This window comes from Astyanax mexicanus, chromosome 21, assembly GCF_023375975.1.
Source record: "Astyanax mexicanus isolate ESR-SI-001 chromosome 21, AstMex3_surface, whole genome shotgun sequence".
Classification (NCBI taxonomy): domain Eukaryota; kingdom Metazoa; phylum Chordata; class Actinopteri; order Characiformes; family Acestrorhamphidae; genus Astyanax; species Astyanax mexicanus.
In genome coordinates this window covers 38532352-38599625 of record NC_064428.1, presented here as the reverse complement: position 1 = coordinate 38599625, position 67274 = coordinate 38532352, and the positions used below count along the sequence as shown (strand labels likewise).

General features: G+C 39.1%; 2 protein-coding genes and 1 long non-coding RNA gene across 4 annotated transcripts; all 3 read right to left on the bottom strand.

Moving 5' to 3' along the window:
• Positions 1-32641: 32641 nt before the first annotated feature.
• Positions 32642-36470, bottom strand: LOC125785780 (uncharacterized). The gene is made up of 5 exons (XM_049469944.1): positions 36152-36470; positions 35984-36055; positions 33734-33826; positions 33554-33600; positions 32642-33468 (listed from the first exon to the last, which is right to left on the bottom strand). Exons 1-5 carry the CDS (start codon positions 36384-36386, stop codon positions 33163-33165), a joined length of 753 nt encoding a protein of 250 aa, XP_049325901.1. The 5' UTR covers positions 36387-36470; the 3' UTR covers positions 32642-33162.
• Positions 36471-49537: 13067 nt separating this feature from the next.
• LOC103032955 (uncharacterized) lies at positions 49538-54928 on the bottom strand. 2 transcript variants are annotated; one of them, XM_049469942.1, is made up of 7 exons: positions 54785-54927; positions 53235-53558; positions 53052-53117; positions 51256-51348; positions 51125-51171; positions 50608-51043; positions 49538-50468 (listed from the first exon to the last, which is right to left on the bottom strand). In XM_049469942.1, the coding sequence occupies exons 1-7, from the start codon at positions 54837-54839 to the stop codon at positions 50464-50466; spliced, it is 1026 nt and encodes a 341-aa protein (XP_049325899.1). In that variant the 5' UTR covers positions 54840-54927; the 3' UTR covers positions 49538-50463. The 2 variants fall into 2 exon arrangements, with proteins under 2 accessions (XP_049325899.1, XP_007242827.3); XM_007242765.4 differs by having other exon boundaries at positions 49538-51043; positions 54785-54928.
• Positions 54929-60838: 5910 nt separating this feature from the next.
• LOC125785790 (uncharacterized) lies at positions 60839-63022 on the bottom strand. The gene is made up of 4 exons (XR_007428139.1): positions 62946-63022; positions 62699-62806; positions 61426-61469; positions 60839-60922 (listed from the first exon to the last, which is right to left on the bottom strand). It is a non-coding gene; the product is annotated as an uncharacterized LOC125785790 (long non-coding RNA).
• Positions 63023-67274: the final 4252 nt, after the last annotated feature.

The following is a 67274-nucleotide window of genomic DNA, read 5'->3' as shown; positions in this document are numbered from 1 at the left end:
TGATCTCAACTGAATCTGCTCTGTATCCAGTAACAGTGGTTGAAGCACTGATTCCATCTGTAAAACAAAACACTCAGAATTACAGAGTAATAAACACTGAGTCTGAACTCCAGCTGAAAAGCTCTGCTTATTATTATTATTATTATTATTATTATTATTATTATTATTATTATTATTATTATTATTATTATTATTATTAGTGTAATTGCAGTATGCAATCACAGTACTGTTCTTTTTAAGTATTATTATCACTATTATTATTATTATTATTATTATTATTATTATTATTAGTGTAATTGCAGTATGCAATCACAGTACTGTTCTTTTTAAGTATTATTATCATTATTATTATTATTATTATTCCACCTTTTTTTTTGTCTACTTATCTTGGGCAGCAATTTTCGAGGTCCAACTAGGGATGCAGCGGTTCTCTGTATTTTTTTGCCAGTTCGGTTGGATACACCCGGATGGACCGTGATATTTCAGAGTGAACAGACTGAAGGAATGATCTGCTCTGCTCTGTAAAGACTCTTTCAGCACAGGACAGAGCGTTAAAGCAGAGCAGGAGGAGCAGTGAGTCTTTACTCCACGAGGAAACACTGATTTTATTACCCTGCCGGTGTGTTCCTCCTTCCCCGCCCTGCTCCTCCGTCTCTACCCCACAACACCACCCTCCACCCAACCGCTGTTTCTCCTCTCTACAGAAAAAAGAACACTTTAATTTGAGTTTGATAATTTCCTCTTAATAAAATAAAATATTTGAGTTTGTTCAGCTGTCTCTGTCTGGATACATCAGAGCATCCTACTCCGGAAGACATTTTAAGGATTTTCGAATGACATCACTGCATCCACACCCACAGAGCACGTGGGACTGGAGAAGGGAACGCACAAATATACGTCATAAGCGTATTACTTAACTAGATTCCTTATCTATCTAAACAGCCAGTAAAGCACTAATATCATTTTTAGTTTAGATAAACTGTATGCTTATCTAAACATTCTCAAGAATTATCCCATATTTGTAACATGATATTTATATATATATATATATATCTAATATTTTTACACTTTAACATGTATGCAAAATATAATATTTATTATTAAATTAATTATTTATTAATAGTTGTTATTTGTTTTATTACATTCGATGAAATCATATTTTACTATTATTTACATATGCAAACTTCATCAATAGCTAATCAGGCTGAAGCTTGATCTCTAAAATGTGGAACTGTGTTTATTGATCTCTCGTTTTTATTTTTGTATGTGGAGCTCTATCCAGAAGCTGTGATTGGCTGGGCATTATCCGTCATGTGCTGAAAGTGAGCGTTGTGATTGGCTCAGTTCATCGGTAGTCAACATCCTATCTAAAAGGGATCAGCTGTCCCATTTCCCCAATTACAGCTCCTTCCCTCCATTCCTCCACCTCTCTCCTCTCCTCGAGTCCTCCACCTTCTTCCGGGGTAGGAGAGGAGGAGTAGGAAAGGAGGAGTAGGAGAGGAGGAGTAGCAAAAGTTTCCCAGCTCTGAAGGCAGACGCTGAAGATTTGAGTGTAAATTAAACAAAACTTTCTCAGCTGCGTGATCGTGATGAATGAACGCGAAACGGAAAAGGAGAAATTTGAAGAGGCGACGTCAGTTTATAAACCCTCTGTTTGGGACCAGTTTGGCTTCAGCGTTGAGTTTGATAAAAAAGGCAAAAGTCAAAAGAATTTGGCCTGTTTTTGACTAATGGTAGGAATAAGTGTTTTTTTATAATACATTTAGTGATTTTAATGAATCTGTTCCTTTTTTCTGTTTAATATTGGCTCTGCAAGTGTGAGCAGGAGCACCGTGTTGATTTAAAGTAGAAAGGGTTAAAAACGTGCTGCATGTTGGAGCAAGATAATATTAATATATCGAAACCGAACCGAAACCGTGGCCCAAGAACCGCCATACGAACCGAACCGTGGCCACACTGTACCATTGCATCCCTAGTTCCAACCATAGCAACCACCTAACAACACCTTAGCAACCACCTAGCAACCACTTACCAACACCATAGCAACCACCATGGTTGCGTAGCATAGCAACACCTTAGCAATCACCTAGCAACACCTCAGCAACCAACTAGCAAGTGCTCAGCAACATCTTAGCAACCACTTATCAACACCATAGCAACCACCAAGGATGCAATAGCAACACCTTAGCAACCACCTAGCAACTGCTTAGCAACACCATAACAACCAGTCACGAATCAGCACTGGGAATCACACTCACAGTTTCTGCAGGAATTGCAATCTAGTTTCAATCAGCAAATCAATAAAAGCAGAATGAAATTAAACCGGAGTGATCCGCCATTCATTCCAGTTAAAAAGAGTTATTAAAAAACATTAAACTCTTAAACTATTATCAGTGAGGACTGTCAACAAGGCCAACTGTGCTCTTTTAGTGCTCCGGCAGCTGATGGCCAGCTGCATGAGCAGGATTCGAACCAGCGATCTCAAGCGACACATTGTTAAGATACGAACGCGCCAAAGTCAGAGCTCACCCGGCTCTTAAAGGGAATGACAACCGGCACACTGATTGGTTTATTTCATGTTATGCCCAAAATTTATCACACCCATGATTAATTAAGAGAATTAGTACATGACTTTTTGTGAGTTTCGAGCTGTGCAAGGCCAAAGACTCACCAAACTGCCCTAAATCCACCACCGATTCACAGTTGACCAGTGCACTATAGATCACTAATTAACACCCTTAGTGTTAAGAAGAACAAAATTTGATTAATGTTGATATTTATTTTTTTTTATTATTTTTTTTATTATATTTTAAAATCAGAAGCAGTTACAATTACTTGACAGTGAAAAACAACACTTTCTATGCTCAACATTTTTTTTTTTTTTTTTTTTTTTCCATTTGGTGTAAAATGAGGCGGAGTTGCCTTTCAAGGTACATGACGTCTTTTCCACTTTGAGAAACTGAATTACATCTTGAAGCCACAGAGCAACAGAAGGAGGTTTTGAGGACTTCCATAAAAAAAGGATGCGGCGCCTTGCTAGTAAGGATGTAAAGGCCAAGACCTGTGCCTGCCCTCGGGTAAGTGAGGATAATTGAAGGGAAAGGCCAAATATTGCTGCAAGTGGACACATATCTATTTCAACCTCCAAAACCTTGGACATGATATCAAAGTAACAGGTCCAGAACCTCTGCAAAACTGGGCAAAAGAAAAACATGTGGCTTAGATTACAAGGAGAAAATGAACACCTATCACACCGATCACTGACTAGGTTGGGATAAAATTTTGATAACTGCAATTTAGAACGGTGCATTCTATGCAAAACCTTAAATTGAATCAGTTGAAGCCTTGCACAGGGTGAACAAGACTGCACCACCTTGATTGCTGTGACCCACCATTGATCCGAAAGAGAAATGCCCAACTCCCCCTCCCAGGCACATTTCATTTTACACACACCAGCTACATCAAAATTTACAAGTTGCAAATACAATCTAGATATAAGTGACTTTTTGTGAGGATCTAAAGATAATAAATCATCCCAAGGCTGCACTATAGGGCAGCTAGGGAAGAGAGATAAGGCACAATGTCTGATCTGGAAATATCGAAACAGATGCGAAGAGGGCAGGTTAAACTCAGAGGCCAGTTGTGCAAAGGTGCAAAAATTGCCATCTTTAAAAAAGTCACCAAAAGATTTTATACCCCTCTTTTGCCAAATAAGAAAGGCAGTGTCAGAAAGAGATGGGGGAAATAAATGATTATTCAAGACAGGCATTAACAAAGAAGGAGCTAAGAATTTAAAATGGCGTCTAAACTGGCACCAGATGCGAAGAGTGGAGATCAACACTGGGTTTTTGGAAAATGTTTTAATCTTAAAAGGTAAGGGAGAGGTAAGAAGAGCAACTGGAGAGGAAGAGACACAGGTTTGAGTCTCCAGTCTGCACCACAGCGACTCTGGAGAGTGAAGCCAATAAAGTATTTTGTGAACATGTGCTGACCAATAATAGAATGAAAAGTTGGATCTGAATCTTTGCAAAACTAATTGACTTACTCGAGGAGGAATCCCATTCCAAATAAAAGAGATGATAAGCTGATCTAAATCTTTAAAAAACTTTTTAGGTAAATATAAGGGAATGGACTGAAACAAAAAAAGAAATCTAGGCAAAACATTCATCTTTATGGCATTAATTCTGCCTAACAAGGACAAAGGAAGGGATTTCCACCTCTGCAAGTCCAATTTGAGTTTATTTAATAAAGGAGTGAAATTATTGCAAAAAAGAGATGGTAGGGTGCGAGAGACATGTATCCCCAGATATTTAAAACCTGTTGGAGCCAATTTAAATGGTATAGTAGAATGATTAAATGTCAGGGCCAATGTGTTAATTGGATAACACTCACTCTTCTGCAAGTTTACTCTATATCCCGAAATTAAGCCAAATGTATTCAACAGAGATAGAATTGACGGAATGGAAGAGGCGGGATCAGTCACATATAATAACAGATCATCAGCGTATAAAGATAGTTTTAGCTCGACACCAGCACGTACAATACCCTGAAAAAGTGGAAGGGACTTTAAAGCAATAGACAAGGGTTCGATAGCCAAAGCAAATAATAATGGTGACAAGGGGCACCCCTGTCTTGTCCCACGCATCAATGGAAAATATTGAGAGCGAATACCATTTGTATGTACACTAGCTTGAGGAGCAGTGTATAAAAGTCTAATCCAGGAAATAAATATCTCTCCAAATCCAAATTTATGCAGCACTAAAAATAAAAAATTCCATTCAACTCTATCCAACGCTTTTTCTGCACCCAGAGAAATAACTAATTCCGGGAAAGAAGTGGAATGTTCCATAAATATAGCATTCAAAAGTGTACGAACATTGAAAAAAAGCTGACGACCTCTGATAAATCCATTTTGATCATGTGAAACAACCCCGGGCAGAACACTCTCCAGTCTCAGCGCTAGGGCCTTGGCCAAAATCTTTACATCCACGTTTAAGAGAGAGAGAGGTCTATATGATGCACACTGCTCAGGGTCCTTGTCCTTTTTAAGAAGAAGTGAAATAGAAGCTTGTGTCATCGTGTGTGGCAAAGTTCCTGAAGCTAAAGATTCCTCAAAGACTGCTAGAAGAATAGGAGCCAATTTATCAATAATTTTTTTAAAAAATTCAACAGGGAACCCATCTGGACCAGGAGCCTTATTAGTCTGCATAGCTTTAATAGAAATCTTAATCTCCTCTATGGTCAGAGGTGAATCAAGAGATTCTGCATCTGGCAGATCTACAGTGGGAAACTCTAAGCGGTCTAAGAAGGCAGACACCTCATTGTCAGACGCGGCTTCTGATCGATAAAGTTCAGAATAAAATGATTTAAAAACTGCATTAATGGACAGTGGATCTAAAACCAGCTCACCCTCCGGGTCATTTATTTGGGGAATCAATCGAGAAGCTGCACGTCTTTTTAACTGATGGGCTAGTAACCTAGAGGCTTTGTCACCATATTCATAATAATTGCTGCGTGCATGTAAAAGGAGGCGCTCTGCATCAGAAGTAGTAAGAAGATCGAATTTAGTTTGAAGATCCAATCGACGCTTTTGCAAAGAGGGAGTTGAATCGATTGCATTGAGCCTATCTAAATCTGCAATTGCAGTTGTGAGATCCTGCACCTCCTGTTTCCGCATCTTGTTGGAATAAGCAGTATAAGAAATAATCTGCCCTCGTAAGTAAGCTTTGAGGGATTCCCACAAAAGAGAAGCTGAAGTAGAATGATTTTTATTGTTAATAATAAAATCGTCTATAGAAAGATTGATAAATACATTAAAGGCAGGATCCGACAACAGCAACGAATTGAATCTCCAAAGTGGTGAGACAAAAGAACGGTTAGATAACTTCACACTAACAGTGAGGGGGGCATGGTCAGACAAGACAATAGGATGATAAGTAGATGAAATTACCCTTGACGAAAGGAAACTATCCAAAAAAAAATAATCAATGCGAGAATAAGTTTTATGTGGATGAGAATAGAAAGAGAATATTTTAGCACTGGGATTGTGAGCTCTCCAAGGATCGAAAATAGCATTGTCTGTTAAGAAATCGAAAAGTACTTGAGACGTAGCAGAGCGGGTTTTTACGGAAGGGGCTGAATGATCTAAATCTGGATCAATAATGCAATTAAAATCTCCACCAAGAATCAAGAAATGAGTATTTAGAGATGGTATCGAGCTAAGTAATCCTGTCCTAAAATTTGGATTATCGAAATTAGGAGCATAAACATTCACAAGCAACACCGGGGTATTAAATAAATGACCTTGCACAATCACATACCTGCCATTTACATCTGCAACAACACTTCCAGGAACAAACTGAATTCCCTTTTTAATCAAGATTGCAACTCCTCTGGTTTTAGAATTAAATTTGGAGTGAAAAATATCACCAACCCAAGAGAATTTTAATTTAAGATGATCCTCGTTCCTAAGGTGTGTCTCCTGCAGAAATACCACATCAGCAGTCAAATGCTGCAAATGATTAGATATCTTTAACCGTTTAAGTGGATTATTTAAACCTCTAACATTCCAAGTCAGGAAACTTAAAGGGAACTCGCCTGACACTGTCTTAGAATTAGAGTCAGTCGTTTAAGTCATCGTACAATAAATGTGAAACATCGTACAGGCCAACTGGATATATATGTATATATTAAAAAAAAATAAAAAAATCCCCGCCCCCCCCACCCAACTTCCAAACAGACTCCAACGGGAGTCAATCCCAAATGAACAGCACCTCCGAAAGAACAGCTCAGTGCGAGTACAGACCATTAGTAAACTCCACAGAACAAGCAAAACTACAACATACTATCTGACGGTGCACCACATCCAAGCAGTTATCATCATCTCAAACATTTCCATTTATTTTCACCCTTTAGCGACCTATTTCCATTGTAATTACCGTTGTAATTATATTAATCACCATTTATGTACCTATTTATGTTTACCCCCCCCCACCCTTCAACTCTCCATGCACATATACATATACATACACACACACATACATACATACACACATATATATATATATATATATATATATATACATACATACATGCACATACATACACATAAAAGAATGAGGAGGACACACGCAAAAGGCAGAATGAGAGAAACAGTCACCCAGGCAGTGTAGAAATGAAACGCTCAGCTTCAGTAGCACAGGTAAACTCCCGTGATTCGCCCTTGTGTGTAATACGAAGTCGAGCTGGATAAAACATACCATATTTTACCCCGTCCATTGAACGAAGTTTCCTTCTGACTGTGTTGAAAGCCGCTCTTGCCTTAGCCACTTTGGAGGTGAGATCAGGGTAGATGGAGAGATTCATATCAGAGAATGTGATGCACGGACGATTTCTTGCTTCTCTGAGAATCCGAACACAGTCCTCAAAATAGTGTAACTTCACTATTATTGGGCGAGGGGGTTCATCAGGTTTTGGGCGAGGCGCCAAAGAACGGTGAGCTCTGTCCACAAGTGGGCTTTTTTCCAAAGAAAGGGCTTCCCGCAAAAGCTCCGAAACAGTGGAGTTGGATAAAGTGAATCGTGAATCACCCTCAGGTACGCCGATAATCCTGATGTTCTGACGACGCGATCGAGCCTCCAAGTCCTCGCATTTAGCGTCGACTCTAGCAAGCTCACTGGTGAGGGATTCAACTTTCGCCCTGAGTCCCACAACCTCATCCGAGAGTCCCGACAGGGAGGTTTCAACTTCAGAAACGGTGCGCACGACTGACCCGAGCTCCGCTCTCAGCGACGCGTTGTCTCGAAGTAGCTCGGATTTCATCTCCTGGAGCTCCGTCTGAAGTTTGGAATGATACTCCCTGGAGATAGCGTGGAACTCAGCTGTAAGTGCACGCGTGATCTCTGAGGTTACCGCTTGTATAATGTCCGATTTTAGAGCTGTAAGCTCTTTGGCGAGAACGGGGGAAGCAGGCTTCTCTCTTGGAGGAGACGCATCACTCGAGGCCGAGGAGGCAGCAGCGAGTGCTGGGCCGATGAGGGGCTGAGAGGAAGCCGAACTTTTACTAGTTTTAGGTGGCATGTCGGCAAAAACAGGAACGGCGAAACGGGTAAGTAGACCAAAACCAAGCCTCAGTCGAGAAAAAAAGGAAATTAACAGTGCACCATAAGTAAGAAACAACCTCGCTCTGCAGAGCTCGCGTTTTCCGTGACCTACGCCATACTGCCCTGGACCGGAAGTCCTAATGTTGATATTTAAATAATACTATAATGATGCTAAACCGTATTGAGCATCTGTGGGGCATCCTCAAACAGAAGATGCAGCTCCTGTGAAGCTCTAGTGAACTCCACGCTCACGAGAGTTTAGACCGTGCCAGAAAATAATGTCTGTCTGTTATACTGTAGCTGTACACTGAATACTTTACACCAGGGGTGTCAAACTCATTTTGGCCGAGGGCCACATTGGCATATTGGCTGTCCTCCGAGGGCCAGATGTAACTTATAAATGTAATAAAATGTAACCAAATGTAATATATGTAAATGAATGTAATTACTCCTTAATGTTAAATAACTCTCAATATATTATTTATTCAATCAAATATTACAGTTGCATGGAAAAATGTTTGCTTGTTGCTCTATTAACATAAATCCTTTTGATTTGTCATGTCATGAAATCCAAAAACTCCATCAATCAAGAACCAAACTATTCAAGTGAATAGAAATGACATCAAGTTATATTAACTTTGAAATTATTAACTGAAATAAGGCTTAATAAATATAAAATCAAATTGTGAGCTGTTAAGAACATAGCATTTCCTCAGATTTAGCAGTTCCTCATCCAACCACTAGTGGGAGCTGCAGCAGCAGCACCACAAGTCCGCAGTCTTTACTGAGTCAGAGCTACAGCCCAGCCACGGGCTACAGGGCTCAGCTCAGCCAGTCTGGAGCGTTTTTAAAATTTTTAAGTTCTTCTGTGTATGAAATAAAGATTTTTGTAACCGGATAATACAGCTCTCTACAGTTCATCTTTCAGCCCAATCAGCTAACAGCAGCCGTTTAGAGCATGAGTCACTGCTGGGATTACATTATAAACAGGTCAGTTAGCGCGCTGCTAACCTCAGGATGTTTATAACTACGGAGTTTAGTGGACACACCACGGCTGCAAGGTTAGACTGTTGAAGGCTACTGAAGACTATTAAAGGCTATTGGAGGTTATTGAAAGGGTTATTGGGAGCAGAAATCAGTAAAGGCTGGTTAGATAAGTGATTCACGTCCTCATGCCTCTCTGCGGTGAAACTGTGACTAGCGCTGTCACAGTGATGTTTATTAACGTCATTAAAACAGATTTTGTCAGCTATTGTCTTATAAATATTTACACAGAACTTATATCTCTCCTAAAAAGCGTTTATTTTGGTCAGTAACACTCTTCGTAACACAAAAGGCATACCGGTCTTTCGCCTTGAAGCACAGCCGTCCGTCTGCATCAACTTCTCTTTTTCTGGACATTATGGGATAAACATTTATATGTCTCAATTCCACCCGCGAAGTTACACCTTCCCTCCGGCAGGGTTTCCACATCAATGACTACACTGCCGTGTAGTGGCAGTAAGCCGTAACTTTGCGGGTAATACAATCGACAAGCATTGTGGGAAATGTATTTTTTGGTCAAAGAACGCTTCTGACTTATTTATTATAGACACTAAGATCTTACAAGCTCTCGCGGGCCACATAAAAAGACGTGGCGGGCCACATTTGGCCCGCGGGCCTTGTGTTTGACACATGTGCTTTACACTCTATCAGTGTCACATCTTCATTATTCTCACATAAAAAGATATAATAACATATTTACAGAAATGTGAGGAATGTAATCACTTTAGTGAGATACTGAATAATAAACCTGCTGCAGAAACAAGAGGCTGAAACTCTTCTGACTAAGAGACACAAAGTTCATTTCCCTCCAGAGGAAGAGGAACTGTCTGTGTTTATCAGAAATGACCTACAGTAGCCTTCTAATGAATGATCTTAAACTCTGATCTTAAACTCTGATCTTAAACTCTGATCCTAAACTCTGATCTTAAACACAGATCATAAACACAGATCATAAACTCTGATCTTAAACACAGATCATAAACTCTGATCTTAAACTCTGATCTTAAACTCTGATCTTAAACTCTGATCTTAAACACAGATCATAAACTCTGATCTTAAACTCTGATCTTAAACACAGATCATAAACTCTGATCTTAAACTCTGATCCTAAACTCTGATCTTAAACTCTGATCTTAAACACAGATCATAAACTCTGATCTTAAACTCTGATCTTAAACTCTGATCTTAAACTCTGATCTTAAACTCTGATCTTAAACACAGATCATAAACTCTGATCTTAAACTCTGATCTTAAACACTGATCTTAAACTCTGATCTTAAACTCTGATCTTAAACTCTGATCTTAAACACAGATCATAAACTCTGATCTTAAACTCTGATCTTAAACTCTGATCTTAAACTCTGATCTTAAACACAGATCATAAACTCTGATCTTAAACTCTGATCTTAAACACAGATCATAAACTCTGATTTTAAACTCTGATCCTAAACTCTGATCTTAAACTCTGATCTTAAACACAGATCATAAACTCTGATCTTAAACTCTGATCTTAAACTCTGATCTTAAACTCTGATCTTAAACTCTGATCTTAAACACAGATCATAAACTCTGATCTTAAACTCTGATCTTAAACTCTGATCTTAAACTCTGATCTTAAACACAGATCATAAACTCTGATCTTAAACTCTGATCTTAAACTCTGATCTTAAACACTGATCTTAAACTCTGATCTTAAACTCTGATCTTAAACTCTGATCTTAAACACAGATCATAAACTCTGATCTTAAACTCTGATCTTAAACTCTGATCAAAGAGGAATCACTCACCAGGAATCAGGAGGAGGAAGATGAAGATGCTCATGTTTAAAACAGAAGATAAATAATATTTTCTTGTACCCCACCGTTCAACTGAACACTTCCTCATCTCTCTCTCTCTCTCTCTCTCTCTCTTTCTCTCTATCTCTCTCTATATCACCGCCACCCCGACCACTTCCTCCTGTCTGCTGTGTTCTGAGCTGAAGATGATCTGAGATCAGTTCTGAAGTTTATCAGTTAATGATTAAAGAGGATATTAGAGTATTGGACACTGATTCTAAATCAGAATAAACAATATTATCACAGACCTTTCAAAGGAGACAAATGCTACCAATTATGGTAGACTGAATCTGATTGGTTAGTGTTGGTTTTAGGCTCTGGTAGACTGAATCTGATTGGTTAGTGTTGGTTTTAGGCTCTGGTAGACTGAATCTGATTGGATAGTGTTTGGGTTTAGATTCTTGTAGACTGAATCTGATTGGATGGTGTTTGGGTTTAGATTCTAGTAGACTGAATCTGATTGGTTGTATTTGGGTTTAGACTCAGGAGTTAGACTCAGTAACTGAAAGCACAACAGGTTTGGGGGTTTTTATCCCATTATTATTATTATTATTATTATTATTATTATTATTATTATTATTATTATTATTATTATTATTATTATCAGATGTGTATCTTTAGTCACAGCTCTCCTCACACATGCCATTACACATTTCATCCTCTAGAGGTCAGAATCACCCTAAAAACAAATTGCACAGAGTCAACTGAGATAAAACAACATTATTTACATCAAATTTATCTTTAATATTGTTTTCTTTATTCATACATAATTTCTGATTTAGGGAAGTGTATTTTAAACAGTAATTTCATCTCATATTTCCAACAACCTGTATAGTTTTCATTCATATGATATTTTATATCATAGTATTTGTAACACTGGATGAACAAAGCAGACTCAGAAATGTAAAAGAAAGGGTTGTTTTATTAGGAAAGAGAAAATCTGAATAAGAAACCAAACGCAAGCCAGTTCCAAAACTGGATAAATCAAGTATTTGGAATAAAAACAAAGAAACAAGGAGCAAACATGCAAAGGTGCAAATCAAAAGACTATAAGATCAAGCAATCAATACAAAATCTCCAACATCTGATCCAAAAAGTAGAGTAAAGTAAAGTGAGATTCATAATAAACTGGTGATCAATATCAGAAATCTGATGATGCAAACCTTTAGAAAAGTTGAAATATTACTGAGGTGCTGTGTCAGAGTAAGGAGGAATTAACCTGATTGGTTGGTGTTGGGTTTAGGCTCTGATAGACTGAATCTAATTGGTTGGTGTTGGGATTTAGAGTCTGATAACCTGAATCGGATTGGTTGATGCTTGAATTTATAGTCTGATAGACTGAATCTGATTGGTTGCGGTTTAGACTCTGGTAGACTGACTCTGATTGGCTGGTGTAGGGGTTTAGGCTCTAGACTGATTCTGATTGGTTAGTATTGGGGTATAGTCCCTGGTAAAATGAATCTGATTATTTAGCATTGGGGTTAAGAGTATGATAGACTGAATCTGATTGGTTGGTGTTGGGATTTAAACTCTGGTAAACTGAATCGGATTGGTTGATGCTTGGATTTAGAGTCTGATAGACTGAATCTGATTGGTTGGTTTGAGGATTAAGACTCTGGTAAACTGGGGTCATTGGCATGGAGGTTTGGTTTCTAGGTGGATCATTTTCATAATCGACTTCATCCTGTAAAAATAAACCAGAGTTACTTTAATTTCAGAGAAATTGTGATTGGTGTTTCTCCTCCTATTATAAATATAAAACCTTAATATTCACTGTTTACTCACCCTGACTCCTCCCACTTCTGCATGTGACCTATCAGATATCACAGCATCTGGAAATAAAACTGTTTTTATTCATTATGTACGTATGTGGTTTTTATTTGTGTAAATATGAAATATGAAATAGTTTAAGAACAGATTAATTTTACCTCTATTTTTTCTTCTTTTGCAGAAAAAGACTAGAACACACAGAGTGATTCCCAAAATCAGCAGTAAAACCACCACGTACAGAACAGCAGGATCTGGAACTGGAAATAACTTTATGGTGGAGAATTCTGTAAAGCATAAAAATGTAAATGAATTTTACTCAAATTCCATACTTTATTTATTTACTTCACCCACTGTGCTAAATAAGGCGTTCGATGCAGCTTCTAGTATTGGCTAATTCCTATATTGTAGAGTTTGGAGACTCTGGTAGACTGACTCTGATTGGTTGGTGTTGGGGTTTAAGTTCTGGTAGACTGAATCTGATTGGTTGGGGTTGGGGTTTAAGTTCTGGTAGACTGAATCTGATTGGTTGGTGTTGGGGTTTAGGCTCTGGTAGACTGAATCTGATTGGCTGATGTTAGAATTTATGCTCTGGCCAGAAGATTTTACTGGTTTGATGGGGAAATAGCATTAACATACCTGTAGATTCAGTAAGAAGCAGGTGTGTGGACTGAATTGGTTCTGGTGTGGTAATAAATGTGGTCGTGGGGACAGTAGTAGACTGTGGATCATCTAGACAAAAGAAAACAAATCAACATTACGTAAATGAATTAAAGTATTTTAATATCATTGTAAGGTTTTGCTCTTCATAAAGCAGCTGTTACTCACTTAACTTAACCAGCAGCAGAATCTCTGTGTAAACATCAGTTGGTGGTAAAGATCTCTTTATCCCACACCAGTATTGTCCTGCATCCTCTGGTCTCAGGTCAGTGATGGTGACGGTGAAGACTCTGGCTGCTGTATCGTCTTTCAGAGAGAATCTCTGATCTTTAGCTGTAGATCCAGATTCAACAGGGATGTCGTTATTTCCCAAAGATAGAATAGAACATGCTCCTCTGCAGAGATACTTCATGTAGGTCTCATATCCAGAATCATAGGAGCATCTGATCTCAACTGAATCTCCTCTGTATCCAGTAACAGTGGTTGAAGCACTGATTCCAGCTGTAAAACAAAACACTCAGAATTACAGAGTAATAAACACTGAGTCTGAACTCCAGCTGAAAAGGTCCGCTTATTATTATTATTATTATTATTATTATTATTATTAGTGTAATTGCAGTATGCAATCACAGTACTGTTCTTTTTAAGTATTATTATCACTATTATTATTATTCCACCTGTTTTTTTTGTCTACTTATCTTGGGCAGCAATTTTCGAAATCCAACTAGGGATGCAGCGGTTCTCTGTATTTTATGGAACCGTTCGATTTGGCCAGTTCGGTTCCATACACCCGGATGGACCGTGATATTTCAGAGTGAACAGACCGAAGGAACGCTCTGCTGCTGTAACTCACATGGTGCTGAATGCACAGCCCCGCATTAACGCTCCCGCAGTGAAGCAGCACATGGCCGGGGGGAGGGGCTGCTGAGCGCCAGCGGCTGAGAAACGTGAAGACTCTTTCAGCACAGGACAAAGCGTTAAAGCAGAGCAGGAGGAGCAGTGAGTCTTTACTCCACGAGGAAACACTGATTTATTTACCCTGCCGGTGTGTTCCTCCTTCCCCGCCCTGCTCCTCCGTCTCTACCCCACAACACCACCCTCCACCCAACCGCTGTTTCTCCTCTCTACAGAAAAAAGAACACTTTAATTTGAGTTTGATAATTTCCTCTTAATAAAATAAAAAGATTGAATTCGTCCAGCTGTCTCTGTCTGGTTCTGGTTCTTATCTGTCTCGCTGGTGAAAAAACTTTAATGTTTTATTTGTGGTTATTGATTGAACACTGTTTAGGACCCGGGGGAGACTTTATTATATACTCCTCTCAGCGTATCTCCACAACCATGCAACAACCAATCAGATTTATTTCTGAATTTTCTAGTAGCAAATCAGCTCTGAAGGCAGACGCTGAAGATTTGAGTGTAAATTAAACAAAACGTTCTCAGCTGCGTGATCGTGATGAATGAACGCGAAACGGAAAAGGAGAAATTTGAAGAGGCGACGTCAGTTTATAAACCCTCTGTTTGGGACCAGTTTGGCTTCAGCGTTGAGTTTGATAAAAAAGGCAAAATTCAAAAAAATTGGCCTGTTTTTGACTAATGGTAGGAATTAGTGTTTTTTTATAATACATTTAGTGATTTTAATGAATCTGATCCTTTTTTCTGTTTAATATTGGCTCTGCAAGTGTGAGCAGGAGCACCGTGTTGATTTAAAGTAGAAAGGGTTAAAAACGTGCTGCATGTTGGAGCAAGATAATATTAATATATCGAAACCGAACCGAAACCATGGCCACACTGTACCATTGCATCCCTAGTTCCAACCATAGCCACCACCTAACAACACCTTAGCATCCACTTAGCAACACCATAGCAACCACCAAGGATGCAATAGCAACACCTTAGCAACCACCTAGCAACTGCTTAGCAACACCATAACAACCAGTCACGAATCAGCACTGGGAATCACACTCACAGTTTCTGCAGGAATTGCAATCTAGTTTCAATCAGCAAATCAATAAAACCAGAGTGAAATTAAACCGGAGTGATCCACCATTCATTCCAGTTAAAAAGAGTGATTAAAAAACATTAAACTCTTAAACTATTATCAGTGAGGACTGTCAGCAAGGCCAACTGTGCTCTTTTAGTACTCCGGCAGCTGATGGCCAGCTGCATGAGCGTCACACTGTTAAAATACGAACGTGCCAAGGTCAGAGCTTACCCGGCTCTTAAAGGGAATGACAACCGGCACACTGATTGGTTTATTTCATGTTATGCCCAAAATTTATCACACCCATGATTAATTAAGAGAATTAGTACATGACTTTTTGTGAGTTTCGAGCTGCGCAAGGCCAAAGACTCACCAAACTGCCCTAAATCCACCACCGATTCACAGTTGACCAGTGCACTATAGGTCAGTAATATAGGGCCCTAAGTCTTAAGAAGAAAAATGTGATTAATGTTGATATTTAAATAATACTATAATGCTGCTAAACCGTATTGAGCATCTGTGGGGCATCCTCAAACAGAAGATGCAGCTCCTGTGAAGCTCTAGTGAACTCCACGCTCACGAGAGTTTAGACCGTGCCAGAAAATAATTTCTGCCTGTTATACAGCAGCTGTACACTGAATACTTTACACTCTATCAGTGTCACATCTTCATTATTCTCACATAAAAAGATATAATAACATATTTACAGAAATGTGAGGAATGTAATCACTTTAGTGAGATACTGAATAATAAACCTGCTGCAGAAACAAGAGGCTGAAACTCTTCTGACTAAGAGACACAAAGTTCATTTAACTCCAGAGGAAGAGGAACTGTCTGTGTTTATCAGAAATGACCTACAGTAGCCTTCTAATGAATGATCTTAAACTCTGATCTTAAACTCTGATCCTAAACTCTGATCTTAAACTCTGATCTTAAACACAGATCATAAACTCTGATCTTAAACACAGATCATAAACTCTGATCTTAAACTCTGATCTTAAACTCTGATCTTAAACACAGATCATAAACTCTGATCTTAAACTCTGATCTTAAACTCTGATCTTAAACTCTGATCTTAAACACAGATCTTAAACTCTGATCTTAAACTCTGATCTTAAACTCTGATCATAAACTCTGATCCTAAACTCTGATCTTAAACTCTGATCTTAAACTCTGATCCTAAACTCTGATCTTAAACACAGATCATAAACTCTGATCTTAAACTCTGATCCTAAACTCTGATCTTAAACTCTGATCATAAACTCTGATCTTAAACTCTGATCCTAAACTCTGATCTTAAACACAGATCATAAACTCTGATCTTAAACTCTGATCCTAAACTCTGATCAAAGAGGAATCACTCACCAGGGATCAGGAGGAGGAAGATTAAGATGTAGGAGATGAAGATGCTCATGTTTAAAACAGAAGATAAATAATATTTTCTTGTACCACACCCTTTAGTTTAACACTTCCTCACCCCCACCTCTCTGTCTTTCTCTCTCTCTCTCTCTCTCTCTCTCTCTCTCTCTCTCTCTCTCTCTCTCTCGTGCCACCCTGACCACTTCCTCCTGTCTGCTGTGTTCTGAGCTGAAGATGATCTGAGATCAGTTCTGAAGTTTATCAGTTAATGATTAAAGAGGATATTAGAGTATTGGACACTGATTCTAAATCAGAATAAAGAATATTATCACAGACCTTTCAAAGGAGACAAATGCTACCAATTATGGTAGACTGAATCTGATTGGTTGCTGTGAACCTTCGGCTCTTTTAGGCTCTAGTAGACTGAATTTGATTGGATGGTATGACATTTAGACTCTAGGAGACTAAATCTGATTGGTGTTGGGGTTTAGGCTCTGGTAGATTGTATCTGATTGGATGGTATGGCATTTAGACTCTAGTAGACTGAATCTGATTGGATGGTATGGTATTTAGACTCTAGGAGACTGAATCTGATTGGATGGTATGACATTTAGACTCTAGGAGACTAAATCTGATTGGTGTTGGGGTTTAGGCTCTGGTAGATTGTATCTGATTGGATGGTATGGCATTTAGACTCTAGTAGACTGAATCTGATTGGATGGTATGGTATTTAGACTCTAGGAGACTAAATCTGATTGGTGTTGGGGTTTAGGCTCTGGTAGATTGTATCTGATTGGTTGTATTTGGGGAAAAAGCCCTGTTAGACAGAATCTCACTAGCTGGTGTTGGGTTTTAGGCTTTAGTAGACTGAATCTGATTGGATAGTGTTTGGGTTTATAATAAATCTGATTTATTGATGTTGACTTTGACTCTAATATACTGGGGCGGCACGGTGGTGCGGTGGGTAGCACTTCCGCCTCACAGCAAGACGGCCTGGGTTCGATTCCCGGCTGGGGCGTCCCGGGTCTTTCTGTGTGGAGTTTGCACGGTCTCTGCGTGGGTTTCCTGCGGGTTCTCCGGTTTCCTCCCACAGTCCAAAGACGGCACGTTCAGGCTAATTGGAACTTGATTGAAATTGCCCCTTAGGTGTGAGTGTGTGAGTGAATGTGTCTGTGTGTCTGTCTGTGTCTGTCTGCCTTGCGATGGCTTAGATCGTAGAACCTTGTGATTAGACAGTACCTTTCCTACCGCGAAATAGCCGACGAGCTGATGTGGCGTTAAACTCGACTACCCAACCCAACCCAACCCAACTCTAATATACTGAATAATATCAGTTGGTGTTAGGGTTTAGATTCTAGTAGACTAAATCTGATCTGATTGGGGTTAAAATGCTTTGTAAAGCATTATAATGAAATAACTCTAGAATTAATTTAGATCCTGTATATTCTAGAGTTGAGAATTAAAATTGATATTGAGTTTCAATGAATTTGTCCCATAGTGAGGGCATCTATAGGGCACCACATCACATTTAATGCACTGGAATTGCATCCAATACGGCACTTTATTGTATTTTCTTCCATTTATAAAAAAATCAATAAATTGCAAGAAGGGGCATCCTATAATTCACCTTAATCCCTTTTCCTACCATAAATGGGAAGTTTAGAGGGCACTTCACACACTTTAGCGACACTTTTATCAACCATGGGGGTGAGTCCACCATTGATGGGTAGTATATAATACATGAGGCAAGGCTAAAATGCAAAATCGAATCAATAAAGTTGAGTAAAGTAATTTTTCCCATATTTTACAGACTATAAAAAGCACCAGATTAAAGGGACATTAAGCAGCACTAGTTAGGATGCCTACATTGAAGTGAGCACGGGCGTCGCCATGTTTTTATTCTAATGGGGAACTAAAAAAAACATTTTCTTTTAAAGTCAAACGAGCTCTGGATGTTAATCTGAACAGATTTATCTCCTGAAAACCTGTTTATTTGGGTGAGTAAAGAGCTTCTGTTTATTTACAGTAAGCTTAGATTTACAATATTTTGTCTAAGGGTGAGTTTTCTCCAGTAAAGTTTCTCCAGCACTAAGGCCGGGTTCAGCAGCATTAGCATTAGCCGCTAACCACAGCTCTAGCATGCATTTAGGTCCTGCTAGCACTGCAGTTAGTTAGTTAGAGGCTAATGCTAATGCTGCTGCACCCGGTCTTAGTGCTGGAGAAACTTCACTGGAGAAAACTCATTAGTTTAGGTTAGCGTCTAATGCTAATGCTCATAACTCTGTACTTCAGTGTTCAGAGTGTCTTTACTGCTCCTTAATACCTGACTGGTAGAATTTATACATAAGGAGCACCGGATTATAAGAAGTTCTAAAGATTTTTTGAAAAATTAAAGGATTTGAGAGCAGCTTATAGTGCAAAAATAAGGTATAATAAAGTATCATTATATAAAGGTGATGGTAATCAGAACTCCAGTGATAGGGATCTCGCTGCTGGTAGGTGGTATGCATGTGACAGCCACAGGAATTCTGGGAAATGTAGTCCGGTAGGGTAAAGGTACAGTATGGTTGTATATAACATTAGTAATGTGCTGTGTAAAACTGATACTACAGCAGACTGTGGTTAAAGTGCTTCGTGTGAACTTTCTCAGTCACACCAGCAGCTCTCCAACCAATAAACTCTGAGGTTTCCTACAGCAACCACCCACTGACCACCAAGTTTCACAAGATAACAAGAAGACAAGTCAAGTTTATTCTCATAGCACATTTTATACACAGTGGCAAATTTACAGTAACATAAACAGGAATAAAATACAAAAAATAATAATAAAAAACAATCAAATATAATATAGTTAATCTTTAAAAAGCAAAAAAAAAATATATACAACATATATTTAACCCTTTCAGAACATGCATCCATTACAATGGACGTCATGTATTTTTTTATAATTAAATGTTTCGTTGCACATAAAACACTATTTGAGAGCTGTTTGTTGTCAATCAGAATGGACCAGAATGAACCAGCCAATGAACAAGTTTATAAACCAATCAAACAGTAGCCTGGCCCCGCCCACTGCAAAAACACTGTAATAACAGTAGCCTGGCAGTAGTACTACTAGAGCCACTGAGACAAAATAAAAGCTAATTTTACTAATTTATTATGATTTAGTATCAAAAAAAAAAAATTAATAATGTTTTTTTTTTACTGTTTTGAGACAGAAAATCAATATGATATATAAAACATTGGAAATAATAAACAATTAAATATTTTAGTTAATTGGATTTATTTGCTATATACAGTAGATTTTATATAGTAGAATATTAGGACTGAAAAAAACTCTACACTGAATATTATTGAATACATTTGGATTAAAATCAAACTGTATGACGATAAAGTCTTTTTAGTAACTACTGGAGTTTACAATCTAGTAAACTGAATCTGATTGGTTGGGACTGGAAATGAGACTTTGGTAAACTGAATCTGATTCGTTGGTGTTGGGGTTTAGGCTCTGGTAGACATAATCTGATTGGCTGGTGTTGGGGTTTAGGCTCTAGACCCAATCTGATTGGTAGGTGTTGGGCTTTAGACTCTAGACTGAATCTGATTGGTTGGTGTTGGGGTTTAGACTCTGGACTGAATCTGATTGGTTGCGGTTTAGACTCTGGTAGACTGACTCTGATTGGCTGGTGTAGGGGTTTAGGCTCTAGACCGATTCTGATTGGTTAGTATTGGGGTATAGTCCCTGGTAAAATGAATCTGATTATTTAGCATTGGGGTTAAGAGTATGATAGACTGAATCTGATTGGTTGGTGTTGGGATTTAAGCTCTGGTAGACTGAATCTGATTGGTTGGTGTTGGGATTTAAGCTCTGGTAGACTGAATCTGATTGGTTGGTGTTGGGGTTTAAGCTCTGGTAAACTGAATCTGATTGGATGGTGTTGGGGTTTAGGCTCTGGTAGACTGAATCTGATTGGTTGATGCTTGGATTTAAAGTCTGATAGACTGAATCTGATTGGTTGGTTTGAGGATTAAGACTCTGGTAAACTGGAGTCATTGGCATGGAGGTTTGGTTTCTAGGTGGATCATTTTCATAATCGACTTCATCCTGTAAAAATAAACCAGAGTTACTTTAATTTCAGAGAAACTGTGATTCATGTTCCTCTTCCTAATATAGGAATCCTTCCTTAATATTCACTGTTTACTCACCCTGACTCCTCCCACTTCAGCCTGTGACCTATCAGATATTACAGCATCTGGAAATAAACAGGAATTCAATGTTTTTGTTGGTGATGTACGTTTGTATGTGGTTTTCATATCTGTGAATATATGGGGATAGATAGATAGATAGATAGATAGATAGATAGATAGATAGATAGATAGATAGATAGATAGATAGATAGATAGAGTATGTTAATTAGGTTAATTTTACCTCTATTTTTTCTTCTTTTGCAGAAAAAGACTAGAACTCCCAGAGCGATTCCCAAAACCAGCAGCGAAACCACCACAAACAGAAGAGCAGCACCTGGAATTAGAAATAACTTTATAATGAAGAATTCTGTAAAGCATAAAAATGTAAATGAATTTTACTAAAATTCCATACTTCTAAATAACGTTTGCTTTATTTATTTACTACACCTGCTAAAAAAAACATTGGACTGATAATGCAGCTTCTAGTATTGGCTAATTCATATATTGTTGATGCTGCTTAAACCAAAAAAGACATATATCATTAAAAACTTAAACTAAATTAAATTCTTATGTTAAAAGAGGTTTAATTGGATCTGAACCTACTTAGGTCTTGCAGGATGGAGGGCATGTATGTTGTAACAGGAAGTGATGGAGTGGAGTGGAGAACACCTCTTTCTTCAGATCCTGATGCATCAATAACAAAGATAAAAGTCAGAACTTTAAGGGTAATTCTGTTCATGTCTTTTAGTTTTAAACAGCAACTTTTATTTTTATCTAAATAGTTGAGTTTGGAGTTTAGACTCTGGTAGACTGACTCTGATTGGTTGGTGTTGGGGTTTAAGTTCTCGTAGACTGAATCAGGTTGGTTGGATTTGTGGTTTAGGCTCTGGCAGACTGAATCTGATTGGCTGATGTTAGAATTTATGCTCTGGCCAGAAGATTTTACTGGTTTGATGGGGAAAGAGCACTAACATACCTGTAGATTCAGTAAGCATCAGGTGTGTGGACTGAATTGGTTCTGGTGTAGTAATAAATGTGGTCGTGGGGACAGTAGTAGACTTTGGATCATCTAGACAAAAGAAAACAAATCAACATTACGTAAATGAATTAAAGTATTTTAATATCATTGTAAGGTTTTGCTCTTCATAAAGCAGCTGTTACTCACCATTCTTAACCATCAACATAATCTCTGTGAAAACATCACGTTGTGGTAAAGATCTCTGTATCACACACCAGTATTGTCCTGCATCCTCTGGTCTCAGGTCAGTGATGGTGACGGTGAAGACTCTGGCTGCTGTATCGTCTTTCAGAGAGAATCTCTGATCTTTAGCTGTAGATCCAGATTTAACAGGGATGTCTTTATTTCCCCTAAATAGAGGACATGCTCCTCTGCAGAGATACTTCATGTTGGTCTCATATCCAGAATCATAGGAGCATCTGATCTCAACTGAACTTCCTCTGTATCCAGTAACAGTGGTTGAAGCACTGATTCCATCTGTAAAACAAAACACTCAGAATTACAGAGTAATAAACACTGAGTCTGAACTCCAGCTAAAAAGCTCTGCTTATTATTATTATTATTATTATTATTATTATTATTATTATTATTATTATTATTATTATTATTATTAGTGTAATTGCAGTATGCAATCACAGTACTGTTCTTTTTAAGTATTATTATCACTATTATTATTATTATTCCACCTTTTTTTTGTCTGCTTATCTTGGGCAGCAATTTTCGAAATCCAACTAGGGATGCAGCGGTTCTCTGTATTTTATGGAACCGTTCGATTTGGCCAGTTCGGTTGGATACACCCGGATGGACCGTGATATTTCAGAGTGAACAGACCGAAGGAACGCTCTGCTGCTGTAACTAACATGGTGCTGAATGCACAGCCCTGCAGTGAAGCAGCACATGGCCGGGGGGAGGGGCTGCTGAGCGCCAGCGGCTGAGAAACGTGAAGACTCTTTCAGCACAGGACAAAGCGTTAAAGCAGAGCAGGAGGAGCAGTGAGTCTTTACTCCACGAGGAAACGCTGATTTTTTTACCCTGCCGGTGTTCCTCCTTCCCCCGCCCTGCTCCTCCGTCTCCACCCCAGAACCCCACCCTCCACCCAACCGCTGTTTTTCCTCTGTACAGAAAAAAATAACATTTTAATTTGAGTTTGATAATTTCCTCTTAATAAAATAAAAAGATTGAATTCGTCCAGCTGTCTCTGTCTGGTTCTGGTTCTTATCTGTCTCGCTGGTGATAAAACTTTAATGTTTTATTTGTGGTTATTGATTGAACACTGTATTCTGTGGGTGATAGTCAGGACTGTTTAGGACCCGGGGAAGACTTTATTATATACTCCTCTCAGCGTCTCTCCACAACCATGCAACAACCAATCAGATTTATTTCTGAATTTTCTAGTAGCAAATCAGCTCTGAAGGCAGACGCTGAAGATTTGAGTGTAAATTAAACAAAACTTTCTCAGCTGCGTGATCGTGATGAATGAACGCGAAACGGAAAAGGAGAAATTTGAAGAGGCGACGTCAGTTTATAAACCCTCTGTTTGGGACCAGTTTGGCTTCAGCGTTGACTTTAATAAAAAAGGCAAAAGTAAAAAAAATTGGCCTGTTTTTGACTAATGGTAGGAATTAGTGTTTTTTATAATACATTTAGTGATTTTAATTAATCTGTGTCTTTTTTCTGTTTAATATTGGCTCTGCAAGTGTGAGCAGGAGCTCCGTGTTGATTTAAAGTAGAAAGGGTTAAAAACGTGCTGCATGTTGGAGCAAGATAATATTAATATATCGAAACCGAACCGAAACCGTGGCTCAAGAACCGCCATACGAACCGAACCGTGGCCACACTGTACCATTGCATCCCTAGTTCCAACCATAGCCACCACCTAACAACACCTTAGCAACCACCTAGCAACCACTTACCAACACCATAGCAACCACCATGGTTGCGTAGCATAGCAAAACCTTAGCAATCACCTAGCAACACCTTAGCAACCAACTAGCAAGTGCTCAGCAACACCTTAGCATCCACTTAGCAACACCATAGCAACCACCAAGGATGCAATAGCAACACCTTAGCAACCACCTAGCAACTGCTTAGCAACACCATAACAACCAGTCACGAATCAGCACTGGGAATCACACTCACAGTTTCTGCAGGAATTGCAATCTAGTTTCAATCAGCAAATCAATAAAAGCAGAGTGAAATTAAACCGGAGTGATCCACCATTCATTCCAGTTAAAAAGAGTGATTAAAAAACATTAAACTCTTAAACTATTATCAGTGAGGACTGTCAGCAAGGCCAACTGTGCTCTTTTAGTACTCCGGCAGCTGATGGCCAGCTGCATGAGCAGGATTCGAACCAGCGATCTCAAGCGTCACACTGTTAAAATACGAACGCGCCAAAGTCAGAGCTCACCCGGCTCTTAAAGGGAATGACAACCGGCACACTGATTGGTTTACAGATAGATAGATAGATAGATAGATAGATAGATAGATAGATAGATAGATAGATAGATAGATAGATAGATAGATAGATAGGTAGATAGATAGATAGATAGATAGATAGATAGATAGATAGATAGATAGATAGATAGATAGATAGATACTTTATTGATCCCCGAGGGGAAATTCTTGACATCCAGCAGCAGGTGTGTATAGTACACAAAGTTACAAAAAGATAAAAAAAAAAATATATATATATAAATGATACATATAAATAGAACAAAATAAGAAATAAGTACAGTCTTTAGTGTGTGTGTGTGTGATGTAACATGGAGGTAGTGCAGTTGAACACAATATACAGCGAACACCAGTTGATGTGCATAAAGTAAGGATAAGGATAACTGATGTCCGCCATACAGAAAGTGCAAACACAGTTATATAATAATTTAAATTTAGCAGTGCAAATGATACGTAAACAGTAGATGAATTAACTAGTGAATGAACTATTAGTGCAAAATATGGTAGAACTATAAGAATAGTGTTATGGGCATCAGCAAGATAGTGTGACCATAGATGGGGGTATGTCCATGGTGTGGCCAGAATTGCTGGAAAGAAAAGGTGTCACAGAGTCTTCAGTTTGCTGTGCTGAGATGAGTTGAAAAGTCTTATGGCCTGAGGGACAAAAGACTTTCGAAGTCTGTCTGTGGAGCAGGATTGGGACAGCAGTCTGCCGCTGAATGAGCTCCTCTGCCTGGTGATGGTGCTGTACAGAGGGTGGTGAACATTGTCCATGATGTTCAGCAGCTTGCTGAGGGCTCTCCTCTCTGCCAGTGGTGTTAAGGACTCCAGCTCTAGTCCCAACACAGAACCAGCTTTCCTCACCAGCCTGTTCAGTCGTCCAGCGTCCCTCTTGCTGATGCTGCCTCCCCAGCACACTACAGCGTAAAAGAGGACGCTGGCTACCACAGACTGGTAGAACATCAGCAGGAGTTTCTGGCAGATGGACCCAAGCCTTTCTGAGGAAGTACAGTCTGCTCTGGGCCTTCCTGTAGAGGGAGTCAGTGTTCACTGACCAGTCCAGCCTATCGTCCAGGTGCACACCAAGGTATCTGTAGGACTTGACCACTTCCACATTGACCCCCTCGATGGAGATTGGCTGCTGAGCAGAGGGCCTGGACCTTCTGAAGTCTATGCACATCTCCTTGGTTTTGGAGATGTTCAGCTTAAGATGGTTCGTTTTGCACCACATAACAAATTCCTCAACCAGGCTTCTGTACTCCCTCTCATCATCATTATGCACACACCCCAAGATTGCAGTGTCGTCAGAGAACTTCTGCATGTGGCATGACTCCGAGTGGTATTTGAAGTCTGATGTGTACAGTGTGAACAGGGCTGGAGAGAGAACAGTCCCCTGTGGTGCTCCTGTGCTGCTGATCACTGTGTCAGAGGAGCAGTCCCTGATCCTGACATGTTGTGGTCTCCCAGTAAGGTAGTCAGTGATCCAGGTGACCAGGTGCATGTCCACCTCCATCTTCATCAGCTTGTCTCTCAGCAGTAGGGGCTGTATGGTGTTGAAGGCACTGGAGAAGTCGAAGAACATGACCCTCACAGCACCTCCCCCCTTGTCCAGATGAGAGTGAGCTCTGTGCAGGAGATAGAGGATGGCATCTTCCACTCCCACCTTTTCATGGTACGCAAACTGCAGTGGGTCCTCAGCATGGTGGACCTGAGGTCTGAGGTGGTCCAGCAGCAGTCGCTCCATGGTCTTCATCACGTGAGATGTCAAAGCAACCGGCCTGTAGTCATTCAGCTCCTTCGGGTGTGCCTTCTTAGGAACTGGAACGAGGCAGGTTGTCTTCCACGTGGCAGGAACTCTCCCTATACGCAGACTCAGGTTAAAAACATGTTGGAGGGGCTCACCCAGTTGAACAGCACAAGCCTTGAGCATTCTGGGGCACACTCTGTCCGGGCCAGCTGCCTTCCTGGGGTGAAGTCTCCTCAGCTGTCTCCTGACCTGGTCAGCAGTAAAGGTTGGTGGACTGGAGGAGCTGATTTGTCTGCTAGCTGATAGTGTTGATGGTGGTGACGATGATGATGAAGAAGATGGTGGGGGTGAGGGTGATGGTGGTGATGATGATGATGAAGAAGATGGTTGGGGTGAGGGTGATGGTGGTGATGAAGATGGTGGAGGTGAGGGTGATGAAGATGATGATGGAGGTGATGAGGGTGGTGGTGGTGGTGGTGGTGAAGATGGAGGTGAGGGTAATGGTGGTGATGATGATGATGATGATGATGATGAAGATGGTGGAGATGGAGATGATGATGGTGGTGGCGGTGGAGATGGAGATGATGGTAAAGCTGCAGGGGGGTAGAAGGAGGGGGCAGCAGGAGCAGGACAGTCAAACCTGTTGTAAAAGTTGTTAAACTGGTTTGCTCTGTCCACACCCCCATCTGCTGGGTTGCCGCTGTTGTTCTTGCACCCAGTGATGGTTTTCATCGCACCCCAGACTTCCTTCATGTTGTTATCTTGCAGCTTTCTTTCCACCTTTTTCCTGTAAGACTCCTTGGCCTCTTTAAGACGTACCTTGAGTTCCCTCTCTGTACACGCTTCAGCTCTACCAGGTTTCCGTCTTTGAACGCCCTCTTCTTTTGGTTGAGGAGGTCCTTGACGGTGCTGGTAATCCAAGGTTTGTTGTTTGGAAAGCAGCGTACAGTCTTTGAGGGAACAGCAACATCCATACAGAAATTCAAGTAGTCTGTAACACAGTGAGTCACCCCCTCAATGTCCTCGCCATGTGGGTGCAGCAGCACGCTCCAGTCAGTGGTGTCATAGCAGTCCCTTAGGGCTTCCTCTGCTTCAGGAGACCAGACTCTGAATGAGCGTGTGGTAGTGGGCTGCCTCAGTACCAGTGGTTTGTACTGAGGCTGTAGGAAGACCAGTTTGTGATCTGATCTCCCCAGCGGTGGTAGTGGAATAGCCCTGTATGCATCCCTCACATTAGCATACAGCAAGTCTATGGTTCTGTTCTTCCTGGTGGGACAGTCCACAAACTGGAAAAAGGCAGGGAGTGTAGAGTCCAGCGTTACGTGATTAAAGTCACCAGTGATCACATAGAAGGCGTCAGGGTGCTGTGTCTGCAGAGCTGCAACAGTGGAGTGGATGACGTCACATGCCGCCTGCACGTCCGCTCTCGGCTGAATGTAAACACAGACGAGGATCGCGTGAGAGAGCTCCCGCGGCATGTAATAAGGTCGGAGACTCACCGCTAACAGTTCAATACCCCGACAGCAGATCACCTCCTTCACGTTTACATGTCCAGGGTTGCACCATCTGTTGTTAATGAAAAGCGCGATTCCCCCACCTTTCCGCTTCCCGCATAGCGCCGGGTCCCTGTCCGCTCTCACTGTAGAGAAGCCGGGTAGCTCCACGTTAGCATCCGGCGTGTCGGGGGTGAGCCAGGTCTCGGTGAAACACAGCACGCTACACTCCCTGTAGAGCTTCTGATTCTTCACCAGGCACGCTAGCTCGTCGGTTTTGTTGGTCAGTGAGTTGACATTCCCCATAACCACCGACGGAACAGAGGGTTTGTACCTCCAGCGCTTCTCCGTACTCTTAGCCTTTAGCTTAGCCTTTAGCTTAGCTCGGGCCCTACAGCCTCGGTAATTCCTCCTTAGTTCCCCCCCGGTATTGTGTGGACAATGCCCCCACATCCCGCTGGTCGAAGGGCCAGCAGTTCTTCACGGGAATAAACACGATATTACTCGCTGCCCCGCATGTTTACACTAAAAATATCCTTAGGATTTAAATAAGATGCACACTAGATGTGTGTAGTAGCACAAAGACGATAAATAAACGTAAAAAACTCGAAAAAACACACAAAGGAGACGGAGCTACTGGAACAGGCAGCCACTCGCGTCGGCGCCGGAAGCTAAGCATTTATTTCATGTTATGCCCAAAATTTATCAAACCCATGATTAATTAAGAGAGTTAGTACATGACTTTTTGTAAGTTTTGAACTGCTCAAGGCCAAAGACTCACCAAACTGCCCTAAATCCACCACCGATTCACCGTTGACCAGTGCACTATAGATCACTAAGAAGTGTTAAGAAGAATAAATGTGATTAATGTTGATATTTAAATAATACTGTAATGCTGCTAAACCGTATTGAGCATCTGTGGGGCATCCTCAAACAGAAGATGCAGCTCCTGTGAAGCTCTAGTGAACTCCACGCCCACGAGAGTTTAGACCGTGCCAGAAAATAATGTCTGTCTGTTATACTGCAGCTGTACACTGAATAATTTACACTGTATCAGTGTCATATCTTCATTTTTATCACATAAAAAGATAAAATAACACATTTACAGAAATGTGAGGAATGTAATCACTTTAGTGAGATACTGAATAATAAACCTGCTGCAGAAACAAGAGGCTGAAACTCTTCTGACTAAGAGACACAAAGTTCATTTCCCTCCAGAGGAAGAGGAACTGTCTGTGTTTATCAGAAATGACCTACAGTAGCCTTCTAATGAATGATCTTAAACTCTGATCTTAAACTCTGATCTTAAACTCTGATCTTAAACACAGATCATAAACTCTAATCTTAAACTCTGATCTTAAACACAGATCTTAAACTCTGATCTTAAACACAGATCTTAAACTCTGATCTTAAACTCTGATCTTAAACTCTGATCCTAAACTCTGATCTTAAACTCTGATCTTAAACTCTGATCTTAAACTCTGATCTTAAACACAGATCATAAACTCTGATCTTAAACTCTGATCTTAAACACAGATCTTAAACTCTGATCTTAAACTCTGATCTTAAACTCTGATCCTAAACTCTGATCTTAAACTCTGATCTTAAACTCTGATCTTAAACTCTGATCTTAAACTCTGATCATAAACTCTGATCTTAAACTCTGATCTTAAACTCTGATCTTAAACTCTGATCTTAAACTCTGATCCTAAACTCTGATCTTAAACTCTGATCTTAAACTCTGATCTTAAACTCTGATCCTAAACTCTGATCTTAAACTCTGATCTTAAACTCTGATCAAAGAGGAATCACTCACCAGGGATCAGGAGGAGGATGATGAAGATGAAGGAGATGAAGACGGTCATGTTTAAAACATCTACAGAAGATAAATAATATTTTCTTATACCCCACCCTTCAGCTTAACACTTCCTCACCCCCTCTGTCTTTCTCTCTCTCTCTGTATCTCTCTCTCTCACTCTCTCTCTCTCTCTCTCTCTCTCTTTCTCTCTCTCTCTCTCTCGTGCCACCCCGACCACTTCCTCCTGTCTGCTGTGTTCTGAGCTGAAGATGATCTGAGATCAGTTCTGAAGTTTATCAGTTAATGATTAAAGAGGATATTAGAGTATTGGACACTGATTCTAAATCAGAATAAAGAATATTATCACAGACCTTTCAAAGGAGACAAAATGCTACCAATTATGGTAAACTGAATCTGATTGGTTGCTGTGAACCTTCGGCTCTTTTAGGCTCTAGTAGACAGAATTTGATTGGTGTTTAAGCTCTAGTAGACTGAATTTGATTGGTGTTTAAGCTCTAGTAGACTGAATTTGATTGGTGTTGGTGTTTAAGCTCTAGTAGACAGAATCTGATGGTTGTATTTGGAAATAAACCCTGTTACAGAGAATGTGGTGTTGAGGTTTAGGCTTTAATGAACTAAATCTGATTGGTTACTGTTGAGGTTTAGGCTTTGATAGACTGAATCTGATTGGATGGTATGGTATTTAGACTCTAGTAGACTGAGTCTGATTGGATGGTATGGTATTTAGACTCTAGTAGACTGAATCTGATTGGATGGTATGGTATTTAGACTCTAATAGACTGAATCTGATTGGATGGTATGGTATTTAGACTCTAGTAGACTGAATCTGATTGGACGGTATGGTATTTAGACTCTAGGAGACTGAATCTGAATCATTAGTGATGTGCTGTGTAAAACTGATACTACAGCAGACTGTGGTTAAAGTGCTTCGTGTGAACTTTCTCAGTCACACCAGCATCCACCCACTGAGCCACAAGTTTCACAAGATAACAAGAAGACATGACAAGTTTATTCTCATAGCACATTTCATACACAGTGGCAAATTTAAAGTAACATGAACAGGAATAAAATACAAAAAATAGTCATAAAAAACAATGAAATATAATAAAATTAATCTTTAAAGGTCACCTTCCGTCGTTTTTTCTTTCATTTTAAAATGTCTAGTTGTGGTCTCTAGTATGAATGAATGACATGTGAGCCGTTTTTGTAAAAAAAAGTGCTCAGGTGTCTCTGTATAGCTCTTTTTTAATGGACTGTTTTAGGGGTGTGTCCAAAATGACCGGATTCCAGCTTTGCTCATGAATATTCATACATGCAAACAGAATGCAAATATCTCTCCTCTGATTGGCTAGGAGCACTGCGACGCCCCTCCACCGCTCTGCCGCTCACTGCCTCCCACCTCCTAACTGATGAGCGGTGATGTTGCGTCGCTTCAGCTCCGCCTCTGGGAGTTTCTCGAGCCAAGGTGGGCTGGTCTGTGAGTTTCTGCCTACGTAGGCAGAAAGATAATTCAAAATTCACCCGTTTTTCGGAGGGGGGGAGGGGGGATTTCTTTGCTTAGCTCCTGCAGACAATGGGGGCTGCAAAACAGTTTAATGTGCAGGTGTACACATTCAACTCGGAGAGACCTACTGTATTCCACAAAAAACAAGAAAAATCGGATTTTCGCGGAAGGTGACCTTTAAAAAGCAAGAAAAAAATATATATACACATATATTTAACCCTTTCAGAACCTGCATCCATTACAATGGACGTCATGTATTTTTTTATTATTAAATGTTTAGTTGCACATAAAACACTATTTGAGAGCTGTTTGTTGTCAATCAGAATGGACCAGAATGAACCAGCCAATGAACCAGTTTATAAACCAATCAAACAGTAGCCTGGCCCCGCCCACTGCAAAAACACTGTAAAAACAGTAGCCTGGCAGTAGTACTACTAGAGCCACTGAGACAAAATAAAAGCTAATTTTACTAATTTATTATGATTTAGTATCAAAAAAAAATTAATCATGTTTTTTTTACTGTTTTGAGACAGAAAATCAATATGATTTATAAAACATTGGAAATAATAAACAATTAAATATTTTAGTTAATTGGATTTATTTGCTATATACAGTAGATTTTATATAGTAGAATATTAGAGTATAATATTGTACTATAAAATCTATAAGCAAATAAATGTGGAGATATCACTGGAGATAATTCAGGTCTGAAAGGGTTAAAAGAATTGTTGACAGAATTTTCAGCTGGAGAATTATTCACATTATTTCAGCAATTTACAGGTATTTACAGCACCAGTCAAAAGTTTGGACACTCCTCTTCTCATTCAATGTTTTTTCTTTCTTTTTATGTTTTTTTTTTTCAATTGTATATTTAATATTAAAGACTACACTTTTAAGTTATACAGGAACACATGCTGAATTATTCTGTAAACAGTAAAACGTGTTAACTTTAGATTCTTCTAAATATCACATTTCAATAAATAAACCATAAATAAAAAAGTGTTAAATGAAAAGTTGTGTCCCTGCAAGGGATTTAAACCCATATCTGCTGGTTTATAAAATACATAAATACACAACTTGATGAGATACCACTGACTTATGATTTTTGGGTTGTAAAAACAGATAAAGCTCAAGAATAGGGAAAAAAAATCAGAAAGGCCTAAAAAGAAATAGACCCTAAAAGTTATAGCAGGAGCGGACCACCCCAAATGAAAAGGAATATAGGATTCAAACCCAGGTATTCCGGTGGGAAACATTGAAACTTAACTAGGTAGAACCTAAAAGCAAAGAGGTTAGATCTGTATATTTTCTGGATCAAATGGTCTACCCTGGTACTGTGGAAATAACTGTGAAAAGGATTTCTGCAGAAAGGCTCAAAGGTAGTATATAAAAAAAATGAGATCACCAAATAAGATTGAGTTTATTAAGATTAAGGCTCTGGAACACTAAATCGAATTGTTTGGCATTAAAGTTTATGATCTAGTATGCTGAACTCTTTTAGTCACGGTTGGGGATCAAACTTTGGTAGACTGAATCTGATTGGTTGGTGTTGGGGTTTAGACTTTTCTAGACTGAATCTGATTGGTTGGTGTTGGGGTTTAGGTTCTGGTAGACTGAATCTGATTGGTTGGTGTTGGGGTTTAGACTCTGGTAGACTGAATCTGGTTGGTTGGTGTTGGGGTTTAGGTTCTGGTAGACTGAATCTGATTGGTTGGTGTTGGGGTTTAGACTCTGGTAGACTGAATCTGATTGGTTGGTGTTGGGGTTTAGACTTTGCTAGACTGAATCTGACTGGTTGGTGTTGGGGTTTAGACTCTGGTAGACTGAATCTGATTGGTTGGTGTTGGGGTTTAGACTTTGCTAGACTGAATCTGATTGGTTGGTGTTGGGGTTTAGACTTTGCTAGACTGAATCTGATTGGTTGGTGTTGGGGTTTAGACTCTGGTAGACTGAATCTGATTGGTTGGTGTTGGGGTTTAGACTTTGCTAGACTGAATCTGATTGGTTGGTGTTGGGGTTTAGACTTTGCTAGACTGAATCTGATTGGTTGGTGTTGGGGTTTAGACTCTGGTAGACTGAATCTGATTGGTTGGTGTTGGGCTTCACTCTGGTTGACAGAATCTAATTGGTTGGTGTTGGGGTTCAGGCTCTAATACACTGAATCCAATTGGTTAATGTTGGGCTTCAGGCTCTAATACACTGAATCCAATTGGTTAATGTTGGGCTTCAGGCTGTAATAGACTGAATCTGATTGGTTGGTTTTGGGGTTCAGGCTCTGGTAAACCATATTTGACTGGTTGATGCTGGGATTTAGAGTCTGATAAATTGAATCTGAGCGGTTGGTGTTGAGGTTTAGGCTCTGGTAAACTGAATCTGATTGTTTAATGTTGTGGTTTAGAGTCTGATAAATTGAATATGATTGGTTCGTGTTGGGATTAAGACTCTGGTAGACTGAGTTTTGATTTCTGGGTGGATCATTTTCACAATCAGCTTCATCCTGTAAAAATAAACCAGAGTTGCCTCAATTTCAGAGAAAGTGTGATTTTCCTATTATAAAATCTTATTATTCACTGTTCACTGACCTTGACTCCTCCCACATCTGTCTGTGACCTATCAGAGATTACAGCATCTGAAAAGAAAACAGGAATGCACGGGTTTTATTGATGGTGTTTGTTTGTGGTTTCCTTTTGTGTAAATTTGTATGAAACCGCTTGAGAGAAATAAGAGAGAGAGAGAGATTGGGTTAATTAGGTTCATTTTACCTCTAGGTTTCCTTCTTTTACAGAGAAAGAGTAGAACACCCAGAGCGATTCCCAAAGCCTGCAGTGAAACCACCACATACAGAACAGCAGGACCTGGAATTAGAAATAACTATACAGTGTCTGAATAAAAGTAAGTATATAAGATGTTGAATATTGGAACTCTGGTAGAGAATCTGGTATTCAGAATTATATACAGTAGAAATGCACTGTTATAACAGCAAAAGCCTTATGAGACATTTTACAAATCTAATCTAATCATGTGATGTAAAAGAAAGTGATGAAGTGGTGTCCTCATATCCTGATGAGTCACAGACACAGCTTAATCCCAGAACTTTGTCTTATTGTTTGTATGAGCAGCTTTGAAGTTTCTCTTTATTTGTAAAATGTTTAAACTGTCAGGTTTTAATTTGGACAATTTGCTAGTATTTCCCACACCCTAGAGCTGGAACAAGGGGAGTTTAACTCTTTTCAGCAGGAGTTCAAGGCAGCTTCGTTGGAACGCATGAAGCCCTAAAACGTTTATATGCTAAAAGAAGCGAAGAGTTGGAGGCTGGACTGATTCTAAAGAAGTGAGAAGGGTTAAAACCGCTGAGTGAGAGGACTCGCTTGAGGCCGGGACAGCTGGAGAGGGCGCTAGAGGGTTCATAACTGAGCAAGGAGGAGGTGTGGGCTCCACGAGGTAACAGGTGGAGGCAGGGTGCGAGGGGTGCCTGAGGCACGGCCAACAAAAACCCTGCAGTACAGCTCCATAACTAGAGTACTCCAATATGTAGAGACACCCCACTGCCGGAGGCAGGACGTGGCACGGATGGAAAACAGCCGATGATACTCCAGGTACCCGGAGCCACCAAAATGCACAGCCAGATCCAAAATTAGCAAGAGGTAGTCATCTAATTTCTGCCTATGGTTGGGGAAGACGGAGCACATGACGTTGCGGTCGAATGAAAAAGCAAGGGCAAATTTGGGGACTGTGAGGATCCTTCAGCGCAGCAGCTGAAAAAGATCCATATGTGCATCCTGCCAGATCAGCTGGTGAAGATTAGGTTAGATCAGAGGAGGGTTGTTAGACCTAATTGGTTGGTTCAGGGTTTTAGGCTGTGTTAGACTGAATCTGATTGGTTGGTTTGGGGGATAAAGCATTGATAGACTGAAGAGCCAGACTTGGAATCACTGACTCTGCATGGCAGTGGTTTGCATCGTACTTGGAGGACCGTTCCTACCAGGTAATGTGGCAAAGGACAACATCTGCTCCATCCAGACTCTCCACTGGGGTTCCACAAGGCTCGGTGCTTGGTCATCTTCTTTTCTCACTCTATACTCTATGCTCTCTGGGTGAAATGATATCTAATCATGGATTCTCATACCACTGCTATGCTGATGACACTCAACTAATCCTTTCTTTTCCTCCTTCCGACACTCAGGTTTCATCCCGCATCTCAGCATGTCTCAGTGACGTCTTGTGTGGAGGAGTTCTCATCACCTGAAACTCACTCCACTGGCTTTCTGTTGCTGCCCGCATCCGATTCAAAACCCTGACTCTGGCCTACAAGGCAAAAAACGGACCAGCTCCTTCATACATGATGGCACTGATGGTCAACTCCAGATCTGTACCAACAAAGAGCTCTCAGAGCTTCCAGTACTGCTCGGCGCGAACCACCATCCCTCATGACCTAGAGAAAACAACAAACATCCAGACTCTTCTCTGTGCTGCAGGACCAAAGTGGTGGAACGAACTTCCACTGGTTGTCAGAACAGCAGAATCACTAATGGACTTCAAAAGCTGACTGAAGACTGAAGACTCATCTTTTCAAAGAGTTTCTAAACTAATAAAAAAAAACTCCTCCTAGGCTTCTAAACATGATCAAGCTTTGTGTATCTCATGATCCTAGTCTACAAACTAGCTACGAATATTTTGAAGTAACAACTAAGCACTGTTGTAAGTTGCTCTGAATAAGGGCATCTGCTAAATACCTTAAATGTAAATGATGTTATGATTTAGGCCCTGTTACACTTAATCTAATTGGTTGGTGTTGGGTTTCAGACTCTGACAGATTGAATCTGATTGGTTGGTGTTGGGTTTTAGGCCCTATTACACTGAATCTGATTGGTTGGTGTTGGGTTTCATGCTCTGGTAGTTATTGGCTACACTGTTTATTTAAGGTTGATGCTTGTTTAGTTGTTTTTTCTCTTTATTTACCTAAACCGACCTACAGAGATCATAACTAACCGGCAGATCGAGCACGAACATACCTGTAGAACCAGTAGAAGGCTCTGGTGTATTACTAAATGTGGTCCGGGGGACAATAGTAGACTTTGGATCATCTAGACAGAAGGAAACATATCAACATTATCTAATTTGATTAATTTATTTTTTAATTATTGTAAGGTTTTGCTGTTTATAAAGCAGCTGTTACTCACCTAACTTAACCAGCAGCAGAATCTCTGTGTAAACATCACGTTGTGGTAAAGATCTCTGTATCACACACCAGTATTGTCCTGCATCCTCTGATCTCAGGTCAGTGATGGTGATGGTGAAGACTCTGGCTGCTGTATCGTCTTTCAGAGAGAATCTCTGATCTTTAGCTGTAGATCCAGATTCAACAGGGATGTCTTTAGTTCCCCAAGAACATGCTCCTCTGCAGAGATACTTCATGTTGGTCTCATATCCAGAATCATAGGGACATCTGATCTCAACTGAACGTCCTCTGTGTCCAATAACAGTGGGTACATCACTGATTCCAGCTGTAAAACAAAACATTCAGAATTACAGAGTAATAAACACTGAGTTTGTCCGGTTAACAACCACCACAGATACAATAGCAACCACCTAGCAACACCTAAGCGACCTCCTAGTAACTGATTAGCAACACCTTAGCAAACACCTAGCAACAACCACCTAGCAACCACTAAGCAACACCATAGCAACCACCACAGACACCATAGCAACACCTTAGCAAACACCTAGTAACTGGTTAGCAACACCTTAGCAACCACCTAATAACCACTTAGCACCACATTAGCAACCACCTAGCAACTGCTTAGCAACACTATAACAACCAGCCACTAATCAGCACTGGGAATCACACTCACAGTTCCTGCAGGAATTGCAATCTAGTTTCAATCAGCAAATCAATAAAACCAGAGTGAAATTAAACCGGAGTGATCCACCATTCATTCCAGTTAAAAAGAGTGATTAAAAAACATTAAACTCTTAAACTATTATCAGTGAGGACTGTCAACAAGGCCAACTGTGCTCTTTTCATGCTCCGGCAACTGATGTCCAGCTGCATGAGCAGGATTTGAACCAGCGATCTCGTGATCATGTGTGAACCAGCAGCTCAGTATCTGTCTCTGCTGAGACGCACAAAAGCGCCACACTGTTAAGTTATGAACGTGAAAATCTCGAGCTCACCTGTCTCTTAAAGGGAATGATAACCGGCACACTGATTGGTTTATTTCATGTTATGCCCAAAATTAAACACACCCATGATTAATTAAGAGAATTAGTACATTAGACTTTTGCGAGTTTTGAGCTGTGCAAGGCATGCAGTATTTTTTTGCACCTCAAAGACACACCAAACTGCCCTAAATCCACCACCGATTCGCAGTTGACCAGTGCACTATAGGTCAGTAATATAGGGCCCTAAGTCTTAAGAAGAAAAATGTGATTAATGTTGATATTTAAATAATACTATAATGCTGCTAAACCGTATTGAGCATCTGTGGGGCATCCTCAAACAGAAGATGCAGCTCCTGTGAAGCTCTAGTGAACTCCACGCCCATGAGAGTTTAGACCGTGCCAGAAAATAATGTCTGTCTGTTATACTGCAGCTGTACACTGAATACTTTACACTCTATCAGTGTCACATCTTCATTATTCTCACATAAAAAGATATAATAACATATTTACAGAAATGTGAGGAATGTAATCACTTTAGTGAGATACTGAATAATAAACCTGCTGCAGAAACAAGAGGCTGAAACTCTTCTGACTAAGAGACACAAAGTTCATTTCCCTCCAGAGGAAGAGGAACTGTCTGTATTTATCAGAAATGACCTACAGTAGCCTTCTAATGAATGATCTTAAACTCTGATCTTAAACTCTGATCTTAAACACAGATCATAAACTCTGATCTTAAACTCTGATCTTAAACACAGATCATAAACTCTGATCTTAAACTCTGATCTTAAACACAGATCATAAACTCTGATCTTAAACACAGATCTTAAACTCTGATCTTAAACACAGATCATAAACTCTGATCTTAAACACAGATCATAAACTCTGATCTTAAACACAGATCATAAACTCTGATCTTAAACACAGATCATAAACTCTGATCTTAAACACAGATCATAAACTCTGATCTTAAACTCTGATCTTAAACACAGACCATAAACTCTGATCTTAAACACAGATCATAAACTCTGATCTTAAACTCTGATCTTAAACACAGATCATAAACTCTGATCTTAAACTCTGATCTTTAACTCTGATCTTAAACTATGATCTTAAACACAGATCATAAACTCTGATCTTAAACTCTGATCTTAAACACAGATCATAAACTCTGATCTTAAACTCTGATCTTAAACACAGATCATAAACTCTGATCTTAAACACAGATCATAAACTCTGATCTTAAACACAGATCATAAACTCTGATCTTAAACACAGATCATAAACTCTGATCTTAAACACAGATCATAAACTCTGATCTTAAACTCTGATCTTAAACACAGATCATAAACTCTGATCTTAAACACAGATCATAAACTCTGATCTTAAACACAGATCATAAACTCTGATCTTAAACTCTGATCTTAAACTCTGATCTTAAACTCTGATCTTAAACTCTGATCAAAGAGGAATCACTCACCAGGGATCAGGAGGAAGATGATGAAGGAGATGAAGACGGTCATGTTTAAAAAATCTACAGAAGATAAATTATATGTTCTTATACCCCACCCTTCAGCTTAACACTTCCTCATCTCTCTCTCTCTCTCTCTCTCTCTCTCTCTCTCTCTCTATCTATGTATCTCTCTCTCTCTGTCTCTCTCTCTCTCTCAGACCACTTCCTCCTGTCTGCTGTGTTCTGAGCTGAAGATGATCTGAGATCAGTTCTGAAGTTTATCAGTTAATGATTAAAGAGGTTATTAGAGTATTGGACACTGATTCTAAATCAGAATAAACAATATTATCACAGACCTTTCAAAGGAGACAAATGCTACCAATTATGGTAGACTGAATCTGATTGGCTTGTGCCGGCATTTTGTTTTGGTAGACTGAATCTGATTGGTGTTGGTGTTTAGGTAGATTAAATCTGATTGGTTACTGTTGAGGTTTAGGCTTTAGTAGACTCAATCTGATTGGATAGTGTTTGGGGTTAGACTCTAGTAGACTGAATCTGATTGGATGGTGTTGACTTGGACTCTAATATACTGAATATTTCATTTGTTGTTGGAGTTTAGACTTAATAAATGGAATCTAAATAATGTTCTTTAGTCACAGCTCTCCTCACACATGTCATTACGAGTCTCATCCTCTAGAGGTCAGAATCACACTGAAAACAAATTAGTATAAAGAGAACAGAGAGAGTTCATCTGAGATGATCTTATATGGAAAAGGATGGACAAAAGCTAGAAATCTGTAGATGTTCTAACAAGAAAGGCATCATTTACATCAGATTTATCTTTAATAGTTTTATTTATTCATACATAATTTCTGATTTAGGGAAGTGTATTTTGAACAGTCATTTCATCTCATATTTCCAACAACCTGTATTGTTATCATTCATATAATATTTTACATCAAAGTATTTGTAACACTGGATGAACAAAGCAGACTCCAAGATGTAAAAGAAAGGTAAGTTTTATTAGAAAAAAAGAAAATCCAAAAATTTTTGGAATAAAAGACAAAGAAACAAGTAGTAAACATGTACAGGCGCAAATCATAAGACTATAAGATCAAGCAATCAATACAAAATTGCAACAGCCGTTCGAAAAAGTAGAGTAAAGTAAATTAAAGTGAGATTCATAATAAAGAGGTGATCAATATCAGAAATCTGATGATGCAAACCTTTAGAAAGTTGTAATATTACTGAGGTGCTGTGTCAGAGTAAGGAGGAATTAACCTGATTGGTTGGTGTTGGGGTTCACACTATATTAGACTCACTCTGATTGGTTGGTGTTGGGGTTTAGAGTCTGGGAGATGGAATCTGATTGGTTGGTGTTGGGGTTCAGACTTTATTAGACTCAATCTGATTGGTTGGTGTTGGGGTTCAGACCCTGGGAGATGGAATCTGATTGGTTGGTGTTGGGATTTAAGCTTTGGTAAACTGAATCGGATTGGTTGATGCTTGGATTTAGAGTCTGATAGACTGAATCTGATTGGTTGGTGTTGGGATTTAAGCTCTGATAAACTGAATCAGATTGGTTGATGCTTGGATTTATAGTCTGATAGACTGAATCTGATTGGTTGGTTTGAGGATTTAGACTCTGGTAAACTGGGGTCATTGGCATGGAGGTTTGGTTTCTAGGTGGATCATTTTCATAATCGACTTCATCCTGTAAAAATAAACCAGAGTTACTTTAATTCCAGAGAAACTGTGATTCATGTTTCTCTTCCTAATATAAATAAAAAATCTTAATATTCACTGTTTACTCACCCTGACTCCTCCCACTTCTGCCTGTGACCTATCAGAGGTTACAGCATCTGGAAATAAAACAGGAATGCACTGGTTTTGTTGGTGATGTACGTATTTATGTGGTATGTCTGTGAATATGTATGGGATAGATAGATAGATAGATAGATAGATAGATAGATAGATAGATAGATAGATAGATAGATAGATAGATAGATAGATAGATAGATAGATAGATAGATAGATAGATAGAGTATGTTTATAAGGTTAATTTTACCACTTTTGCAGAAAAAGACTAGAAGACCCAGTTCGATTCCCAAAACCAGCAGTGAAACCACCACATACAGAAGAGCAGCTCCTGGAATTAGAAATAACTTTATAATGAAGAATTCTGTAAAGCATAGGTCGGCAATAGGCGGCCCGTGAGGTTGAACTATAATGAAAAAAAAAATTGGACTGTCCGTCTCAAAAATGCTCTTTATTTAGAAACTTAATTTTCCAAAACAGAAAAAATGATTCAATCTAATGATGCTTATTTGTTTCATCTGGACACGACGGCTGGATATGGGGGTGAATAAGCACATTAGCGATGTGTAGCATGAATGTTGGACAGCGCCTGATGCTGAAATTACAAAGTGGCCCTTAAAACATGGGTTTCAACTGGTGGGTTGCGAACCAAAAGTGGGTCGGGGGCACGTTCTGGGTGGGTCGCGGACAGGTGCCTGTTTATACTTTGCACTAAAAGCGGAGAGCGCGCGAAGCGGGGAAAAAACAACCATGGAGGATTTTTAAGTGATTGACACCACTAATATAAATATAATTTAATTTTGCTGATTTAATCTAATGCTGATATTTTTTTAAAGAACTTTTAAAAACTGAAAGGCATCCAGCAATATGCTTAGGGAAAATATCTGTAGTTTAAGCAGTTTAAAGTAATGCTGCTGTTTTTGTTCTTAATAAAGCGGCGCAGAGATTGAGATTACTCATGTCTGCTGTTAAATAAATACATTTAGTGATGATAATTATCCCTACCGAAAAAGAAAAAAAAAAAGTCCTAGTCGCAGACAGCTTGTAAAAAAATAAATACATACAATAAAATAAAAATGATTAATGCCAATCTGATTTTATACTCATCTTTTATATTGGAAAAAAGAGACAGAGAGAGTTTCTTACTAATGTTCTCTGAATGCAGAGATATGCAAAGAAGTATCTAATTTTGTGGGCTAATTTATTTTGTACAGTTTTGATATTTATTTTAGTAGTAAAAATGTATACATGTAGTTGTCATGTTTCTCAGTTTTTTATGCTCTTAAATTCACTTTGCATGCATATTTATGCTTAAATGTGTTTTGAAGGCTATTTTTCAAAATTAGATTTGTTTGTTTTTTATTCTATAAACGTGGGTCGCAACTTAATGACCATGCAAATGTGGCTCCCGGGCTGAAACCATGAGAACCCCTGCCTTAAAACATAGCTTCACCTTATTGTGAAAATTAAAACATGGCTTCTTTCAAACAAGCCAGACTTCAAACATAGTCTGTGAAAAGTAAAACACGAGTTTCAAACATAATGTACAAGTTATTTATTTGTAACTGTGGTGGCACCAAAAATGTAAACAATGGAACAATACAGTTGCCCTGTCAAATCGGACCAAATCCGAGCAAAAAAGAACGAAAAAAAAGGCTGAGTCCTTTTGTATCATGGGCTGGAGTGCTCGAAGCTCCTGAAACGACAGAGCAGACGTGCTACATTTACCTTATGCTTAGGAACGAGTCATTCATTTAAAATACAGTTCAGATTAGACACAATAACTGGTTTAGATTACTCACCTAGTGTGAAAAGTGGCATCTCCCGCTATCGTCACTATTTTTTGAAAATCTGGTGAAATAGACGTCACTTTAATCCTCAGACAGTTCTCGAGATTTTTGTGAGTCAGTCTATTCCTCTCGTGCGTTTTTATTGCATTCATAGCTGAAAAGGACGACTCATACACGTAGGTGGAGGGGAACATGGTCAGAGTGTAAAGTGCGATTGTCTTGAGGTTGCTGTTTTCCTCGGAGCATGGTAGGCCTACCCAAAAGCCCCACACAGACTCCGCACTTCTTAACGCATCTCGCACAACTGTTTTGTCAGTGCTCTCGTCTGTGGCTAAGGAAAAATAGTTTGCGCGACTGACACCGTCGATAATTGCACCCTGCACTGCATCCGACAGCACTTCTATGCAGCGGGCAGCGGACCTTGCAGAGAGGGACATCTGTTTCACTGACCCGATCACACCATCCATCGACTTGTCGGTATCCAGTTCCTCCAAAACTGTCACCATCATCTCCTTGAAGAGCTCTGCATCAACAAATGGCTTGTTGTGCTTTGCGAGTACCCACGATGCTTTTAGAGATGCACTGGTTACCTTCTGTTGGGATGTGAGGCCTCGCACCAGGATCCTGCTGCTGTGCGCATAACCACCTTTAAGTGCTTCGATTTTGCGCTTTCGTGCCTCTGTCTTCGGAGGGAATGCAACCTTGAAATAAGCATGCTTTGTTTCGTGGTGCCGTCTAATATTATACTCTTTGCATGCAGAGACACCCTCGTTACAGATCAGGCATTTCGGCTTTGCATTCAGAAAACTGGGGAGGATGAAGGCATACTTCTCTGTCCATTCTTCATTAAAAATTCTGTTTTCGCTCTCAACTTTTCGTTTAAGATTTTTTGATAGAGCCATTTTCTGTTAGATAACTGCTAGCTTCTTTATTCTGTTATTTTTTTTTTATTCGTTTGTTTTTTTTTATTTAACAAACAGGTATATCATTAATAGCGCCCCCAATGGTCAGTCCACAGATTTCACCCACATCAGCCCACTTGAATGTCTGCTTGTCATTTTAAGAGCGCCCTCCCGCCACCGCGCCCGCCAATCCCCCCCCCAACCGCGTCCGCCAATCCCCCCCCCCGCGGCCAAACTTAATTGCCGACCCCTGCTGTAAAGCATCAAAATTAAAATGAATTTTACTCAAATTCCATACTTTTAAATAATGATTGCTTTATTTATTTACTACACCTGCTAAATAAAACGTTGGACTCATAATGCAGGTTGTAGTATTGGATAATTCATATATTGTTGATGCTGCTTAAACCAAAAAAAGGTTTCAGGCTCTGATAGACTAAATCTCATTGGTTGGTGTTGGAGTTCATGCTCTGGTAGACTGAATCTGATTGGCTGTTGTTGGAATTTAGGCTTTCGTATACTGAATCTGATTGGTTGCTGTTAGGGTTTTAAGATCTGGTAGTTACATACCTGTAGAACCAGTAGGAGACTTTGGTGTTTCACTAAATGTGGTCGTGGGGACAGTAGTAGACTCTGGATCATGTAAACAAAAGGAAACAAATCAACATTATGTAAATTAATTAAGTATTTTTATATTATTGTAAGGTTTTGCTCTTCATAAAGCAGCTGTTACTCACCTAACTTAACCAGCAGCAGAATCTCTGTGTAAACACCAGTTAGTGATAAAGATCTCTTTATCCCACACCAGTATTGTCCTGCATCCTCTGGTCTCAGGTCAGTGATGGTGACGGTGAAGACTCCGGCTGCTGTATCGTCTTTCAGAGAGAATCTCTGATCTTTAGCTGCAGATCCAGATTCAACAGGGATGTCTTTAGTTTCCAAAGGTAGATTAGAACATTCTCCTCTGCAGAGATACTTCATGTTGGTCTCATATCCAGAATCATAGTAGCATCTGATCTCAACTGAACGTCCTCTGTATCCAATAACAGTGGTTGAAGCACTGATTCCAGCTGTAAAACAAAACATTCAGAATTACAGAGTAAAAATACTAAGTCTGAAATCAGCAAAAAAAATCAATTTTAGCCTGAAATTACACTAATAACTACATAAAAAACCTTCATATTTGATAAGGAACATTACTGAAAATAATTGTAATTATAATAAAAAAAAAGTAAATCTGCTAATGTCAAAATATAATAAACAAAATCATAAAATTGGCTCTTTCCTGAACTTCATTTTAAAATATGAATAAAATCAAACAGTTAATGTTCTCTAAAACCTTCAGTTCCGATATGTTTGTCCATTTTTTACATCTTTATTTTTAAACCTGCATAATTTGGGTTTGATTCCTGATTGATTGTTACTGATCTGGAATTATTAAGTGGAGTAGAGAGAAAACAGGAACAGAAGCTTCTCCAAGTGTCCTGTAGGAGATTTTAATCCATCAATTTTTCATTTTAGTGCAGAAAAAAGGGGTTTTGTATCACCTACACCTGTAGCCTGTGTAGGTACCCTAGCACCACCAGTAATACACAATGCAAGCAACACCAGAAGAAGAAATAGGGGTGTGGCTTCACGCCTCCACAGGTAAACAGCTGAACAGAGAGACACCTGTAGAACAAATAAACCACCTCTAGGCCTACACCTTTAAGATTAGAACTTTAGTTAAACGTCTGATCAACGTTTCCACATGGCTATTTCTTCAAAGACAAGCTCGCAACAGGAGACACAGCTCGGAAACACAAGGAAAGCGGCCAGATCCCTTTTCTCAACTGTGTACAACTTTTCCTGGATGCAAAAGCCAGAAGGACGAACCATTCCCAGATCAGTTACCTGGACGTCGTCAAAAAAAAACTTTCTACAAGAAGCAGAAAAGTTCCTCAGTCCTCAGATACCGTGGCTCTTGATGCATCACAAAGACTTGCTGTCTTGGTCACAGATGCTCCAGCAAGACGTGCACCAACAATTTGTCCTCTTTTGAACTCTGGTATGTCTCCCATAATGTTGTGTGCATTGTGTACAATATTTTGAGCAGAACTGTGCTCTTACCCTGCTAATTGAACCTTCACACTCTGCTCTTACTGGTGCAATAATGTGTAATTAATGAAGATTGAACACCAGGCTGCTCCAATTTAGACATGAAACCTAAAATCCCACACTAAAATGATGACAGGTGTTTCAGTTTCATTCTCCAACACCTGTAGATCTTTTCTCTGCATGCAAATGTCTCTCTCTGTATTTCTCATTTCTAAAGCTAGAACACAGCAATAGCTTTAAAACCCGTCTTTTAAACAGCTTCAGTCTTTGTTCTGGCTCAGCGTCACACACTCAATCTCTCTCTCTCCCTCTATCTATCTTTCTCTCTCTCTCTCTCTCTCTCAAACACATACACACACACACACACACACCGTTAGCTAAATAACCATTTAGCTCTCATATTGTAAATATACTAAATGCTGTTTTGTAATATTTGTGTTTAGATTAGTTTGTGTGTTTAATAAATGTCCAAAAATGTTTATTTTCACCAAGTTGTCTGTGTTGATTTTAATGAATGCTGGTTGCCGTATAATAACCTTATAAAAAAAATTCACATTTATTAAAACCTTCCAGGAGGAGATCCTACCTGTCTGAACAACTACCGGCCAATTTCCAAGTTATGTATTTTGTCAAAGGTCCTTGAAAGGTTGATAAATGGTCAGCTGAAAGACTTTCTACATACAAATAATATTCTTTCTCCATATCAGTCTGGCTTCAGGAAACAACATAGTACTATTACAGCCTCCCTAAAAGTTATAAATGATTTAATAGACTCATTGGACAATAATAAATTCTGCACAGCTCTCTTTGTTGACCTTTCTAGGGCCTTTGATACTGTTGATCATTCCATTCTGAAAGAGCGATTGTCGAATATTGGTCTGTCTAATCATGCCGTTGGATGGTTTGCTAATTATTTGTCAGACAGAATGCAGTGTACACATTTTGAAGGTATCTCCTCTAAAATGCTAAATGTAAATTCTGGTGTGCCCCAGGGATCTGTTTTAGGACCAATTTTATTCAGTATTTATGTAGACGTACTTGGTAGAAACGTTCCTGATGCAAAATTCCATTTCTATGCAGACGATACAGTTATTTACTGTTGTGGTTCCACTCTTGCCAAAGCCATTGGCTATTTACAGACCGCCTTTAACCTTGTGGAACACCAGCTTACAGACCTAAAACTTGTTCTGAATGCTTCTAAAACCAAAGTGATGAGTTTCTCAAATGGCAGGAAGATACCTGAGCCCTCTCCTAGTGTGTTTTCCCTACAAGGGACTGCAATTGAGTTGGTGCCTTGTTAGAAGTATCTGGGTATCTTGATTGATCACAGACTTTCCTTTAGATCTCATATAGAAAATCTAGTCAAGAAATTAAAGCTGAAATTACACTTTTTTTTATCGTCATAGGACATGCTTCTCATTTGCTGCCAAGAAAAAGTTAGTTTCTGCTACTTTTCTTCCAGTATTGGATAATGGGGATTTTATTTATATGCATGCCCCTGCAACATGTCTGCAATCGTTGGACTCTGTGTATCATAGTGCCCTGAGGTTCATCACAGGTTGTAAAGCTCTCACCCACCACTGCACATTATATGGCAGGGTCGAATGGCCCTCACTGGCTGTACGTCGTCTCTCACATTGGCACATTTTTATTTATAAAGCCATCCTGGGGCAACTCCCTCAATATTTAAGTGGTTACATTTCGAGAGTCCAGAGTACTTATTCTTTACGCTCAAATGATTGCTATCTCCTCAATGTTCCCAAAGTTCGCACTGAATTCGGCAAACGCTCCTTTATGCATTCTGCACCTGCTGCCTGGAATTCATTGCAGAGTACTCTGAAACTGAAGGAACTTATTTCCCTTAGAACATTTAGAAATTTTGTAAGAAACCTGGAATCAGCCTCTTATTGTTTCTGTTCATGTTTTGTGTGAAGGTCCTGTTATTCAATCATATTGACCCATCCAGACTGTATATTGTACATTACTGTTTGATTCCTTATTGTTTGATTCTTTGTTTTATGGCTTACCTGTGAACTGTCTGTTTTAAATGTTGAAACTGATGTTTAGGCTGCTGTCTTGGCCAGGCTTCCCTTGAAAAAGAGATCATTGTGTCTCAATGGGACCGATCTGGTTAAATAAAGGCTAAATAAAATAAAAATAAAAATAAAAATAAACCTTCAGAATCTAATTCTCAGAGTCAGCAGTTTCAGAAGTTTAAATTTAAAATTGTTTTTAATCATTGATAAAAAACTTTATAAAAACAACTGTAGTCTTAATATGAATTAAAACTACAATATTTATAAGGTGCAAGTAATTTTATGCGACTGAGTACTTCATGAGCTTTATGCCACCAGCACCTACTGTACACCCATATACAGGACAAGGCCATTTTTAAGGGGTTAAAAATCAATTAAAATTAAAAATTAAAATTTTAATTAGCATTTATTTATTTATTTAGAGTATTATCAGTGAGGACTGTCAGCAGGGTGTGTTAGTGAGCAGTTTAATGTAGAAGGAGCACATTGTGTGACTTTTTTTTTTTTTTTTAGCTATTTAAATTTTTTTACCCATTTTCTAAACCATATTGAACATTTTTAGAACATTTTCAAATTAAAGTGAAACTTCCCTCAGCTCCTGTGATTCTAGAAGCTCTAGTGAACTCCGTGCCCACGAGAGTTTAGAGGCCGTGCCGGAAAATAAAGGTTGCCTCTCAAAATATCTTATATTACTTACTTTAGTCATTCATGTCTGTGTGTTGAGTTATTTTGAGGGCACAGAATACTGAATGCACTGAATACTCTACACTGTATCAAAGTGTTTTATCTTCATTGTTCTCCCATAAAAAAAGATATAATAACATATTTACAGAAATGTGAGGAAGAGACACGAAGTTCACTTCACTCCAGAGGAAGAAGAACCGTTCTGTCTATCAGAGATGATCTACAGATGATCTACAGAAAGATCAAAGAGGAATCACTCACCAGGGATCAGGAGGAAGAGGAAGATGAAGGAGAAGAAGACGGTCATGTTTAAAACATCTACAGACTGTAAAGCATATTTCCTTAAACCCCACCCTTCAGCTTAACACTTCCTCATCTCTCTCTCTCTCTCTCTCTCTCTCTCTCTCTCTCTCTTTTTTTCTCTCTCTCTCTATATACATATATATTATCTATATATATACTTTTTTTCTCTCTCTCCCTCTCTCTCAGACCACTTCCTCCTGTCTGCTGTGTTCTGAGCTGAAGATGATCTGAGATCAGTTCTGAAGTTTATCAGTTAATGATTAAAGAGGTTATTAGAGTATTGGACACTGGTTCTAAATCAGAATAAACAATATTATCACAGACCTTTCAAAGGAGACAAATGCTACCAATTATGGTAAACTGAATCTGATTGGGTATAGGCTCTGGTAGACTGAATCTGATTGGTTAGTGTTGGATTTAGGCTCTGGTAGACTGAATCTGATTGGTTAGTGTTGGTTTTAAGCTCTGTTAGACTAAATCTGATTGGTTAGTGTTGGGTTTAAGCTCTGTTAGACTAAATCTGATTGGTTAGTGTTGGGTTTAGGCTCTGGTAGACTGAATCTGATTGGTTAGTGTTGGATTTAGGCTGTGGTAGACTGAATCTGATCGGTTAGTGTTGGTTTTAAGCTCTGTTAGACTAAATCTGATTGGTTAGTGTTGGGTTTAGGCTCTGGTAGACTGAATCTGATTGGTTAGTGTTGGTTTAGGCTCTAGTAGACTGAATCTGATTCATTGGTGTTAGCTTTGACTGCAATATACTGAATATTGTCAGTTGGTGTTAGGGTTTAGACTCTACTAGACTGAATCTGATTGGATAGTGTTTGGGTTTGGATTTGACTAATATACTGAATAATTCAGTTGGTGTTGGGGTTTAGACTTTAGTATCCCAAGTCTGACAGGTTGTATTTTGGTTTAGACTCTGGAGTTAGACTCAGTGAATGAAAGCGCCATAGTTTTGGGGGTTTTATCCCAATATTATTATTATTATTATTATTATTATTATTATTATTATTATTATTATTATTATTCAGATGTGTATCTTTAGTCACAGCTCTCCTCACACATGCCATTACAAATTTCATCCTCTAGAGGTCAGAATCACACTAAAAACAAATTGCACAGAGTCAACTGAGATAAAACAACATTATTTACATCAAATTTATCTTTAATATTGTTTTCTTCATACATAATTTCTGATTTAGGGAAGTGTATTTTGAACAGTCATTTCATCTCATATTTCCAACAACATGTATAGTTTTCATTCATATGATATTTTACATCATAGTATTTGTAACATTGGATAAACAAAGCAGACTCCGAGTAAAAGAAAGGGTAGTTTTATTAGAAAAGAGAAACCAAACCCAAGCCAGTTCAAACACTGGATAAATCAAGTATTTGGGAAAAAAAACCCAAAGAAACAAGGAGCAAACATGCAAAGATCTAGCAATCATTACAAAACTGAGGCATTTGATTGAAATAGTAAATGTTTCCTTATACATTGATATTAGAAATCTGATGATGCATCTGATTGGTTGGTGTTGGCTTTAGGCCCTGGTAAACTGAATCTTATTGGTTGGTTTTGGGGTTTAGGCTTTGGTAGACTGAATCTGATTGGTTGGTGTTGGCTTTAGGCCCTGGTAAACTGAATCTTATTGGTTGGTTTTGGGGTTTAGGCTTTGGTAGACTGAATCTGATTGGTTGGTGTTGGCGTTTAGGATGTTATACTGAATCTGATTGGTTGGTGTTGGGTTTAGACTCTGGTAAACCAAATCTGATTAGTTGTTTTTAGGCTCTGGTAGACTGAATCTGATTGGTTGGTGTTGAGGTTTAGGATGTTATACTGAATCTGGTTGGTTGGTGTTGGGTTCAGCCTCTGGTAAACCAAATCTGATTGGTTGTTTTTAGGCTCTAGTAAACTGAATCTGATTGGTTGGTGTTGGGTTCAGCCTCTGGTAAACCAAATCTGATTGGTTGTTTTTAGGCTCTAGTAAACTGAATCTGATTGGTAAGTGTTGGGTTTAGGCTCTAGTAGACTGAATTTGATTTGTTAGTGTTGAGGTGTAGACATTGGTAGACGGAATCTGATTGGTTAGTGTTGAGGTGTAGACATTGGTAGACGGAATCTGATTGGTTAGTGTTGAGGTTTCTAAATTGACATTAATGATTAAGACTTTACTATACAGAATCTGATTGATAGTATTTGTGGTAAGTATCTGATAGACTGAATATGATTGGCTGTATTTAGATTTATGCTCTAATAGATTGATTCTGATTGATTGCTGTTGAAGTTCAAAGCCTGGTAGACTTAATTTGATTGGTTGATGTGGATGTTCATAGTCTGGTAGACTGAATTTGGTTGGTTGCTCTTGACGTTTAGAGTCTGGTATGCTGAATCTGATTGATTGCTGTTGACGATTAGAGTCTGGTACGCTGAATCTGATTGGTTGATGTTGACCTTTAGATTCTGGTATCCTGAAACTAATTGGTTGCTCTTGACATTTAGAGTCTGGTATCCTGAATTTGATTGGTTGCTCTTGACGTTTAGAGTCTGGTATGCTGAATCTGATTGGTTGCTGTTGAAGTTTAGACTCTGGTATGCTGAATCCGATTGGTTGCTGTTGATGTGTAGAGTCTGGTACGCTGAATCTGATTGGTTGCTGTTGACGTGTAGAGTCTGGTACGCTGAATCTGATTGGTTGCTGTTGACGTGAAGAGTCTGGTACGCTGAATCTGATTGGTTAGTGTTGAAATTCAGGCTCTGGTAGACTGAAATCACTGCCACATGGTTTTGTCTTCCAGGAGGCTTATATTCATGATCGATTGCACCCTGTAAAAATAAAACAAATAGGAATAATTATAGTATTGATGATAATATTTCTAATTTAAATATGTACAGTAGTTCACTTACCCCATCAGGTCTTGCAGCTCTTTGTAGAATGGCAGAATTTTGAATCCCTGGAAAGAAAACAAAGAAAAAATGGATTTTTTTGCCTGATTTATATGGTGATGGTGCTTTCTCTGGAAAAATGTATCATTTACCTCCAGTTTTCCTCCATTTACAGTAAAAGATTACAGCACTGATGGTGATTCCCGAGAGCAGCAGTGGAATGCAGACATACAGAACGATCAAACCTGGAATAAAATAATATTTATTACACAATGAAGTTTAGATAAGGTTCAATGATCTGCTAAGATCTGCTCTATTAAACTAAAATCAAATTATTAATAAAAAAAAACGGAAAATTATTGCTTAATACTGAAGCCAATATTTTCTGATAAAACATTAAGCAAATAAATGGAATAATAATATTTATTTGGTTGTATTATAAAGTATTTAAAATATGTGTATATTGGTAGTTTGCAATTTTATTTCTTCCATTCTTTTTAAAAGTTATTTATTAGGATCTGGTAGACCCAATTCAATTGGTTGGTTTTGGGTTTAGGTTCACACAGACTAAATCTGATTGGTTGGTGTTGGGTTTAGGTTCTGGCAGACTGAATCTGATTGGTTAGTGTTGAGTTTAGGTTCTGGTAGACTGAATCTGATTGGTTGGTGTTGGGTTTAGGTTCTGGTAGACTGAATCTGATTGGTTGGTGTTGGGTTTAGGTTCTGGTAGACTGAATCTGATTGGTTGGTGTTGGGGTTTAGGGTCTAGTAGACTAAATCTGACTGAATAGTTGTTTGGATTTAGAGTCTTGTAGACTGATTCTGATTGGTTGGTGTTGGGTTTAGGTTCTGGTAGACTGAATCTGATTGGTTGGTGTTGGGTTTAGGTTCTGGTAGACTGAATCTGATTGGATAGTGTTTGGGTTTAGACTCTAGTATAATAAATCTGACTAATTGGTGTTGGATTTGACTCTAATATACTGAATAATTCAGTTGGTGTTGGGATTTAGACTTTAGTAGCCAACATCTGATTGGTTGTATTTGGGTTTAGACTCTGGAGTTAGACTCAGTAAATGAAAGTGCCATAGTTTTTGGGGTTTTATGCCAATATTATTATTATCAGATGTTCTTTAGTCACAGCTCTCCTCACACATGCCATTACACATCTCATCCTCTAGAGGTCAGAATCACACTAAAAACAAATTGGCATCGAGTCAACAGAGATAGATGTTCTAAAAAGAACAACATTATTTACATCAAATTTATATTTAATAGCGTTTTCTTTATTCATACATAATTTCTAATTTAGGGAATTGAATTTTAAACATATATTTCTCATATTTCCAACAACCTGTATAACTTTGATTCATATAATATTTTACATCATAGTATTTGTAACACTGGAAGAACAAAGCAGACTATAAGTATTATTATTATTATTAGGAAAGAGAAAATCCAGTTCCAAAACTGGTATTAGAAATCTGATAATTGATTAATCTGATGCATCTGATTGGTTGGTTTTGGGGTTTCGACTCTGGTTATTTGAATCTGGTTGGTTGGTGTTGGGATTTTGGCCCTGGTAGTCTGAATCTGATTGGTTGGTGTTGGGGTTTAGATCCTGGTAGAATGAATCTGATTGGTTGGTGTTGGGGTTTAGAACCCCTTAGTGATAAGGTTGTGGGCTCCCTGGTGGTTTTGAATAATAATAAAAAAAATACATTATTTCCATTTCTGATATATTTCCTTTCAGATATATTTATGTACAAATAAGCATCTCATAACAATACATAAAGTATAATATATAATATAAAATGCAGATAGATTTTTCCCAATTATAGCTTGTGTATATTGACCTCTAAAAATATCATAGATGTACAAAATAGTCCAAATATACATTATGTATACATTAGTCCAAATATATAATAAATAAATTAAACCAGACACATACCTGCTGATGGGTAAGGTGAAAGGTATGTGGGCTTGGTCTGAACTGGGGTAGTTGGTATTAAATCATCTAAGCAGAAGAAAAAGAGAAAAAAATTACTTTAAAAGATTTATTTTTACTTTAAAACATTTTATCTCACTCAGTTTTAGAACTAATAGTGAATAATGATAAATCACTAGTATTTACCCGTTTGAACCCGTAGTCGTATCATTGTGTAAACATCCACACGAGCCGGCCTCTCCACCCCGCACCAGTACATCCCTGCGTCCTCTGACCTCAGGTCAGTGATGGTGACGGTGAAGACCCCGGCTCCTGGACCGTCCTCCAGAGAGAATCTCTGATCTTTAGGACCCGGTCCGGACCGAACCGGAACATCTTTAACCTCCCAGGAGGAACATCTCCCCCTGCAGAGATACTTCATACAGGAGACGTATTTAGACCTGTAGGAGCATCTGATCTGAACTGACTGACCTTTCAGTCCTGTTACTGTAGATACAGCCCTGAGTCCCGCTGGAACACAAAAACTGAGTTACACAGCAGTTTAACATGATTTCAGCTGGACTGAAGGGTTTAATTTCAATTAAAATGAAGAAAAATGTAAGGAAAATTTACTATAAATAGATAGACAGACAGACAGACACCAGACAGAAGCATCGGCAAAAGCTTAGGCAGACAGACAGAAGCATACGCAGAAGACTAGGCAGACAGACAGACAGAAGCCCAGACAGATAGATAGGCATACATACAGACAGACAGAAGCATAGGCAAAAGCCAAGGCAGATAGACAGACAGAAACCTAGGCAGACAGACAGGAGCATAGGAAAAAGCTTAGGCAGACAGACAGAAGCCTTTTGCAGACAGACAGACAGACAGAAGTATAGGCAGAAGCCTAGGCAGACAGACAGAAGCACAGGCAGATACCTAGGCAGGCAGACAGACAGAAGCCCATACAGACAGACAGACAGACAGAGGCATAGGCAGAAGCCTAAACAGACAGAAGCCTATGCAGACAGAGAGACAAAAGGCTTTGCAGACAGACAGACAGATAGAAGCATAGGCAGAAGACTAGGCAGACAGACAGACAGAAGCATAGGAAAAAGCTTAGGCAGACAGACAGAAGACTAGGCAGACAGACAGAGGCATAGAGAAAAGCTTAGGCAGACATACAGACAGACAGAAGCATAGGCAGAAGACTAAGCAGATAGACAGAAGCAAAGGCAGAGATACAGAAGCATAGGAAGAACACTAGACAGACAGACAGGCAGAAGCATAGGCAGAAGCCTAGCCAGACAGACAGAAACCTAGTCAGAAAGACAAACAGAAACACAGGCAAAGCCTAGACAGACAGACAGTCTTTGCAGACAGACAGACAGCCGCATAAGCAGAAGCCTATTCAGACAGATTTACAGAAGCATAGGCAGCAGACTAGGCAGACAGACAGACAGAAGCATAGGCAGAAGACTAAGCAGACAGACAGAAGCAAAGGCAGAGATACAGAAGCATAGAAAGAACACTAGACAGACAGACAGGCAGAAGCATAGGCAAAAGCCTAGCCATAGGCAGACAGACGCATATATGAGAGATAGATAGATAGATAGATAGATAGATAGATAGATAGATAGATAGATAGATAGATAGATAGATAGATAGATAGATAGATAGATAGATAGATAGATAGATAGATAGATAGATAGATAGATAGATAGATAGATAGATAGATAGATAGATAAACTCACCAGGCAGGAGGAAGATGATACAGATGATGTTTAGAAAAGTGAAGAATAAGAACATGTTCAGGACCTTCTCTCACTCTACTCTCACTCTGTACTCTACTCTTTATCCTGAGAATTTTAACACTTTCGCAAGATAAAAACCCATCAACACACATCCCTCACACTGACCCCTCCCCCCCCCAGACACACACACTCACACTCACACAGTCTCACACGGCGGGTTGTGTAATACTCTGACATGCGTCACGGTAAAGAGTTAGTCAATCACTTCTTCTTTTAACCGCTTCACTGTTTCACAACTTATCCTGCAGTGTGGGAGAAAAACTGGTCACAATTAATATAACATGTGTTTTTAGTGTTTTAGCAGTGTTTAAATTACATATAAACACTGTGTAACAGTGCACTTTCAAGATTTACAGATTTACTCTGAATAAACACATTACTACACATATAGAGGAATGTTCAAAATCAATTTAAAGAACTTTTTATAGATTTTATACAGTTTTTCTTTGATGTTGGGGTACATTTCATGCCATATCTGCACTGCTGCCTCTTTAACTTCTGATTTACACACTGAATTTTTTTTAAAGTATATTTTCTTAGAGTTTTAAAGATATTTTTATATTACCCTGGTGAAAAAAATATATAGTTAATTCTATTTAAAAACATATTGAGAAATGTCTAAGTATGCTGTAAACATACTAACAGATTTATGTACTTATGAACTTCCTTAAAATAAATTAACATTAATATAATGCTTTAATCAAATGTTTGAAAGTAAACTTTGATCATACTTTTTAAAAAGTACAATATAGTGTGTTTTAAATAAATATACTACTATAAAGTACACTTTTAATTAAATTTTTAGTTTAATGTTACTGAATTACATTAAACTAAAAAAATTAATTAAAAGTGTACTTTATAGTAGTATATTTATTTAAAAGTTTATTTATTTAGTTCTAAAATACTTATTTCCAAATATACTTTTGTACCTTTTTAGCAAAGTGTGTTAAAAACAAATTTTACCATAGTTCACTTAAAGTGCAATATATCATGTAACTTTTTATAAAGTAAATTAAATTACTTCATTTATAAAAAAAAAAAATGAATTTGTGACACTAAAAATGGCAAGTCAGGACTGTACTCTAATTTAAATATATTGAAAATACATTTCTTAGTACATTTCTAATCTACCTGGTGTATAATAAATCGTGATACAGTTATAATGCTCATTATTAAATGTATTATAATTTTACTGTAAGTATATTTAAAATATGGGTTACATTCATGAAGTAGTTAAAATGTTACTTTAAAGTATATTTAAAATAGTTTAATTTTAGTACAGTTAAGTACACTTATGACAATTTAATTAAGACTTAAGTAAGTACTATTTTTATACTGTAATTAAAGTATAATAAGTACAAAAAATAGTTGTTCTATTGTATCACTGTTTAAATATACTGATTAATAATGTGGCTACAAGAACACTTTAGTGCACTATAGCATCATATATTGCTTAATATACTTTAATCTACTTTTATTATTACTTTTAGTAATTTAGCTATTTTCATATGTTTTTTAAAAGTGTCCAAGAATTTCCCGTCCAACCTTTGATCTTAGTATAACCCCGCCCCTTTATGACAGTAACCTCATTGACATCAGTGAACATCAGTCAAGTTATGTTAGTTTTATTAATAAAGCACATATAAAAAGACATTAAATGCCAACCAAAGTACAGTACAATAAAATAAAAGTCAGAATTAAGACCTAAAAAATTTTACTAATCAAATATAGAGATTAGGAAATATAAATAGTCGAGATCTCTCCATGAACCCAGATAAGAACTTTTGGACACAGATATGTTTAAACAATTTCAAAATGACGAAAAATCCAAATTTACAACTCATACAATACAAAATTCTCCATAGAACACATTATACAGGGCATAGAATGTTCCAAATGGGCCTTAGAGAAACAAATATATGCACTAACTGTTCGGGCAATCATATTGAGAATTATATACATGCTATATGGTTTTGCATGCCTGTTCAGAGATTCTGGCAGATGATATGTGAAGACTTATCTACCTGGTTTAATTGCAATATCCCAGCTTCACCCAAACTATGCATTTTAGGTGATGTAAGTGAACTAAACATGGAAACAAATATATTGCACATAGTTCTCACTGTCTTATGCATCGCTAAGAAAACTATCCTCATGAAGTGGAAATCAAAAAATGATTTATGCATAAATCACTATAGAAATGTACTTTTAGACCACATTAGTCTGGAAAGAATGTCTGCAACCTCAAAAAACCAATTGGCTACATTTGAATCTCTCTGGTTCCCACTGATCAGCTCCATCACATGATGGGGTGGGCGGCTGTAGTCGTGTCTCCTGGTGCGTCCGGCAGGTGGCTGGGGGGGAATCGGGGGATTCGGGTGTCTGATGGCTCTTGGACTGGGGACGGTGGCTGCTGCTTGGTGATTTCTGTGTGTTGGTGGGGGGGGCCTGGATGTATGCTCTTGTGGTCTTGGGGTGTGGGTCTGGGGGGCCCATGGTGGTGGGTGCTGGCCCTGTCCGGTTGGCTGGGTTCCCCTGTGGCGGTCGGGGTGCGGAGTCCGGGGCCCTGGTGCCCGTGGGCGTCTGTCGCCTGTTTGGGTCCCTCCCTGCGCTGGGGAGGGTCTATGCCTCTCTTGGGCGCGCCGTCGTGGGGGGTGGTGGTTTGGTCCGTGTTGGGGTGTCTGGTTGGCATTCCGGGATTCTGGGTGCCCTCCCTGTGGGGAGGTAGGGGCTCTCAGGTGGGGAAGCGGCAGTCTCCCACTTAAGACCGGTTGGTCCTGGGCTCAGGACCACTGTGTGTGTGTATGAGAAAGAGTGGGATGTTGAGTGTAAATGTGTCTGTGTGTGTGTGTGTGTGTGTGTGTGTAATATCTGTTGTCTTTTGTATGTGAGTGGGGTGTGTATTTATGTTGTATTGCAGTGTGGGGATGGGGGCGCTGTCTTGCAGAGCGGCGGTGTCCTGGGGCCGTAGCCGCTCTACACCCTGGACTTGCCTTCCCTGTACTGCGGTTGGGTGTATGGAACTGGGTGCCAGCAGTAGTTGGCTCTCTTCCTCCGGGGGGTAGTCCTCTGCCCCTCGGTCCTTTCCTGGCCCTTCCCCGACTCCTACTCAGTCTAACATCGCATTACACATACAAACTCATCATACAGCTTACACACATCATATTACACATAGGGTTTTGGGGGGCAGGTGCTCCCTGCTCCTCAATTTTATTTTCCATTTTAGACATTGAGGGCCTTTGGGGGGGCAGTGTGGTTGGGTGCTGTTATTCAGTTCTCATATTACAGCTGTCCCTCCAATTTTAATAGCACTGTAGCTTTCATTCATTCTTCTCATTATACACATTCATATCACTGCAACATGCTGGGTGGGGGGAGGAGGGGGGTCAGGTCTTCTCACACCCTGGTTTCGTGCACCCTGCCTGGGGCGTGGGTCGGGTGGTTGTTCGGGGTCGGGCTGGCTGCTTCCCTAGGTTGCCGCTGGCTCGGTACTGGTGCCCGCATGCCCGCATTAGGTGTTTATGTGTGTTCTGTGTGTGTGACTGGTGTGCGTGACTGGTGTGTGTGACTGGTCTGTGAGTGAATGTGCACGTGTGCGACGGGTGTATGTGTGACGGATGTGTGTGTGACGGGTGTGTGAATGTGCATGTGTGCGTGAACAGTTGGTCCTGGGTTTGGGGCTGACTGAGCATGGACACCTGTGGGACATGGTTGCGGAGGGCGGGTTTTGGCCCCCCCTACCGCTCCACGCTGCTCTCCGCCGATCGTCACTGCCGTTCCTGGGGGGGTGGGCGTCCGTGGGTCCCTGGGTGCGTGGCCGGATGCCCTAATGTGGTCTCTGGCCCGCCCCCTTGGTGGCCGTGGCCTGGGGGTGGCTTGGGCCCCCTTGGCGTGGGGGGGGGCCTGCCGGGTGTCGGGCTGTTCCCGGGTGCTTGGGATCTCGGGGGCCGAATGCTCGGCTCGTGCAGGGGGTGCTGGCCTGCCGGGGGGGTGGGCTGCTCGCTTCCTTTGGCTCTCTGGACTCTTGCTCTTTGCCATGGGGGCTTCGCCTGGAGTCTCCCCCGTCCTCATCTGGGGTGTGCGCATGGTTACCATCGGGATGTGTGGCCGCGGGTCTTCTGGGCTCCTAATGGGCTGTGGATGGTCTGGGTCCACTGGGTTCTTCCCTATCTGCCTCTGGATCGCAGGGGCATGGTGGCGGTTTTCATCAGGAGGGTTTTTTTTTTGTGTTAGTTTCAATTTTTTTGTGCTTTTTTTTGTTATTGTCTTCCTTTGCCTGTTTCTATTGGTGTGATTATAGACAAACCATCCTTTCACTTGTAAAAAAAAAAAGCTTAAAAAGAATTGTAATGAAATCATAAAAAAATGTCATAAAATAATAAAACATTGTCATAAAATCACAAAAAAACACATTTTTTTTCAGATGCAAATTTTGACAAAAGTTGTACACCCTGTGCTGGATGCATCAATGCAAGAAATTAAAAGTTTTAGTTTTTTTGTGCTTGTTTTTTGTTGTTTTCTTTCTTCCTCAGCTTGGTTGTTTCCATTGGTATGATTATAATATTTGTCACATTGTTAACTATCCATTGTCAAGCCATTCTTATGTTTCTTTTGGGAAAAAAAAGCTCAATAAAAATTGTTAATCATAAAAAAAAACAGTTTTTTATCATATGTTTTCAGTATTTTTGACAAAAAAAGTGTCTTCCTTGTTGTGGATGCATGCATGTAAGAAAATTAAAAGTAAATCAAAAAGAGATTAAGCTTGCAAATATGTCTTCTTTGTGGTCTGAAGTCTTATAAACATATTGAACAGGCAAATGAATAAAAACAGTAAAATAGTTTTGAGAAGCAAAAGAAAGAGTATTCTTATATTTTCCATATACAAAATTAAGTTTTTCTTTTTTTTTTTTACAGATATGTTAGAAATAAAACCCCATTTTATGCAGCATTTCTCACTGGAATCAAGGACAGAACCCAACGATTACTCAATCCAGTGAATCCAGTGACACGACTGACCTTTATAGATGTCCTTCAGTCAGCATTTCTTCTGTCTTCTTCTTCTCCGTTCTTCCCACTCTATCTCTGTTTATTTACTCACACCATGGCGATGATTATCTCAACATAGTGGTTCTAAAGTGGGCGTCCAACAGCGAACAGATTTCAACCAAAGATCAAGTTTCTGAAGACCTGTGGTCATCTGAAGGTCAAACTAATGTGACCCAAAAAAGTCTTCTTTTGGTGTTTGAAGGGATGGAATCAACAGCCTGAAATCTGATTGGTTGGTGTTGTGGTTTAGGCTCTGGTAGACTGAATCTGATTGGTTGGTGTTGGGGTTTAGACTCTAGTAGACTGAATCTGATTGGTTGGTGTTGGGGTTTAGACTCTAGTAGACTGAATCTGATTGGTTGGTGTTAGGGTTTAGGCTCTGGTAGACTGAATCTGATTGGTGGTGTTGGGCTTCAAGCTCTGCTAAACTGAATCTGATTGGATGGTGTTGGGGTTTAGGCTCTGGTAGACTGAATCTGATTGGATGGTGTTGGGGTTGAGGCTCTGGTAGACTTAATCTGATTGGATGGTGTTGGGGTTTAGGCTCTGTTTGACTGAATCTACTAATTGGTTGGTGTTGGGGTTCAGGCTCTGGTAGACTGAATCTGACTGAATGGTGTTGGGGTTTAGGCCCTGGTAGACTGAATCTGATTGGTTGATGTTGGGATTTAGGCTCTGGTAGACTGAATCTGATTGGTTGGTGTTAGGGTTTAGGCTCTAGTAGACTAAATCTGATTGGTTGATGTTGGGGTTCAGGCTCTGGTAAACTGAATCTGATTGGTTGGTGTTAGGGTTTAGGCTCTAGTAGACTGAATCTGATTGGTTGGTGTTGGGGTTCAGGCTCTGGTAGACTGAATCTGACTGAATGGTGTTGAGGTTTAGGCCCTGGTAGACTGAATCTGATTGGTTGATGTTGGGGTTCAGGCTCTGGTAGACTGAATCTGATTGGTTCGTGTTGGGGTTCAGGCTCTGGTAGATTGGGACTGTTGTTCTGGCGTTTCCATGTGGATCATTTTCATAGTCTCTTTCATCCTATGTGAAATAGAATAACAAGATAAAAGAATTCTGCTGGTATCTCTGATGAATGTATCCTGTGCAACAGAGGTAACTCTTGCTTTTCCTTTCCTGGGGCGGCCCTGATGAGTGCCAGTTTCATCATTATAATGTTTTTGATGGTCTTTGACCATCAAAACTACTTGACTTGACTTGACTTGACTTTGCAGTGACTGCACTTGAGGATACTTTCAAAGTTCTTAAAATTCTTCTTCAGATTGACTGACCCTCACTTTTTCTTAAAGAATTATTTCTTTACTTAGTTGAGTAGTTGTTGTTTCTCATAATCTGGATTAGAACATTACTTAAATATTCACTATTCACTGTATACCTGTAACTCTACCTCTTCACTACTTTACTTTAACTGATGCTCTCAAACTTTACATTAAGAGGTCAGAACAGGTTACAGTCAGCACTACTGCGCTGTTTTGCATTTTACTGCAGTATAAAACACTCAACAACGCTAACGCCCTTTCACTCACCTCACCACTTCCTGTAACAGTCCTCAGAGCGTGGTGACCACTGGCTGAAAAGAAAGAAAGAAAGAAAAAACAAAGCACAAAGAGTGAGTCAGTGTTTCCTTTTTAATTAACTTTAGTGTATGCAAGTTTAATGCAGTGTTACTACTATTACATTCAAAATATAGCTAGATTTAATTTTATTTATGCTGAAATATGGATTAAATATAATCTCTAACTATTTTACACCCTGAGCAAGGTGCGTCACAGTGCTAATTGCTATCTTACACTTTTCCAACAGTGTATTATCACTCCCTTCTCCTGGTTTAAACAGCAGCAGATCTTCTGAATATATCTACACTGATGGGCGTGGTGTTCTGGAAATGAGGTGTGTTCAGGTACATTTCTGGAGTTTTATCTTGGTAACAGAAAACACAGGAGCTCCACTGACTGAATACAACCTAGACAGACGCCAACAGTCAGACGTTCATCGCTATCTCGGTAACACAGGCGCTGTGCCGAGCCGAGCGTACACCCCCACTTATTACACACACATGAACACACAGCAGCACAAACCCAACTTTTACATCAACAATAAACAGAATAGTAAATAAAATAACATTGCTGTTCCCGTAAATGAGCTGCTGGAGCTCCTTCACAGCATCAACCAGCAGCTCAGTTTCCTCTGCTGAGAAGAGTTTGTTGAACACGTCCAGGTAGCTGCACCGTTAAAATAGCAATCCACCAAAGTCAGAGCTCACCTGATCTACTCTTAAAGAGAATGATGAGCAAGAGACACTCTGAATCATGTTACGGCAAAATTAATAAACCACACCCATGATTAATGATAAGAATTAGTACATGACTTTTGCGTGTTTCGAGCCGCACGATACTTTTCCCGTCGATACGATAGCAAAGACACAATGACACGCCCTAAATCAAGCTGCACAGTGCGTGGTTGATGACACCTATAGATAAAGCTAAAATAGGGCTCTCTACTATAACACAACACACAATAATTTTAATAATTAATTACTGGATATTAAGAACAAGCCATCAAACCACCAAACTGAACTGCTTGAATTTTATACCAGGAGTAAAGCAGCATAAAGTTATCCAAAAGCAGTGTGTAAGACTGGTGGAGGAGAACATGATGCCAAGATGCATGAAAAATCTGTGATAAAAAAACAGGGTTATTCCACCAAATATTGATTATTTCTGAACTCTTAAAACTTTATGAATATAAACTTGTTTTCTTTGCATTATTTGAGGTCTGCATTATTGCATTATTTTTTACCTGAATCTGAGTTGATGGTGCTTCTCTTCACTCGTCTCTTGTGAAGGAGCAGAGCAATAATCACTATTAGTGCTGCACTCAGTGGGATGAAGATGGACAGATAGAGGACTGTAAGAGGAGAGGTGGAATCACAAAATAAAATAAAAAAATAAGCAAGATTTAACAATAAGATACAACAAGATTAGACATCAACTACAAACAAAAAGATTATTATTATGATTATTATTATTTGAAACTAAATCTTTACCATATGGTTTGATTCCAAATACGACAGCTTCAGATGTGATGGTTTCAGAGAAAGTGGTTGGTGATAAAATGAAATCTATGCATTCAACACAAACAGTAAAACAGGCAAGTACAGTGTTAAAGTGTTAAATTACATTCCATACATGTACAGTACAGGCCAAAAGTTTGGACACGCCTTTTCATTCAATGCGTTTTCTTTATTTTCATGACTGATATTTACATTGTAGATTCTCACTGAAGCATCAAAACTATGAATGAACACATGTGGAGTTTTATGTACTTAACAAAAAATGAGCTGAACCTCCACAGTCACCGGACCTGAACCCAATCCAGATGGTTTGGGGTGAGCTGGAGCACAGAGTGAAGAAGACAAAGGAGCAACAAGTGCTAATAAACACCTCTGGGAACTCCTTCCTTCCTTCAAGACTGTTGGAAAACCATTTCATTTCAGGTGGCCACCTCTTAAAGCTCATTGAGAGAATGATGCCAAGAGTGTGTAAAGCAGTAATCAGAGCAAAGGGGGGCTATTTAGAAGAAACTAGAATATAAAACATGTTTTTAGTTATTTCACCTTTTTTTTTTTGTTAAGTACATAAAACTCCACATGTGTTCATTCACAGTTTTGATGCTTCAGTGAGAATCTACAATGTTAATAATCATGAAAATATAGAAAACGCACTGAAAAAGAGAAGGTGTGTCCAAACTTTTGGCCTGTACTGTATGTATGTATGTTATAAAATTATAAACAGTAAACAGTGGTTAAGTAATTAATGTCTCATTTTAAATATCAGGACCAAACCATGGAATTGAAGAAGAAGTGTGTGGAAATATTGTCTTACCTTTTGTGGTAGAAGTAGAAATCGGAGTAGGAGTTTGGTGGGGTTTTGGAGGATTTGGAGGTTTTGGAACTGGATTGAAAAAAAACGGAACAGATGAACCCTAAAGCAACTCAACACTAAACACAAGATATTAAATCCAGAAGAAGAAGCTCAGAGATTTTAAACAGTACTTACCCACAGTCAGATAGACTATAGTAAATGGATGTAGTCCTGTTGTCTCAATTCCACATCCGTATGTTCCTGTATCGTACATGCTGAGGTTGAGGATGGCCACCACAATATTTTTCTTATCAGTGTCGTCAGCCAGAGAGAATCTTCCTTCATATTCCCACCTCTCCGTCCTATAAGTCCTTATAATGTTTCTACAGTCTCTATAGAATCCCTTACAGAAGTATTTGGGATAATCTTCAAATCCTTCAGTATACGGACACACAATCACAGTGGGGCTGTGCTCTATTCCTACTACTTTAATCTCTCCATTCATCATACTGTTTACAACTGCAAGAACAAAGAGAGAACAGAGACATGTTTAAATACAGCAGTGCAGAAAATACAGACCTCCACCAGCAGAGGGCCTGGGCTAAAAAACTCCAAGTCCCAGAATGCTCAGCGGTAATCAGTGCAGACCAGGCTCAGCTGTGAGACACAGTTTAAAACCCAGCCAAACCTCAGCTCTCTGTCGCACCTTTGTAGAGTGATGACCGGTAACAGATAAAAGATAAAAGAGAAAGGAGAAAAGAACAGAGAAAGAAAAGAGATCTTAAAAGAAAGCCGTAAAAAAATTAAAATAAAAAGAAAAGAAATGCATAGTAGAGTGATTTTTCTTCTGTTTTTGCTGCACATAATCCAATTAATCTGGACTAATTACAGTCTTTGTAAAGAAATGTACTGTTGGATAAGTGCTCTTTTAACATTGATGATATTCTTCGAAATGCTTTAAAAAAATACATTTTGAAAGGCGATGTAGAGCATGTCATTGTGTCTTTGCTTTCGTAACGGCAGGAAAAGTACACATTTCGAAACGTGCAAAGAACCTATACTAATTCTCTTAATTAATCATGGGTGTGGTTAATTTTGGGCACAACGTGAAATAAACCAATCAGAGTATCTCTTGCTCATCATTCTCTTCAGGAGTGAGGTGAGCTACACACAGCGCTGCAGATCAAGTGCATAATGCAGTCGAGTGGAAGAGTTCACGTTTTTATATTTTTTATATTGTGTTTACGTATAGATATAGACCACTGAGAATGATAACTAAAACAATCCTATTGTTACCATGCCTTTTGCTGCGTCCACATGCTAGTCACTTTTAAGTACTGTATTTTTCACACTATAAGGTGCGCTTAAAATCATTTAATTTTCCCATAATTCATCAGAGCTCCTTATAATCCGGTGCTCCTTATGTATGAATTCTATCAGTCAGGTATTGAGGAGGAGTAAAGACACTCCACTGAAGTACAGAGTTATACAGGAGCTTCAGTTTAGTTCTCCAGCACTGAAACTGAAGTAGCATTAGCATTAGCTAATAGCTAACCTCTATTTCCTCGTTCAGAGGGGAGTATTATCGGCCTGTAGCCTGCTGCTAACCCTGGCTAGCACTGCTGGAGCAGTTAGCCGCTAATGCTAATGCTAATGCTCCAGCCTCAGTGCTGGAGAAATTCAGCAATCTAAGCTTTACTTATCTTAGCTTAAGATAAGATACCAGCACCCAGCGGCGAGCCCTGCTGAATTAAAAAGGAAACATGGCGACACCCCTGTTCCTTACTAGTGTTGCTAAATGTGCCTCATAATCCAGTGCACTTTATAGAGCAAAAAATACGGTACTTTCATTTACATTCTGAGGAATCAATTTGCTATAAAAATGAAAAAGGATTAACAGCAATGATGCACTCTTTATCCAGGGCAAATGTGTGCATATATACAAATATATATCTCTGAATTACCCTCTAAAGTATATGATATGAAGGGGCATTTACATGCAAATTACAAGATTAAATAAAGATAAAATAATGCATTCAGAATAAAGCATAATGCCAGTGTGTGAACTGGAGGAGTATAAGAGCATTAGTTAGAGACTGGGGATGAATTAAGGCAGTAATCATTCAACTTCCTGATTACATAAATTAATGCTTTTCTCACTGAATGCAATCAAATTCTCACAGCAATGCTCTAAAATCTAGTAGATAATCTTCTCTGGAATGTTGAGAAGGTTACTCTAAATGACTTTTAATTCCCTTGATTTCTGAAATTAGAGATAATAATCATGCGTCCAAATACTTTTGTCCACATGGTTTATCTTGAGAAATCAAGAAATCTAGAAGTTATTCATGAAAAATAAACGTTTTACTAGAGAAAGCAGCTCAACAGGACTGAAATCAGTAGATCTTACCTGCCAGGTGGAGGAGGAGGAGGAGGATTGTGAGGGTCTTCATTGAGGTTCTTCACCTGCTCCCGTACTGAACAGAGATAAAACTGAAGCTTCAGCTTAATTTAATCAGATTAATCTTCAGAGAAAGCGTTAATCAGACTGAAATGAAGTTAAAAGTTTTGTTTCTTTAGTTCACGGCTCTTAAAGCTGGTGAAGATCTTGAAGAAAGTCCTGCAGAAAGCGGCTGCAGTGAGGGTCGATCTTCCTGTGGGTGATTTCCTGTGGTTTTATTGAACTTCCTGATTTGAAGCAGTTTCAGTTTGAGTATCAGAGTAACAGCATTAACAACACTAATAGTCACCATAGTTTATACTACTACTACTACTACTAATAATAATAATAATAATAATAATTATAATAATAATAATAATAATAATAATAATAATAATAAAATATCTATATACCCAAATCATATCAAGCAAAACATTATGACCAGGTTGGAAAAAACAACTTACTGTTTTTCGTAATCTTCTTCTCCTTCTTCTTCTTCTGTTTGTGTTTTATATACACGCTACTCCTCCCACAGCTTTTCACGTAGAATCATGAAAATTCGCAGGACCTATACTGATTTACATTTCTTGTGCTTTTTGAAGCGTTATGTCGTACGTTTTTTTGTACAGCCGATTTTTTAAGGCTTGGACATTTCTCCATAGGAATCCATTCAAAAGCTTCCGCAAACTTTTGTCAAAATATTCACTAAACAACACCTCAACAACCACCTGAAACATCTCATCAACCACACTGAATGTGTTAGCAACGGCCTAGAAACACACTAGCAACCACTTAACTACACCTTAGCAACCACTTTAGATATGATGCCAATGGCAACACTCTTTAGCAACCTCTTGCAATACCTTAGCAACTGCGTAGCAACAACTTAACAACCACTTTGAATATATTTGCAGCTGTCTAGCAACACCTTAGCAACCACCTTTCATACCTAACCATCTGCCTAGGAACATCTTAGCAACCATCACAGATATGATAGCAACCGCCTAGCAACCAGTTAACAACACATTAGCAACCACCTGTAATACCTTAGCATCTGCCTTGGAACATCTTT

Coding starts and splice junctions, on each gene's coding strand:
- LOC125785780 (XM_049469944.1), bottom strand. CDS start 36,386: ATGAAGTATCTCTGCAGAGGAGCATGTTCTTGGGGAACTAAAGACATC. Junction 36,056..36,151: donor TCTGCTGCTGGTTAAGTTAG/GTGAGTAACAGC, acceptor CCTTCTGTCTAG/ATGATCCAAAGTCTACTATT. Junction 33,469..33,553: donor CAGATGTGGGAGGAGTCAAG/GTCAGTGAACAG, acceptor TTATTTTTACAG/GATGAAGCTGATTGTGAAAA.
- LOC103032955 (XM_007242765.4), bottom strand. CDS start 54,839: ATGTTCTTATTCTTCACTTTTCTAAACATCATCTGTATCATCTTCCTC. Junction 53,118..53,234: donor ACGACTACGGGTTCAAACGG/GTAAATACTAGT, acceptor TCTTCTGCTTAG/ATGATTTAATACCAACTACC. Junction 51,349..53,051: donor TTCACCTTACCCATCAGCAG/GTATGTGTCTGG, acceptor ATTTTATTCCAG/GTTTGATCGTTCTGTATGTC.